Consider the following 72,089-nt stretch of genomic DNA (forward strand, 5'->3'; position numbering starts at 1 on the left):
TAGACATTTAAACTTTCCCATCAGAAAGGAACGAAAAACTAAGTTTTAAGAGGGAGAACTGTTATAAGGGGAGCCGAGGACAGGGTCCAAGGAGAAAGGGTTGAGAGAAAAGAAATGAGAACTTACAAATTTCAAGTTGTGCAAATTTCCACGGATTTCTGCAGACAAAAGGTGATTGCTGATATTTTGATGGGATTAGCCTCTGGAGAAATAAATGAAGGTGCAGGTTCCCGAAGCGTCACGACGTGCGGGAAGCGGCCTCGAAATTGTATTTGTCCCGCCCAAATTTTCATGGAGTAACGAGGATCGTTGGATGCTCATCTCACCGTTGAATGTGGGAGACAAGGTATAACTTATGGTAATAAATGCGCGCGTTTTTGAAAATAAAACCGCCAAGTGGCATCCTTTGGAACGCGAAACGGTCTTCACACGTGTAGTTATTTACAGAACGTGTGGGGAAAGTTTTCGTTGGATCAAAACCCTATTTTTCTCCTCGGATGATGAAAAATAGAGTTTTGAGGGGCTATTGTGGGGAGTAAAAGGACCCAAATGGGCATATGGGCCTTTGGACTGTAGCATGGAGGGCCGACCGGCTCCATAATTAAACTCTACGAATTGGCCCATACGCCGAGGATCCGAGGGTACAGCCGAGGGTGAGCTTCTCCTCGGACAGATCCAAGATAACTCAAGACTTCATTATGAAGGTCAAGGCATAACTCTGGAAAGACTAATGGTTAAAGGGGGACACCCTGAACCTTCTAGATGCACCAGTGTTAAAGAAAATATCAAGGGCAAAGGCTGCTACCTCCGCATTAAAGGCTCTGCACCTACCTCCCTGGCTGTATTGATGGGGAAGTGACCCCTGAACAGTAGGGCTGAAACTTCTAGTCACTGTCCAAAAAGTATCGGGGAATGAAGTATTTAAGGGGGGTGGAGGCCAAAGAGAAAAAAAGATCAGCAACAAAGAAAGAAACTAAGAATTGTAACTTTTAAGTAAGAAATAGAAATAATACAGAAGTAGTCCTTGGCTTACGTCCGAGGAGGCCTATTTACAATTATCTTTCGTTATTTACATGTGCTTGTTACTCTTAGCCCGTTATCAAGTTCTCAGCACTTCTAATCTAGGTTTCAAGCCCACGTTCTACAAATTTTATTGTCTAAGGCTCATTGGGTCTGAGCCCGTAGTTGTCTTTGGGTCCAGGTGCAATTATGCACTTACAAATACAATCTCACCACAAAAATAGTAGCAAAGATCTTCCCTTTGAACACTTAAACTCTCTATAATTGTAGTATTCAAAAATCTCCAAGAAAGCTTCACAAATTTATCTTCCTTGTGTATACAGGGACGGAACTACCTTAGGGCTGAGGGGGGCCATGACCCCCACTCCCCCCCCCCCCCCCAACCACAAACCTTTGAAAAAAAATCTCATAGTACATATATTTACACAAAAGATTTACCTTTAGCTCTAAAATTTATATACTTGGCCCCCTTCCCCCAAAAAATTGACAAGATGACCCATAAATCTCAAAAATAGATAACAAGAAAAATCTTTGAAAAAAAAACACATATCCAAATAATAAGAAAAATCTTTGGACAAATCATAAATCTAGTCTAAGTAAAAACAATAACAACAAGTCAATTACAAATCCTAGCAAAACAAATCACAAAAACCCAATAACTTCTACCTAATTTTTGCAACTCATTTGAGAGATCTATGCCTCTATCAAATGACTCCACCTCATAAACATAGAAACAACTCTTATATTGTTGGTTGCTCCATTCATACACCAGTTAATTACCAACAACTTGGATCAGTTGGTGTCTTTAACTCAACCAGTGGAAAAAATTTATCTATTTTTTGAATGGTAGAAATTTTCTTTTTTTAATGTTTTATTAACTTTGGGACACACTTGGCATGCATGCATAAATGGTAATACATGTGTGAAACAACAACAATCTATTGTTTTGTGCTGTACATAAACTACCACTAAAGCATGTGTGAGATTAGTCTATTGGTAATAAATTTTGTGACTTAACTAAATTAATGTAATGACGGGAAAAACTTTGTTATTTACTTAATTAAAGACTCAAAGTTACCGTTTGTAGGGTCTTGGGCTTCGGCCAAGAGCGTGGGACTTTGGCCGAGATCGTGAGTAGTCCGAGTCTGAGGAGGAATATCTCCTTGGATAAACTAAATGCAGATCGGGTATAGATCCTAATGATCAAAGTGACCTTCCAGGAAGTTCTAATGATAGGGACGAGCATCATGAATGTACAAGAGGGGTAAGGACTCAAAAATATCTAAGGGAAAGCTGCTACACCGCATTGAATGCCCTGCAGCTAACTTTCTGACCGCATTAATGTGGAAAAGACCCCTGAACAGTGCTACCTTGGCAACCATAACTCACAAAAGGCTAGAAATGGTATCTGATGGGACAAGTACTCAAGTGATGGCTCAAAAGATCAACAAGTGTAGGATTAAGATAATCCAAAATGAACTATATAATGGAAGAGGCCCTTCATGAAAAGGGAAGGAAAAAAGGAGAAGAGAAAGCACTGTAGCAATCTCAACAACTCTTGTAACCATTGTCATCTAATATATACTATAACAGAGCTCCTCAGACTGTGCCATGGACAAACTTTCTCGCATAAACCGGGTTCAATTCTCGTTGGCTTATCATCCAAAACCATATTAACTGTTATCTATGTACTAAAGCCTAGCTCTTTGACCCACTCTCTACAAATTTACTGTACAGGGTTCACTGGGCCAAGATCCCTTACATTTTTGGGCTTGGTCTGAAAATCGTGTCCCTACACGTCCATTATCACGAAATTTTTTAATAGATCTCTTTTAATTTTTTTTTTCTTTCTATTTTTTCAAACTTGCAATTTTTCAAAGGAAAAATTCTCAACCTTACGAAGACAACAATAATTGTCTTACCCCCTTTTACGTTGAATATGAATGCATGATATTATTAACCATTATTTTAGCTGTTTTATTAATATAATGCTTGACATAGATTTGAACTTTTAATTATAGTTTTTTGTATTTTTTTTAAAGAATCTTTTAACTATATATATATATATATATATATATATATATATATATATATATCATTATGAAGTTATTAGTTATAGAATTATGTAAAAAGAGTACATAATTTTTTTTAAAAAAAATTTATAATGTCGATAGAATAAAGAATCAGACTAATCTTGGTCAGACCTTGAAAATATTAGGACGTGTTAATTGACTTACAAAACTCTTGATTATAAATTGTCATTTGTGATTTTTTTTTTCCAAAATAAAAAATACAAATAATAAAAAATTAATGCTAATAATGCATTGCTGTCAACCTCTAATATTTATATTTCAATTTTTAAAATTTTTGAACAAAGAACTTTGACCCCCTAAGTTTGAATCCTGGTTCCGTTCCTAATAAACTGCTTTTAATATTTGGTAGAAAAATGGTTCTTTTATCAGACATGAGCCTCTCGCTTAGTCATAACTCCGTGTCATTTGATTGTGAATAGCAAATTGCGACCAAATATTTTGTGGCCAGCTAGCCTCCCAAGTACACGAAAACAAAAGACTTTTTCTTTGTTATTGACTTACTACTACATTGGATTAAGACTTATAAGCCTTATTGCTCATGGTAACTTTCCTCTAATTGCTATTTTCTTCTTTCTTGATCAAAGTAACAATATTTGAATATTGTACTACGTGATTTTGATATTGAACTATGTGATTTTGATTTTCATGAATGGTACACTACAATGTTTGAATATTTCACTCGCGACTTGGCATAAGCCGCGAATAACTCGTGAAATCTAGCCTGTCAAAAACTCTTCAAATTTTAGCATGTGCTTCTCGTGTGGCTTGTTTCGCAGGTTGGCATTCGCGAGCTAGTCGCGAAATCCTCATTTTCACAGAATCTTCACCAAACTCTTACACACAACCCTTACAATAAATTCCACAAAAATACAAGAAAATGATTGAACATAATTACAATCAAATTTGACACGAAATTAAAGCCAACAAAAAACATAGTTGTAAATCACAATTTATAAAACTCTTGATTATAAATTGTTTTATATATCTTTTTCAAAATAACAAATACAAATAATTAAAAAATTAATGCTAATAATGCATTGTTGTCAACCTCTAATATTGACATCTCAATTTTTTAAAATCTTTGAACAAAGAATTTCGACCCCTCCTAAGTTTGAATCCTGGTTCCGTTCCTGATTATTGTGTGTGAAAAAAAAGAAACAATTAAAAAAATCAAGAAAATTTGAAATTTTAATAACATTTAGTGTAAAATAAATAATCTAACGTGGAATGTTTTGAAAAGTGAGTATGTAAAATAGAAAAAATAAGTTTCTATATTAAAATAGAAAGAAATTTTTGCACGAAATTATATGAATACTCTTACAAGCTTTTGACTTATCTAAGCAAAAAGACTTTCATATATATATATATATATATATAAAAGAAAAAAGTCAATAGTTTATTTGGTGAAAATTTCTTTTGACCATGTATGATCAATGATGCTATTTAGTCATGTGACTTTGAAGTCTCAATGAACATCAAGTGATAAACAACGACCACTTATCGAATGAGTTCCACTTAATTTAATATTTAGAAAGAGAAATTTTCATCTTTCCACAATGAATTCTTGTCGAAAAAGAAGAACCAGATTTTTGAAAATTGAAAAAAAATTAAAAACAACTTCTTGTTATGTAGATTCTAGAAGCAAGAGCTTGCCTTGCTTGACGGTGCCAGAGGGCCAGGTCCCAGGACTTGATGGCCTTGCTTTGTGGATCGTAAGCCACTAGTTGGACCTTGGGTCGGCTCAATACTCCACACAATCATACTTGTTAGGCTTCTTTTGTGGCCCATCACTGCACACCAAAGGCCCGTCATCAATGACTCTTAAAGTGATTGGACTTTGGACATGGTTCCATACTCCCATGAGGAACTGCACGTGTTTTAATTTTTATTATAAGGTCAGGGCACTCGTACTGATTGCTCTCTGTGTACTTCACATGGTAGCCCACGCATTCTCTTCAATTTCACCTTGTAATTAGTCTGCTTGATAAGAAGTTTTTGGAACAGTTCTGTGTCATGTTACAGATTTCTAGTTCTACACAGGTCTCTTGTTTTGAACCTCGGTTCTTTTTGGCAGGAGATTTCATTCTTGAAGCGACTTTGGGGTGATTTGGAGATTCAATTTTCCTTATTAATGTTGTATTCCCCTGCATCTTTTTCAGGTCTACAGTTAGCACCAAAAAGTTTCTTTATCTAGTTCTTCAGTGAGGATAGCTATATATATGGGTGAAAATGGCCAAATACCACCATGTTGCAAAATTTGAAGCAAAAAAGCCTTGTTTTGGAACTTATTAGGGAAATACCACTTTTCTAGTACTCAAGTTTCAGAAACTCGAGTTCTAAATGGTACTCGAGTTTAAGAAACTCGAGTTCCTGGAAGTTCTGCCACCGTGGCACTAATAACTTGGAATTTGTGCAATTAAAAAAAATAATGTGGTACTCGAGCTTGGTAAACTCGAGTTCCATGCAACTCAATACTCGAGCATACCAAGCTTGAGTTCTTTATAAATAAAATGTTTATGTATATTTTTTTTGTATGGTACTCAAGCTTACCAAGCTCGAGTTCCTTGTAATATGGAACTCGAGTTCTTTGTTCAAAGATTTTAAAAAATTGAGATGTCAATACTAGAGGTTGACAACAATGCATTATTAGCATTAATTTTTTTAATTATTTGTATTTTTTATTTTGAAAAAATATATAAAAAATGACAATTTATAATCAAGAGTTTTATAAATTGTGATTTACAACTATGTTTTTTGTTGGCTTTAATTCTGTGTCAAATTTGATTGTAATTATGTTCAATCATTTTCTTGTATTTTTGTGGAATTTATTGTAAGGGTTGCGTGTGAGAGTTTGGTGAAGATTCTGTGAAAATGAGGATTTCGCGACTAATTCGCGAATGCCAACCCGCAAAATAGGCCACACGAGAAGCACATGCTAAAATTTGAAGAGTTTTTGACAGGCTAGATTTCACGAGTCATCCGCGGCTTATGCCAAGTCGCGAGTGAAATATTCAAACATTGTAGTGTACCATGAAAATCAAAATCACATAGTTCAATATCAAAATCACGTAGTACAATATTCAAATATTGTTACTTTGATCAAGAAAGAAGAAAATAGCAATTAGAGGAAAGCTACCATGAGCAATAAGGCTTATAAGTCTTAATCCAATGTAGTAGTAAGTCAATAACAAAGAAAAAGTCTTTTGTTTGCGTGTACTTGGGAGGCTAGCTGGCCACAAAATATTTGGTCGCAATTTGCTATTCACAATCAAATGACACGGAGTTATGACTGAGCGAGAGGTTCATGTGTGATAAAAGCACCATTTTTCTACCAAATATTAAAAGCAGTTTATTAGGAACGGAACCAGGATTCAGACTTAGGGGGTCGAAGTTCTTTGTTCAAAGATTTTAAAAATTGAAATATAAATATTAGAGGTTGACAACAATGCATTATTAGCATTAATTTTTTATTATTTGTATTTTTTATTTTGAAAAAAAAATCACAAATGACAATTTATAATCAAGAGTTTTGTAAGTCAATTGATACGTCCTAATATTTTCAAGGTCTGACCAAGATTAGTCTGATTCTTTATTCTATCGACATTATAAATTATATATATATATATATATATATATATATATATATATATATATATATATATATATATATATATATATATATGTAAGTGCACAATTGCACCTGGCCCCAAGAACAGTTATGGGTTCAGGCCCAATGAGCCTTAAACAATATGAATTTGTAGAGTGTGGGCTTGAAACCCAGGTTAGAAGTGTGTGAGGATTAAATGACAAGCCAAAGATTGCAAATACTCAAAAACAACGGGGAATATTGTAAATCAACCTCCTCGGATGAAGCCAAGAGTTGTTCTTCTATAATCTCTTTCTCTTTCTTCTTTTCCTTTTAGATTACAAAGTAGTTTTTCCCCCTTTTTCAGTTCTAGGTTGCTCTTTAAATACTCTTCTTTTTGATACTTTGTACACGTGTTGCCCCAACTCCCCCTTAGCCTAGATATTTCTTTTCTCAGTGCCTTTGAATAGTAACCAGAAGTTTCCCTTCCACTGTTCAGGTGTCACTTCCCCATTAATGCGGCCAGGGTGGTAGGTGCAGGGTCTTTAATGTGGAGGTGGCAGCCTTTATCTTTGGCATTTCTCTAACATCGGTGCTTCCAGGACATTCAAGGGTTCACCCCTTTTAACCATTGGTCTTGACCGTGTCCTTCCCTAACCTTTACCATGAAGTCCCGGGTTCTCCGGTGTCCGTCCGAGGGGAAGTTCACCCTCGGCTGGATCCTCGGATCCTCGGCATATGGGTCGACCCATAGTACTAACAAGTTCTAAACTCATGAGAAGGTCGGCCTTCCTTAGCATGGCCCAAAGGCCCATATACCCATCAGGGTCTTTTTACTCCCCACAATATATATAGTTAAAAGATTCTTTGAAAATAATACAAAAAACTATAATTAAAAGTTCAAATCTATGTCAAGCATTATATTAATAAAACAGCTACAATAATGGTTAATAATATCATGCATTAATATTCCACGTAAAAAGGGGTAAGACAATTATTGGTGTCTTCGTAAGGTTGAGAATTTTTCCTTTGAAAAATTGCAAGTTTGAAAAAATAGAAAAAAAAATAATTAAAAGAGATCTATTAAAAAATTTCGTGATAATGGACGGTGTAGGGACACAATTTTCAAACCAAGCTAAAAAATGTAAGGGATCTTGGCCCAGTGAACCCAGTACAATAAATTTGTAGAGAGTGGATCAAAGAGCTAGGCGTCAGTACATGGATAACAATTAATATGGTTTTGGATGATGAGCTAACGAGAATTGAACCTGGTTTGTGCGAGAAAGTTTGTCCACGGCACAGTCCGAGGAGCTCTGTTTTAATATATATTAGATGACAATGGTTATAGGAGTTGTTGAGATTGCTACAGTGCTTTCTCTTCTCATTTTTTCCTTCCCTTTTCATGAAGGGCCTCTTCCATTATATAGTTCCTTTTGGATTATCTTAATCCTACACTTGTTGATCTTTTAAGCCATCACTTGAGTACTCGTCCCATCAGATACCATTTCTAGCCTTCTGTGAGTTGTGGTTGCCAAGGTAGCACTGTTCAAGGGTCTTTTCCACATAAATGCGGTCAGAAAGTTAGCTGTAGGGCATTCAATGCGGTGTAGCAACTTTCCCTTAGATATTTTTGAGTCCTTACCCCTCTTGTGCGTTCATGATGCTTGTCCCTATCATTAGAACTTCCTGGAAGGTCACTTTGATCATTAGGATCTATACCCGATCTGCATTTAGTTTATCCAAGGAGATATTCCTCCTCAGACTCGGACTACTCACGATCTCGGCCAAAGCCCCACGCTCTCGGCCGAAGCCTAAGACCCTACAGACGGTAACTTTGAGTCTTTAATTAAGTAAATAACAAAGTTTTTCCCGTCATTACATTAATTTAGTTAAGTCACAAAATCTATTACCAATAGACTAATCTCACACATGCTTTAGTGGTAGTTTACATACAGCACAAAACAATAGATTGTTGTTGTTTCACACATGTATTACCATTTATGCATGCATGCCAAGTGTGTCCCAAAGTTAATAAAACATTAAAAAAAGAAAAATTCTACCATTCAAAAAATAGATAAATTTTTTCCATTGGTTGAGTTAAAGACACCAACTGATCCAAGTTGTTGGTGATTAACTATGTGTGAATGGAGCAATCAACAATATAAGAGTTGTTTCTATGTTTATGAGGTGGAGTCATTTGAGAGAAGCATAGAGCTCTCAAATGAGATGCAAAAATTAGGTAGAAGTTATTGGGTTTTTGTGATTTGTTTTGCTAGGATTTGTAATTGACTTCTTGTTATTGTTTTTACTTAGACCAGATTTATGATTTGTCCAAAGATTTTTCTTATTATTTGGATATGTGTTTTTTTTTCAAAGATTTTTCTTGTTATCTATTTTTGAGATTTATGGGTCATCTTGTCAATTTTTTGGGGGAAGGGGGCCAAGTATATAAATTTTAGAGCTAAAGGTAAATCTTTTGTGTGAATATATGTACTATGAGATTTTTTTTCAAAGGTTGGGGGTGGGGGGGGGGGGGGTCATGGCCCCCCACAGCCCTAAGGTAGTTCCGTCCCTGTATACACAAGGAAGATAAATTTGTGAAGCTTTCTTGGAGATTTTTGAATACTACAATTATAGAGAGTTTAAGTGTTCAAAGGGAAGATCTTTGCTACTATTTTTGTGGTGAGATTGTATTTATTTCTTTGGATTTATTTGTTGTATAACTAATTTATTGTGAATTCAAGTTTGGCATAAATTTGAGAGTTGTGATCTCAATTTTCATAGTAGATATTTTTCGGAGCTGCCTCGTGGTTTTTCCCTCAACACCAAAGGGTTTTCCACATAAGTTTGGTGTTTTGTGTGGTTGTGTTTCTATGTATATTCATGACATTTCTTGAAAAACTAGGATACGATACGTCAAGAGTATGACAGTTAATTAATATTTATTTTTGGGTATATATATTTTATATTTGGAATAAGTTAGGTTTATTTTGGATTTAAAAAGTATGTAACAATAATGAAATGTTTGGAAATATATCTAAAATGAATTTAAAGACAACAAAATATTATTTAAAGTACAAATAAAAGAGTTCAAATAAACTAGGCACCAAAAGAGTTCAAATAAACAACATTCAACATTAAAATAGAACAATTAAATTGAAAAATGATACACATTTGATCCTATGTCAAGTACGTATCTGACACCAATATGTAGACAATTTTGCCATGTCCATGCTTCCCAAGTTTCTATTGGTGCTTACTGAATTTTTTTTGTTCCCATTATATTGCTATTACTTGGTAGTCATTTATTTTAAGGCAAAAATGCACTTTCGATTTTTATATTTTGGTCCCTAACTTGATTCACCTACCTCAATTTCTGAAAACAAAAAATCACATCAATTTTAATCCTTGCCGTCAACCCACTAACAAAAAAATCCTACCGAGCAAACGAAGTACACTGTTTGCACAGTAAATTTTGAAGTGTCTAATAAAATACTTTGGCAATTGTATAAAACAAAAGGACATATATCCATGTTTAATAAAATTGTACATATATTATAAAATTGTACACAAAAGGACATAGACTTTGGCAAGTGCATAATAAAATTGTGTAACACAAAAGGACATATATCCATGTTTATTTCACATGTTGGCAATTTCTTGTTTTCACATGCAAGATAAAAGGAGTAAATCACTTTATTATATCTTCTACGAAAAATATCACTTTATTGTATTAATTATGTATTCATCTCTTCTCCTAAAACTTAAATGATAATGATAATGAATAGGTGTGTGTAATACTCACTTAATGAGAATGATAATTGTTGGGGAGAGAGGGGGGGGGGGAACTTGATTCTGGGCTGAAGCCCAAAGGTCTAGAAGATCATACTTGAACAGATAGGCCGGGCTCATCTCTATGAATAGTAAAGGGAAACTCCCCAAGACGATTCCCGTGGAGATTTAAGTATGCCACTAATACCGAAACTCTTATTCGAGGTCATGAGCATGGGTGATCTTTTGGTGGACAAAAGGAGGACCACGGGCAACCAATTCTCCCCTTTTTAGCTGACATGCCACTCCCCCCAAGTGCACCTCAGAAAACTTCCTGAAAGGATAAGGGTCACAGTGGCCGTCACCTTCGCATTCATGAAAGGTTCTTTACCTAGTCTCTTCCACATTAAATGCATATAAGACAACATGAACAGTGTAGACACCCCCAAAAGTCCTATTTCATGATGAAAGGGGGATAGAATTGAGGGAGGATGTGACAAGTGTCCCAAAAAATCCGGCTAGAAGCAGGCCAGCTGGAGAGATAAGTGAAGAAAAAATGCTTATAAAAGGGGAGGAGGCCAACAAAGTAAGGGCGAGAACATCTTAAGAGAAAAGACCCTAGATAAGAAGAAGAAGGAGAGAGAGCTGAAGAAGCTGAGGAAAGACACATTGTACCTTTGTTTTCTTGCTAACCCCATACATCTTGGGAAAGCAGTTTATGTATTTGAGATTAGTTCATCCTCACCCTTACTCTCTTAGTCAGTTGTTTAAGTCTCCCACTGTGGAATTTCTACCTTATTTTTATAACAAGTAAATTATGCAAGTTAGTTACCTTGACATCTTAGCTCGTTATTGTTTGAGCTTGAGTTTCTGTCCCCCATAATAATTATTTATTTATTTTTTCCTAAAACTCAAACAAGGGAGATGATAAATAGCTATGTTTAGACATAAAATTTAATTTAACATTTCATTTTTTGGCTGGCCCATCATTTTAGAAAGTAGTCTCTTTCTTATAATTTGTATATATAATTAGATGTTTCTCCAGTAAAAAAAAACGTATATAATTAGATAATTAGAACAACATGTAAAAGAAAAATCTCACTCTATTTTTAGCCATGGGTACACCGAAAGAAGTTTAAGTTACATAAATTGTTCACTGTTTTCTCATAAAGCACTTAGTGAAATCGTGTTTTCTAAATTTAAAAGCCAAATCTGAATGTTTTTTCATGTTTGAATTTCACAATAATTGAATCTATTTTTCTGCATTGATAAAATCTATTTTTACATTAATAAAATTTGTTTTCTGCATTAATTAAAACTGTTCATTGTTTTCTCATAAAATTTGTTCACTGTTTTCTGTATAAACTATTTCTAGCATTCTGCATAAAATTATTTTCTGTTTAGCATTATTTAAAAAATTGTTCACTCTCTTTTTTGCATAAATTATTCTCTGTTCACTACATAAATTGTACACTGTTTTCTCATAAAACACCTAGTGAAATTGTGTTTTCTAAATTTAAAAGCCAAATCTGAATTTTTTTTCATGTTTGAATTTCATAATAATCGAATCTATTTTTCTGCATTGATAAAATTTGTTTCTACATTAATAAAATCTATTTTCTGCATTAATTAAAACTGTTCATTGTTTTCTCATAAAAATTGTTCACTGTTTTCTGCATAAACTATTTCTAGCATTCTGCATAAAATTATTTTATGTTCAGAATTATTTTAAAAATTGTTCACTCTCTTTTCTGCATAAATTATTCTATGTTCACTGCATAAATTGTTCACTATTTTTTCATAAAATAGCTAGTGAAATAGTGATTTCTAAATTTAAAGGCCAAATCTGAATGCTTTTTCATGTTTGAACTTCACAATAATCGAATCTATTTTTCTGCATTGATAAAATCTGTTTCTACATTAATAAAATTTGTTTTCTACATTAATTAAAACTGTTCATTGTTTTCTCATAAAATTTGTTCACTATTTTCTGCATAAACTATTTCTAGTATTCTGTTTAAAATTATTTTATGTTTAGTATTATTTAAAAAATTGTTCACTCTCTTTTTTACATAAATTATTCTCTATTCACTACATAAATTGTTCACTGTTTTCTCATAAAACACCTAGTGAAATCGTGTTTTCTAAATTTAAAAGCTAAATCTGAATGCTTTTTCATGTTTGAACTTCACAATAATCGAATCTATTTTTCTGCATTAATAAAATCTATTTCTACATTAATAAAATATATTTTCTGCATTAATTAAAACTTTTCATTGTTTTCTCATAAAAATTGTTCACTGTTTTCTGTATAAACTATTTCTAGCATTTTGTATAAAATTATTTTCTGTTCAGCTTTATTTAAAAAATTGTTCACTCTCTTTTCTGCATAAATTATTCTCTGTTCATTGCATAAATTGTACATTGTTTTCTCATAAAACACCTAGTGAAATCGTGTTTTCAAAATTTAAAAGCCAAATCTGAATGCTTTTTCATGTTTGAATTTCACAATAATCGAATTTATTTTTCTGCATTGATAAAATTTGTTTCTACATTAATAAAATCTGCTCTCTGCATTAGTAAAACTGTGCCAATGCGAAAAACAGTTTATGCACAATTGTTTTTTAAACTATTCATTATTTTCTCACAAAAATTGTTCACTATTTTGTGAATAAACTGTTTTTAGCATTAATGCGGTTATTGCCCTTAAATGGTTTTTATGTTTCTTTAAATATGTAACCATATGAATAATGGACAAACTCCATGAAAGAAAAATGAATGATTCGTATAAATCACCTAATGGTAAATGCCTCGAATAAATCCAAAGAGCAACTAATAATCCTCATATACAGACAAAAGTAGTTATTATGCCTTTTTTGGACGAATCATATAGTCCTAAGGTTGTATGTAAACATGCAGTGAACAGTGAATAGTTTATGTTAAGGACATATTTTATGTAGTTGGCTAATCCTTTGACAAAACGCACTTTACTTGTATTTGGATTGATCTAGGATATGTTTAATGCTTCAAAGAACATGTTGTTCAAGTCTAGTATTAAAGCCATGAAGATTGAACCAAGAAACAAGTAAAGAAAATGTGTTTACTAAAGCTGGACACCTGCTGGACAACTGCTCGACAGATAGCTATCTATCGAGGTTTAATGAGGCTCGACAGATGCTATCTATTGAGACTATCTATCGAGGTTACGGAAATCAGAATTTTCAGATCTGATTTTTGGGCCCGGCTTTTGTATTTGTGTAGGGTTTCTTTTCTCACAATCCTAGACATATATAAGACATATTTTAGAGGCCGTCACATAAGAGAATACAAGGAGAACATATGAAAAGGGTGATCGAAGCGTTATTCTCTCAAAAAGAAGCTACTGCATCTTTGCGCCTTAGGGTTTTGTAACCAAGTGCTTTTTGATCTTCATTGTTGATGAAGTGAAGAACTTTGCAACCAACATCTTCTTCTCTAGTTAGTGATTGAAGTTGCGTACTGGGATCCATGCAATTAGTTAGTTACGTACTGGGATCCGTCCATCAAAGGGTGGCGTTTATATATTGAAGAATTCAGAGGTTCTGAAGCGGTAGAAGGTTTCTATTGTGAGTTCATCTACGGGGATTTTAGAGTCTAAGGACAAAGGTTTTGTACTAGATTTGAAACTTCTCTTTACTATAGTGAATTGCTTTTCGGGAAGGTTTCCCCCCAGGTTTTTTTCTATGAAACTAGTTGGTTTCATTGGTTTTCCTGGGTCATCATATCTTGTCTTATTTATTTTTTCGCTGCACTTAATTTTGACATGATATTGATGTTTATTTGTTTTAACAAGTTTTATGCATAATAAATCTAATTAACAACTTGGGTTTAAAACTTGTTGATAGTTTTAAACCTATCAACCGGTGTCTAAATTTCCCAACAATTTATGTAGAAAAAACAGTGAACAATTTTTTAAATAATGCTGAACAAAAAATAATTTTTTGCAGAATGCTAAATATAGTTTATGCAGAAAATAGTGAACAATTTTTATGAGAAAATAGTGAACAGTTTTCATTAATGCAGGGAACAGATTTCATGAATGCAATAAGCAGATTTGAATATAGATGTGGCAAAACGATCGGGTCGGGTCAGGTCAATTGGGTTTGCGGGTCAATCAGGTCATGGGTCATTTTTAAACTGGTTAATTGGGTTGCAGGTTAATCAGGTTGGGTTAGAAAATTCTAACCCGTTTTGCCATGTCTAAGTAAACATGATGTAGCACCAACTGTGGCATGAGTAGTTTTTTGAAGACACATCACCAACTCGCTGCTGTAGCACCAACTGTAGTCATACAAACCACATGCGCCAACAGATGCCACTATTTCACACGTGCTGCTCAACAGCTTGACACTGTTTCACACACTGTCCAGTCATGTCATCCACATTCACGTGAATACTTAAATATATGAATAATCGTACCCTGATGCTAGGGACATAGTAGAAAACAATTAAATATGATGCTCTGTTCAAGAACACTGCTACTACCGCCCACATCTTCAAATCTCACTAACATTGGGAACATTTAAAATCCTGTTCATATAGTGTTTTTCCAGCCTGTATTGACATGACAAGCTTAATAACTGAAATTATAATGCTTGGAACATGAAATGAGGTTATAAATGCATCACAATAATGATCTTATTTCTACCCCACTAACTTCGTAGATTGACTAAGCTATGAGTCGCAACGCCTCAACATCAAATCGTACAATGCGAAACAAGTTTGGATCTACTTCAACAAATGGAATATCACAAGTTCCAGCAAATCAACAATTACAAACATACACAGACCACTATGGAGGGAAATGGGTTGGAAAGAAGAGAGATTTCATTAATATGCCAATATACAAGTACGAGAGTCTCGGAAGCGTCGGACACATCATGGTCGGCAAACCTACAAAACTAAGTCAGATACCACTGCAATAGAGTTCACCGTAGCAGAACCACCATGGTCAACCCTATACGAGAAGAGGTGTGAGTTGGAGGTGTATTGTCGATGGCACAGGTTACGAGTTCCTAAGGCACGCTCAGCCGAGTTACCTAGAGATGAACCTGCTAATATACTTGCTCATCTTGAACAAGAGAACAATCAAATGCAAAGACAATTAGATTGTTTTCATGCAATCCAAAAAACTAGGAAGCATCTAAAGGGGAAGACACAAGAGCGAGCCATTAAGTCTATTAATGAAGTTACTGCATTAGATGATGAAAAAGATATTTAAGACTTCTCATATTTAAGCAATGATGATTTCCAAAAATTTCTACCTACGAATATTAGACGTTGTTGTTAATGTCTACATGTTCTGTAAGGGTGTGCATGGGTCGAGTTGGGTCGGGTTGAGGGAATTTTTTGACCCAACCCACCATGGTGGGTCAAAAAAAATTCGGCCCAACCCGACCCATCATATATGTCCAACCCAACCCAACCCATATGGGTCGGGTTGGGTAAGGTTGAACCCATGGGTTGGACATTTTATTTATTTATTTATTATTATTATTAAATTGAATCCATATTTTTTTATTATTAATTATATAATATATTTAAATATATATTAAAGAAAGTAATAGGATTTTATATTATATATATTTGTAGGAATTGATGAAATATATTTATTAAATATATATTTAAATATAATATATTTGACTTAAAAAAATATTTATTAAAAATATTTTTAAATATATAATATATTTTAAATATATATTAAAATATGGGTGGGTCGGGTCGGGTTTGTAATTTTATGACCCAAACCCAACCCGACCCACTACAAAAAAAACTTTTCATAACCCAACCCAACCCACCAAGCCCTAAAAACCGACCCAACCTGGCGGGTTGGGTCGGGTCGGGTCGGGTCGAGTTTGGCGGGTTTTCTGCACACCCCTAATATTCTGTGCAATATAGAATGTTGTTGTTAATGTCTGACAACTGATGATTATGTACATTCAAATTTTGCAAATTTAAAGATTAACTGATCATTAGTTTTGGCTAAGTTTATATGAAATCACTTGCTCATTTTTCCCTTGCTGTTCTTTGTTGCTACATATGATTCTTGTACTTTGGTTGGACAATGTCCTCTACTTTGTAATGTAGGAAACACCTCAGGAAGTAAAATGCCTCTAGTTAGATATGTTGATGTTTCCAATACTCTGTTTATGTAATTTGAAATGTTATACACATAGCACTTATCACCCAAATTAGATTTATTGTACATTACTTGTAGCAAAATTTAATAGATTCGATACATATAGACTCATCCAAACCACACAGACCAGCCACTCTTTCACAGAAAAACCATATGGCTCCTAAAGTAAGGACTCGCCACGTGAATACACTGATATGCAACCCTTTGCAATGCACCGTTTTCAAGGATGTAGAGCATCCCTATAAGTTTATGCATCAATTTTGGGGGCGGGCTACGTCCACCATTGCTACACTGATGTTTGCAGTTCTGCATGTGCTGCTCAACAGCTCGCCATTGTTCCACACATTGCCAAGTCATATCATCTTTATTCATATGAAAAGAGATCATAAAAGTGATGGTTTGCAATGGCTATACCAAAAAAAAAAAAAAAAGAGATCATAAAAGTAGATTAAACATATATAACAGGGAGCTCAAGCCACCAATAACAAAGTTATAACAGGGCTTCACTTCAGACTGGCGAGTCTTTGATTTAGTTCCCATAATCAAATGTATATGACCAGGATGTTTGATCGAACAGTCGAGTAAATATGTATTCAAAATCTGTAGCGTAACAATAATTGGCTAAGATTACAAGAGATATTTCAGTGTTTCAGGCTGTGGGGTTGCTTAATTTGTAAGAGTGCTGGTTCTGAGAGCAAAGTGATGCTTTTAATGTACATATTTATGAGATGTGATTGTTTAACAACTCAGTTTCAGGATTTAAGATGGCTTTACCATGTGCTGTTACTTCTAACCAGTAGTCACGGATTATGGGTAGAGTGTTTTGACTAGCATCCTCGAAAATGACCAAAGATAATAAACAGTTCGGCACTGTTGAGCCCTGACTAAGTACCCATGTGCTATTACTTCTAACCAGTAGTCACTGATTATGGGAAGAGCCTTTTGACTAGCATCCTTGAAAATGACCAAAGATAATAAACAGTTCTACATGTGCTGCTCAACAGCTCGGCACTGTTGAGCCTTGACCAGAAGTACCCATCCACACTCACGTGAATACATAGATATACAACCCTTTGAAATGCACCATTGTCAAGGATGCAGAGCATCCCTGAAAAAGTTTATGCATCAATTTTGGGGGTGAGCTGTCCACCATTGCAAGTCTTCATTAATGTAGAAATAGATTTTATCAATGTAGAAAAATAGATTCAATTATTGTGAAACTTAAACATGAAAAAATATTTAGATTTGGCTTTTAAATTTAGAAAACACGATTTCACTAGATGTTTTATGAGAAAACAGTGAACAATTTATGAAGCTTAAACTTCTTTCGGTGTGCCCATGACTAAAAATGGAGTGAGATTTTTTTTTTTACATGTTGTTCTAATTTCTCATTGGAACCCCAATATTTAAACCAATTTGACCATAACACTTTTGAGAAGTAAGAAATTGATGAGTGTGTTAAAAATGAATGAACAAGTGGTATGAGTGGCCTAAAAATTTGTATTTTGAAATTAAAATCTCTATATTTTACAATGCTTCTATTTAAATAAATAAAAACATTAAAAAAATACTTATTTTTATCTTTATGTTTATTGGTTGATTATCCAAAAAAAAAAAAAAGTTTATAAGGAACTTGAGTTTACCAAACTCGAGTTCCATATTACAAGGAACTCGAGATTAGTGAACTTGAGTACCATACAAAAAAAACATAAAGATTTTATTTATAAAGAACTCGAGCCTGGTATGCTTGAGTATTGTGTTGCATGGAACTCGAGTTTACCAAGCTCGAGTAACACATTAATTTTTTTAGTTGCACAAATATCAGGTCAGCAGTGCCATGGTGGCAAAACTTCTAGGAACTTGAGTACCATTTAGAACTCGAGTTTTTGAAACTCGAGTACTAGAGAAGTGGTATTTCCCTAATAAGCTCCGAACAGTGCTTTTTTGCTACAAATTTTGCAAAATGGTGGTATTTGGCCATTTTCACTTTTATATATATATATATATATATATATATATATATATATATGCCATATAGGTCTCACTACATTGAACTTGGGACAAAAACTGATTCCTTTCATTTGCCAAAAATGACAGAAATCTTCACTTACCCAGCTTTCAATAGTCATGTCAGATGTTTGTTGCAATAATCTTCTTTCACAGTTCTGAATGCATTTTAGCAATTTCCATTCATGGGACATAAAATGTGACTCTTAAATCTCTTCTGATCAGCAAAAACTATATCATGGCAATGCTCTTCTCACTACTGGAGTACTTCATTGAGATTTTTTTATTTCCTGGGTTGAAGGAACACTGATGGGTAAGCAACTTGGGCCTCGTAGTGGTTATAGTTGACAAAATCATTAGGAAAACATCAATTATTACAGCTGGTCAGGCCTTCCCACATCTTATCAAGATTAATCATGAGGAGCATCACAAACTGATTACTCATGGAATCTATAAATGTGTCCGACATCCTGGATACTGTGGTTTCTTCATCTGGTCAGTTGGTACTCAGAGAAATGCTCTGTAGTCCCCAAAATATGTATCCCCAGACGTAGTTTCTTGCGGTGCAATCCAAGTAAAAATTAGTTAATTTTGTCATTTCTTGTAAAATTAATATTCCGTCCGGGGGTCTAAACAACCGAATATGTTACTCCAACATTTTGATACAGAAGAAAATTTAGTTGTACAACTAGGATCATCTAAAAAAGAAAAAGACCATAATGACCAATATATTACAACTTAGGACATCACCATTTTATGAGACAATTCTCATTTGCAAATTTATTTAAGCTAATTTGAATTTGAAATGTAGCAAGAACTCAATTTGGATTCTCTAACCTCTTCAAATACTAGAACCTAGAAATTTTTATTTATTTATTGAATGTAGTTCCTTGCTAACTTCCTCCATTTTCATTCTTTCCTTTTTGGACTCCACGGAACATGCAAGACCAATTTCAAGGACTGAGACTAAGCACTTATACACATTAGCTTCCACTTGGCTGTGGTTAACAATACCTTGAGTTTCTTCATCTGCTTCAATTTCATTCTCGTTAAAATGTTCTCTAGCTGCCACTGCAGCTGTTGGCATTTCTTCAACTTCTCTTATGAGAAGTGCTGGGTCTACAATTTGAACAAGTCGTTCTGGCAATGCCATCCTAACAAAATTGTAGAGATTGAGATCATCTTTAAACATTTCATCAGTTGGTCTCTTTCCCAAAAATATCTCTAGTAGAAATACTCCAAAGCTATACATGTCCCCCTCAGTTGATACCTTGCTGCCCATGCCATACTCTACAATTTATGATATATAAGAAGATTTTGCAGTTCATGTTATAATCAGATTTGGGATTTAATGAGAGTGCAAATTCATTTGATTCGTCAAAAACCAAAAAGAATTTGAACTTCAGAAAGAAGGGTATGATAGATACTATCATTTCAAAATTTCATGTGAGAAAATGATAATTTCTACATTAGAATAGCACCATAGGGTCTCTGGTGGAACTTTTTTTTTTTTTTTTTTTTTTTGAGGATCTTGGGAGGTAATTATTTATTTATTTATTTATTTATATGAAGCACAAGAAACATGGTTAATGGTTAGGATTACGACAATGTAATCAAATTATTTTACAATTGATACGGATATGTTGCACACATTAGGTACTAGCCTTCCTAAATGCCTTTGCTAGACCCATGTTCAAATAAAATCAGGTGTCCCATAATTATTCATTACTTGATTAATGGTGGTTGACATCCAATGACAAAAAACATAAAACAAAACATTAGATCTGTTTTAAGACTAGATATACCATATCTGATATAGTTTATTGACAAGCTATCATCACAACATACAGAGTTGAGGAAATAAATGCCTAAAAAAAAAGGCATGGCCAATGGATAGTCAATAATTGATGTCTGTCAATTAATCAAATTTATGATTTATCAAAGGTATAAACCATGTCGTGAGTTTGTGTGATTTCTGTGTTGCATATTAATGCAAAGAAAAGTTTATAATCATAGTAAGATAATTTCAAAAAACAATTCAATATGTTTTGGGGAGAAGTATAATTCAATATGTTTTGAACAACTATTATTAACAAGATCTATAAGCATTTTTAAGATATTAGACACAGTTGGAAAGATAATTACCTGGAGCAACATAGCCAATAGATCCCTTTATCACAATTGTACCAGTTTGATTTTGAGAAGAATCACTAACAGTTGAGAGGAGTCTCGCTAAACTAAAATCACTTAGATGAGCAATCATGTCATTGTCAAGAAGAATATTGCTTGGCTTCAAAACACAATGAATGATTGGTTGCACAAAATGATTGTGAAGATAATCTAATGCACAAGCAACATCAATTGCAATATTTAGCCTTTGAAGAAGGCTCAAGACCCCTGATTGATCTTCCCTGTCTATCTTTGGATGAAGCCAGATATCTAGACTCCCATTTGTCATGAATTCAAAGACTAGAGCTTTAAATTGATTCCCACTGTAGTCCATGCTCAAGCAACATGTTAATATCTTGACAAGATTCCTATGTTGGATACTTCCTAGTACATTACATTCAGCCATAAAACTCTTGGAAGCACACTTTCGTTGAAGGTTAAGGACCTTTACAACAACTAATCTTTCCTCGGATTGAAGAAATCCTTTATATATAGAGCCAAAACTGCTAGTCCCAACTAAGTTACTAGGAGAAAATCCATTAGTTGCCTGATAAAGCATTTTATAAGAAACATTTGGAAGGAGGTCTATTGCTGAGCCCAAAGAAGATGAATTCCTTTTTGATATTTTCCTCCAATGAAGAAAAAGAATGAATGAAAACGGAAGGAAACATACAACGACAACAATGATTGCAATTTTAAGTTTGAATGAAATGGACTTTGTAGGTTTCATGACTTCAACTAGACATGGAGGCAATATCAGTTGTGGAACACCACCACAAAGTTTAGTATTTCCGATCACTGATATGGCACTTGCATTTTTGAAAACTCCCTCTGTTGGCACCTCATCCTCGATATCATTGTATGAGAGGTTCAATTTTTTCAAAGAAGGAAGTTTTTCTAAAACTTTTGGAATTGATCCTGACAGGTTATTTCTTGAAACATCAAGTAATTTGAGGCCTTTTAAGAAAGCCATAGATGAAGGTAAGGATCCTTCAAAGGAATTACCTTGCAAGCTAAGGTACTCCAAGCTCAAACAATTTCCTATGGAGCTAGGAATTTCCCCAGACAAATTATTCTCAGAGATATCAAGTTGGTTAATATTTTTCAGATTGCCTACTTCGAAAGGTAGTTTGCCGGTAAATGAGTTGTGAGACAAGTCAAGTAGTATTGAAAGGGAAGATAGACCAATAAGCTGCGGGGGGATGAATCCACTAAGATTATTTTGTGAAATGTCTAGGATTTGCAAATTTGGGCATTTAGCAAGACTTGGAGGTATGCTTTCTTCTAATCTGTTTTCATGTAAATTGAGTAGGAATAACTAAGTAAGATTGCCTATGAAGGTTGGTAATTCTCCTAAGAATCTATATCCATTTAAATGCAATGCTTGTATTTTCTGAAACTTCTCGAAAATAGTGGGAATTAGGCCTATGAAAAGATTATGGTCCATGCCTAAGCCAATTAAGTTGACAAGATTCCCTAATGTTACAGGAATGGTTCCAGAAATTTCATTGGCTCCAAAATATAATTCCGAAAGTTGGGTTTACAAGTTGCCTAAAGGTATAGGCAAAACACCTCCAAATTGGTCTGTACCTAAATCTAATTTACCTAGTTTACTACAATTGGTCAATGATTTTAAGAAATCCAGGCTCCTTCCTAGGTAATTGTTACTCAAGTCTAGCCACTGAAGATCTGGCAGATTTCCCAAATTAGTTGGAACTAATCCCAAAAAATTGTTTACACTTAGATCAAGCATTTGAAGCTGAGATGCATTGCATAATGAAATAGGAATTGGCCCAGAGAATTCATTAGAACCAAATAAAAGTACTTTTAGATTAGGGAGAGTGAGGCCAATTTTGGCTGGTAGTGCATCGTTGAGTTGGTTTAATGAGACTGAGATTCTTTGGAGAGATGATATATTGTAAAGGGAGGAAGGGATTGTACCTGAGATTTTATTGGCTGAAATGTGAAAAAGACTAAGCTTTTTAGATGACCAATGCGATAAGGTATATTTCCCACCAATTTGTTATATGCTAGAGAGAAAACTCTAATTGATGAAAGATTTCCAAATGATGGTGGAATTCTTCCTGTCAATTTGTTTGCACCAAGCCGAAGCAATTCAAGCATCTTCAAAGAACCTAACTCTGCTGGAATTTTCCCATTAAGTTCATTCCAATTAAAATTTATGATCCTAGCATGGGAGCAATTGGATAAGATGGATGGTACTTCACCTTCCAATGTGTTATTGTTAAGATAGAGCTCTTGCAGTTGGAACAAATGACCAACTTCATGTGGGATTCTGCCATAGAAGCTGTTGTTTTGGAGATTGATAATCCTAAGGAAGGTAAGGTTGCTCATGTAAGGTGATATGGATCCTCGTAACTTATACCCTTGTAGGTCCAAGGCCGTGACTCTTTGGTGTCATTGGCCACATGTGATTCCAAACCAGTGGCAGAAGTGCATAAAATCATTCCATGAGTTCAACATCATAAATGTGTCAGTTATTGATTCTTTGAATTTAAGCAAAGCTGAACGATCAGTCTCATTTGTTGCAGGGATGGCAGTCATGGTAGGTAAGCATAGTAGGCTTATAGAAAAGAGGAGTATAGGCCAAAATGAAAATAAATTGGTTTGGCGAAGCTTCATTTGGTTTGAGAAGCAGAAGGCTGGGAGATATTGTGGTCTCAGATGTGGAAATGGATAACCAACTTCACTTGGTTGCAATTATACATATAAGTAAAGATCAGTTGGCCTTACAATGAGAGGCAAGGGTGGGACAGAAACGGATGAGGATGTATTTACCAGCTTTCTGCTCCTCAAACTAATATTCGTGGATCAGTATCCTCTCGATTTCAGTTTAAATCAGGGCCAAGTCCATTTAAAATAAATCTATGGTGTAGAATCCGCCACCTCATTTTTAAACACAATAACTATGCTCATGACCCTTAACGGAAACAAAGTAAACAAAGCGTTAAGTTTATAGATTAAATAAATAAATAAACCAAAGGACTAGACTTAACCAAACCAAAGTAAACGATTATTTATTTATTTATTTTATTAGAAAAACGTTATATTTATAATATTAAAGGTAATGAGAGTGCAAATTCATTTCATTTGTCAAAAAAAAAAAAAAAAAAAAAAACAAAAACAGAAGAAAAAAGAAGTTGAATTTCAGGAAAACGATATGGTACATGCTATCCATAGTTATTAAATATTTAGATCTAGACAGAATGTTGATCTGGTCTTTGAGCCAGGTCATTAGGTTATTGGTTTAACCAATGGAGCAACGGTTAAATCACAGGTTAAATAAAAAGATTTTTAAAATTAAATATATACAAAAGTAGGTTTGAGAAACATAACATGAATATGTAAATTTTTTTTTAAAATGCCTAAATTAAACTCACCATTATAATTCAAAATTAAGATTTCACAAGCAATAGTGTGGGGGTCAAAATACAAACGGAGGAAAATAGTGAATATGTTCTTGACCAACACAACTAATTTTTATGAAAATTTTGGACTACAACACTCACAATATATATCTTCTCATATACTAATAAGAAAATTTCAAAAGGCTAGGGGGCCATGGCCCGTGCAGTCTAAGCATTGGTCCATCAGTGGTGATATGCATACACAAGAATGACCCAAAAGAAGAGTTCATAACAAAAGAAAAAAGCTAAAGTTATTATTAATTTTACTACAAAAATTTTACAAACTAAGTTGACAATAAATATCAACCACATAATAAATAAATTTATTAATTTTTTTAAGTTGATGAATCAATTTATAAATATATGTAATAAAATTTGTGGCATCACTAGTGCCATAACATGATAACAAACTCATCCACTAAAATTTTCAAACAAGATTTAATGCAGTTTCTTGTAGTGCAATCCAAGTAAGAATTAGTTAAGTTTGTCATTTCATATAAAATTAATATCCTGTCCAGTAACGTCAGGGGTCTAAACAACCAAATATTTTACTACAACAATTTGATACAGAAAATTTTAGTTAAACAATCAAGATCATCTGCCCAAAAGAAAAAGAAAAAGAAAAAATAGTAATGGCTAGTATATTGCAACTTAGGACATCACCATTTTATGAGACAATTGTCATGAGCAATTTTATTTAAGCTAATTCAAATTTGAAATGTTGCAGGACCTCAACTTGGATTCTCCAACCTCTTCAAATCCTAGAACCAAGAAAAGCATTTTTTATTTATTGAATTAGCTGGTCTCTAATGTATCTGCCCATGTTTTTTTTTTTTTTTTCGGAATTAGCTTAAACAATACATTAAAAAAGTTTTTTTATTTTTTTTATTGAGTTAGCTTAAATTAGCCAATCCAATGCCTTATCTGGACTCGTGTTCAAATAAAATCAGGGGTCCTATTATTATCCATTACTTGATTAATGGTGGTTGACATGCAGTAACAAAAAACAAAAAACAACACATTAGATCTGTTTTGAGACCAGCCATAGGTCGCTTCGCATTCCTCCCTGGACTAACGCCCAGAAAGACAAAGATTTCCGTCTTAACCTAAAGCCCTACTATGGGCTTGAAAGAGCTCACTAGATTGATCGCAAGCAAAAGAATCCTTCAAACTCGCATATCTGATATAGTTGATTGACAAGCTATCTTCAAAACCTACAGAGTTGAGAAAATAAAAGGCTAAAAAAAAAAGCGTGACCAATGGATAGTTAACAATTGATGTCTGTCAATTAATCAAATTTATGATTTATCAAGGCATAAATCATGTTTTGAGTTTGTGTGTTTCTGCGCCGCATGTTAATACAAGGAGAAAATTTTATATTAATAGTAAGATAATTGCAAAAAACCAATTCTCCTAATACCGTTATTAACAACTACTTAAAGGAACTCATTAACGTAACTCTTTTTTTTAGGTGTGAAATTGTTGCAAACCGATAAATTTATTTACAAGTATATTTTTATTCTTTAAAAAAAGTGTTTTACAGTTCAAAATTGAATATTTATTGGTATTCTTAAACTTATGCCCTTTTAAGTATATATGAGAATAAAGCATGCACAATATTCTATAGCAAAGAGGATTTCAATTTAATTAAGCTTAAAATGAATTTAAGTAAGGCTTCCTCAATTAAAATCTAGGAATTATTTTGATCTTATTCATGTAATTGTGATGAAATTATTAGCCATGCATGTGCTACATTTTGCGATAATTTTAACACTAATCATTAAAGGTGAAAATACACTTTTAGCCCCTACATTTTGGTCTGATTCTTATTTTAGTCTCTAAATTGATTTTGTTACTAATGTAGTCCCTAAAAAAAGAAAATCAATTCTATTTTGGTCCCTGCTGTCAACCCACTAACAGAAATGTCCTACATGGCAGACAAAGTGCATAGGTGGCATGTTGATGTGGCTAATAAAATAATAATAATAAATTTTATTTGATTTTTTAAAAATGCCACGTTAGGTCCACATAAGTTTCTAATTTAAAAAATAATAATTTATCAGTTTTAATCAAATAAAAAAGAGGAAAAAAAAATTAAAAATATGCCAATTAGATTTCAAATTGGAATTAAATTAGAGTCTAATTATATGCCATGTGTCCTATCTAATATGAATTTTTAAATTTTTGTTCAAAGTGAATTAATTCAATGTAAAAATTGGATTCCAATTAGAGTTTAATTTTGTGCCATGTGTCCCATCTAATCTAAGTTTTTTAATTTTTGTGTCAAATGAGTTAATTTAGTGTAAAAAACGAGGAGTCCAACATAAGTAAACCAAAAAAAAAAAAAAATTTTAAAAAATTTTATATTTATGAGCCTTTATTTTGTATAACTAAAAATAATTCAAGTTTATAAGTCATATATATATATGTGTGTGTGTGTGTGTGTGTGTATGTATGTATGTATGTATGTATGTATTAATAGCCAAAACTAAGAGAAAATCCAATCAAATTCTAAACTACAGTCTAATTTGCTCCATGTGTCTCATCTAATTTTTAAATTTGTATGTCAAGTGAATTATTGGAAACAAAAATTAAAAAGTCTAAATTCAATTAGATTCTAGATTAAATTTTAATTGGAGTTCAATTTTGTGCATGTGTTCCATCTAATTTTTTAATTTTTGTGGTAAGTAAATTATTGAATGCAAAAACAGAAGAGTCTAGATCTAATTAAATTCTAAATTTTATATATATATATATATATATATGTAATTGAAATTGTTTTTAAATGTATTCGTGCATATACACGGGGTTACACACTAGTGTTTAATAAATGAGAATTAGTCGTGGTCCATGACTAAGTGTAAAAGCAGTATTAATTGGTGGGGTTGTGGGGAAGGTAGATTAATAACCTAGATCTTGCATATGCTTCCTCAAATTCTTGTCTCGTTACACCTCCATGAGTCCATTTTTTTAGTCTCGCTTGCATAAGCAATTGGGACCCCATTATTGTCTTTTGGATTTATCTTATTAGGACAGTACAAACATAGTTTCCACTTAATATAATAAGTGGAAATTCTTGTTGAAAAAGAAGAACTAGATTGGTACTTCCCCATGCATAGAGTGCTTGGGGGTTTAGGGAAAAAAGGGTTCGAGTTGTGGGGTTATCAGCATGTTGTAATTATTTTTCAAAAAAAAAAACATTTTTTGAAATTTGAAAAAAATTAAAAACAACTCCTTGTTATGTAGATTCTAGAAGCAAGAGCTTGCCTTGCTTGATGGTGCCAGAGGCCCAGGTCCTAGGATTTGATGGCCTTGCTTTGTGGATTGTAAGCCACTAGTTAGACATTGGGTCGGCCCAATACTCAACATGGTTATACTTCTTGGGCTTATTTTCTGGCCCATCACTGCACACCAAAGGCCCACCTTTAAGGACTCTTATGGCCTGTTTGGAAGTTTAAAAAAGGAGGGGGAGTAGAGTAAAGGGAGGGAGAGTAATTCAATTACCTTGTTTGAAAGTTTTTTAAGGAAGGAGGGAGAGGAATTTGGAGGGGTTTCAACTACCTATAACCCCTCATTTTCAATTCTCTCAAATTGGAGAGATTTGGAAGGAGAGTAGAGTAGATAAATTATTAGCCAAATGAATTCCTCAATTTACCCTTTCTAAATTAACAAAATTACAAACTGATTATATAAATAATCTTTGTTTGTTTCCTAGGGAAATTTAACACTACAAATGACAAATCTTCAGAGTCTTAACTGACCTACCAGACTCATCTTCCCAGTGCTTTCTTACAAACCAAACACAATTTCTACTAAATTTGACACAGACACAGAGAGAGACTTACCTCTCTCTTCAAACTTTCTTCTTTGGCGCTATAAGCTTCACTGGTCTGAATGTTCCCAGTGAAGATCTTCTTGGTGTCTTCTTTAACAACGACTCCAGGCACTGAGCTTCGGGCTGGAGCTATGGGACCCGCCAGATCAGTCCCTTGGGCCTCACCATCTGTGCCATCCGAATTCTCGATCTTAACCATGGGGTAAGAGCTCAGATTCTCCGTCTTGATCTTCGTGTTGCCGGAGCCTCCACCCGCGTTGGCGGCATCGAGGCGAGCTGTGGTGAAGGTGCGAATAGAGGAGTCGTCTTCATCGGAGTCTTCGGTGTTTGCGGCTTCAGGGGCTTCCTCGTCTGAGTCTGAGTCAGCCTTGCCACTGCGGCCGGAGATGCTCTCGAGGTCGTCGTCAGAATCAATGTTTGCTTCCTCATCATCTTCTTCATCTGTCTCAAAGCCACAAGGAATTGAAGCCCAGTTTACTATGATCGAGAAATAGACTTTGAGGACTTTGGTTTGCCTCAGCCACCCTTCGTTGAACCTCCTGTGGAACTCATCGTCTCCACTTTTGTTTGACGGCCTGGAATCAGGGTCCATTAATTCCTTTAAGGAACTCACCCGGGCATTTGGATCTCACTTTATTACATGCAGTAGAGTCCTTTGGCCTTTGAATTCTTTGTTATCTATGACTATGCGAGATGGTGAAACCTTAAAAACATACACAGATAGGTACTGGGAGATGTTCAATGAGATTGACGGGGACTTTGATGATGTGGCCATCAGAATTTTCAAGGTCGGCTTACCAGCCGAGTATGGTTTAAGGAAGTCGTTAACTAAGAAACCAGTTAGTAGTGTGCGCCAACTCATGGAAAGGATTGATGAGTATAAACAAGTTGAGGAGGACCAGCAGTTAGGTAAAGGAAATGCGAAGGTGGTCTCTCAGGATAGGAGGGACTTCATGTCGGACAAATATAACAATAATCGTCCTCGGCGAGATTTCACTAGGCAGACTAGGGTTGCTATTGTGCCACATGGTGTTCCGAGAGCCAGTTCATCAGATTCTAGAGAAGATTAAGAATGAGCCATACTTTAAATGGCTTAACAAGATGAGTGGAGACCCCACTAGACGTAACCAAAATCTTCATTGTCAGTATCACCAGAAGCGAGGACACACCACCGAGAATTGTAGAAACTTGTGGTATCATTTGGAGCAATTGGTTAGAGATGAAAGGGTGAAACAATTTCTATATAGGCCCAATGGGCAAGTTGATCATACAGGCTTAGGCACTTAAGGGAACACCTTTTCAAGGCCTCCATTGGGCACCATTAATGTCATTTTTGCAGCTCCTAGAAGGACGGGTTTGTGTCTCTTCCACTTTGCATTTGAAGGTGAAGGGACTAGGTTAAAGAGTTGATTGGAAGCCAGTCCACGGCGAGGTAGTGTATAGTGGCTGCAGTTAGACATTAGGTTGAGGGTGAGTCCTCACATCAAATGAGCATGGTTTGTAGCAGTTGAAGGAATCGGTGTTATCAGGGGGTCTATCGGTGGAAGTAGAATGTGAAGCTTTAGAATGAGTTTCTATAGGTGAGGATAGAGAGAAGTATTTTTAGGTAGGCGCTCAGCTGCCTCCTTAGGAGAAGGAGGAATTGATGAAGTTCCTTAAGGGAAACCTTGATGTTTTTGCTTGGAATGCTTACGAGGCCCCTATGGTCGATCCAAGCTTCATTTATCACCATTTGAATGTCAACCCCACAATTGTACCAAGGAAGCAACCACCTTGGCGATCATCTAAGGAACCATCTGAAGCTGTCAAGGAAGAGGTAGTTAAGCTCAAGCAAACAGGAGCTATCAAAGAGGTATTTTATCCTGATTGGTTGGCCAACACGGTAGTGGTTAAGAAGAAGAATGGAAAGTGGCAAGTATGTGTAGACTTTACTGATTTGAATAAAGCGTATCCCAAAGATCGTTTCCCCATGTCTCACATTAATCAGTTGGTGGATGCCACAGTTGGGCATCCTCAGATGAGTTTCCTTGATACTTTTCAAGGTTATCACCAAATACTTTTGGCTTTAGACGATCAAGAGAAAACAGCCTTTGTCACTCCTACAAGAAACTATCATTACAAGGTAATGCCTTTCGGTTTGAAGAATGCAGGGGCTACCTACCAAAGGATGATGACCAGGATGTTCGAATCGCAGTCAGGGAAAAGTATTGAAGTTTATGTGGATGACATAATGGTAAAAATTAAGGTGGTGTTCGAGCATGTTGGGAATCTTGGAAACGTCTTTGAGACACTAGGGAAACATAAATTGCACCTAAATGCTTCCAAATGCTCTTTTGGCGTGGGATCCGGTAAATTTCTTGGCTTTATGGTTACACATAATGGAATCGAAGTTAATCCTGATCAAGTTAAGGCGATTAACAGCTTACAACCACCTCATAATCCTAAGGAAGTTTAGAGATTGACAAGAATGATGTTTGCCTTAAATTGGTTTATTTCTCGGTCCGCGGACAAATGTAAGCCTTTCTTCCAGTTGCTGAATAAATGGAAGGGATTTGAATGGATTGAGGAGTGTGCTTTGGCTTTTCAATAGCTTAAAGAATATCTTTCTTAGCCATCCATTATGTCCAGACTCGAGGTAGATAAGGTGTTGTTTGCTTACATTGCTGTGGTTTCCCATGCTGTCAGCTTGGTGCTGATAAGGGTTGACAACAGTGTTCAAAGGCCGGTCTATTATGTAAGTAAATCATTGCATGAAGCTGAGATTCATTACTTACCACTAGAAAAAGCCATTTTGGCAGTAGTGCATGATATGCGAAAGCTTCCTCATTACTTCTAGTCTCACACAATTGTGGTCTTAACCCAACTCCCACTCAAGTCTTTACTTCAGAGTGCTGATTATACGGGAAGGATTGCCAAGTAGGGAACAATTCTAGGGGTTTTTGATATCAAGAATATGCCACGCACTTCTGTAAACAGCCAGGTCCTCGCTGACTTGGTGGCCAAATTCGCGAGCCCTCGTTAGAAGAAAATACGAAGAAGTCAAACATGGATGAAAAATCAATTGACATGATTTCTAGAAAATAATCTCTGTCGTGAAAGGTGTATGTGGATGGTGTGGCAACTCAAAGAGGATCTAGAGTAGGATTGGTTATAATATCTCTAGAAAAGATCGTCATTGAGAAATCTTTGAGAATGAGTTTCTCAGCCATAAATAATGAAGCCAAGTATGAAGCACTATTGGTAGGAATGACCATGGTTTAGAAAATGGGAGGGAAAACTGTGGAGATGTTCTCAGATTCAAGATTGGTTATAAGCTAGGTGGAAGGGGAGTTAGAAGCCAGAGATCTAAGGATGCAGGAGTATTTAAGTCAAGTTAGACATTTGCGATCAAATTTTGAATCTTTTACTTTAGTGCAGATCTCCAGAAACAGAAATACTCATGTTGACTCTTAAGCCACACTGGCAATGTCCTCGGCACAGACTTTACCTCGGATCATTTTAGTGGAAGATTTGTGTATGCCTACTAAGATGAATGTGGATACAGTCTGCATTCATTAGATCAAAGTGGGACCTAGCTGGATGGACCCTGTTGTGCCATATCTTAAAGAGAATATCTTACCTGATGAAAAGTCTGAAGTTGACAAGGTATGTAAGAGGGGATTTGTGGAAGTCATACAGGGAGAAGATCCTTGTCTTATAGAGCCCTTACCCAAGGATACTGGTGGCCTAATATGCAGAAGGAAGCACTGAAATATGTAAAAAAGTATGACCAATGTCAGAAGTTTGCTCCTAACATTCATCAACCAAGGGGTGTCCTTAATCCTCTATCCAGTCCTTGGCCTTTCGCTCAATGGGGCTTGGATATTGTAGGACCCTTCCCCAAAGTAGCAGGGAATAGGAGATGGCCGCTAGTCGGCACTGATTATTTTACTAAATGGGTTGAAGCCGAGTCACTATCAAATATCAGGGATCTGGACGCAAGAAGATTTGTTTGGAAAAATATTGTTACCCGGTTCAGAATTCCTCATACCCTTATCTCAGATAATGGCGTACAGTTTGATAGTAAGGCCTTTAGAAGATATTGCTGCGATCTGGGTATTACAAACAGATATTCCACTCCAGCTTATCTACAAGAGAATGGATAGGCCGAGACTGTTAATAAGGTAATAGTTAATGAGTTTAAGAAGAGATTAGATGATGCTAAGGGGAGATGGGTGGAAGAGCTGTCACATGTCATTTGGACCTATAGGACTACACCTCGTAGGTTCATAGGAGAGACTCCTTTTTCAATGACTTATCGGGCCGAGGTAGTAATTCCTCTTGACACAGGTTTCCCAATGTTGAGAACAAGCTCTTTTAGTCCAAGGAACAATGATGGATTGTTAGAAAGGAGTCTGGATTTGGTTGAAGAATGAAGCGAAAGTGCTATGGTTCAACTAGCATACTATCAACACAAGCTTAAGCAAGGTTATGACTCGAACGTGAAGTTAAGACCACTGGTGCCAGAGGATTTTGTGTTAAGGAAGGTTGTGGGTACTACAAAAAATTTAGCTTGGGGAAAATTAGGGCCAAACTAGGAAATGTCATATCGCATCATCTCAGTAGTTGGAATAGGGGCTTATTATCTTTAAAATCTTGATGAAAATGCAGTACCACGTCCTTAGAATGTAAATAACCTGCGAATGTATTATTATTAATGAAAGTCTTTCCAGTTATATGTAGCCTATTACTTTAGGCGTTATATTTATTATTTCTCAAAGAATCAAACAGAACCTTGATTATGCCTAATTCCTCGGACCACATACCTTGGAAAATTTGATATCTTCAGTTATTTCTCTAAGAATCAAATAGAACCTTGGCTATGTCTAGTTCCTCATACCACATACCTTGAGAAAATTGATATCTTTAGTTATTTCTCTAAAAATCAAACAGAACCTTGACTATGCCTAGCTCCTCAGACCACATACCTTGAGAAAATTGATATCTTTAGTTATTTCTCTAAGAATCAAACAGAACCTTGGTTATGCCTGGCTCCTCAGACCACATACCTTAGGAAAATTGATATCTTCCATTATTTCTTTAAGTATCAAACAAAACCTTGGTTATGCCTAGCTCCTCGGACCACATACCTTGGAAAAATTGATATCTTCCATTATTTCTCTAAGTATCAAACAGAATGTTGGCTATGCCTCGCTTCTTGAACCACATACCTTGAAAAAATTGATATCTTCCGTTATTTCTCTAAGAATTAAATAGAACATTGGCTATGCCTGACTCCTTGGACCATACGCCTTGGAAAAATTGATATCTTCAGTTATTTCTCTAAGAATCAAACAGAACATTGGCTATGCTTGGCTCCTCGGACCACATTCCTTGGGAAAATTGATATCTTCCATTATTTCTCTAAATATCAAACAGAATCTTGGTTATGCTTGGCTCCTCAGACCACATACCTTGGGAAAATTGATATCTTCCACTATTTCTCTAAATATCGAACAGAATCTTGGCTATGCCTACCTCCTTGGACCACATACCTTAGGAAAATTGATATCTTAGTTATTTATCTAAGAATCAAACAAAACCTTGATTGCTTGGTTCCTCAGACCACATGCATTGGAAAAATTAATATCTTCTATTATTTCTCTAAGTATCAATTAGAACCTTGGTTATGTCTAGTTCCTCAAACCACATGCTTTGGAAAAAATTGATATATTGTATTATTTTTCTAGTGTGGAAGTTGATTTTGGTTATATTTTGCTCCTTGGACCACAGTGATCTGGACAAATTGAGGTTCATGAGCATCACTTAAAGCATTTGCAAGCATATCATATATATATATATATATATATATATATATATATATATATATATATATATATATATATATATATAGTTGTGGTTTGGTCAATATTTGAATGCTTCATCAATAGCTTTAGATCTGTGTGGAATGTGAACGATTACTCTGTTATAATATATAGATTTTAAAATTGCAAGGGTTTTTTATTAATATTGTTGACTTAGTAACCCTTGGTTCTGTTGAATAGACAAGAAAGTATTATTTATGGAGAATGTCTCATTGCCCCTCTAGTTAGGTACTAAAAAAGACAAAAATTATACAAGGAAAGGATATAAACATAACTATCATGAATAAAAAACTTGTCATTTACTTAACTCTCGGTAAGAGGCAATTTGCTTACAAGAACCTGATTATATAGTGGCAAAATGCCATCATCAATGAAAAGATATAAAGAAAAAATTACAAAGGAAGTAAAATCCTAGGGGCTAAGCTTTGGCTGCAGGAGCAGGGTCTTCTTTGGCTGGAGGAGGATGGTCTTCTTTGGATTTGGTCTCTACCTCCTTCACTCTGGTTGTATCATCTTTGTCTTTAGTAGCATCCTTGGCCTTGACAGCATCCTTGGCCTCGGAGGGGGGCTTGGCCTACTTGCCCTTTCCTTTATCCTTGCCAACCTCGCCCTTTTGGCCTTCATCACCAGTTTGGGTGGATCCTTTGGAAGCTTTAGGGGGTGGAGGAAGGCCCTGTGCAGCAAGGGGCTACCCGGAAGATTCTGGAGCAATGGCAGGAGAAGGTGTGGGCGCAACTGGGATCTCACGAATATTAGGATGGAAGTACACTTTCCCAAGTTGCCTCCACTCCGAGGAAGCAGAGACCTCTACAAGGTCAAGGGCTTTCTCCCAAGTTTCCTTACAGTAATCCCTATACACCTCAGCCAGTTCCTCAGCTAACCGGATCTCAGTTTCTTCTACTCCGTGGTCGTAGGATGCTCGTTTCGCGGCCTTCACAGCTTCCTTGGCTGCCTGAGCAGAGGCTTTGGTTTTCTCCAAGTCCGCCTTATGCTCCGGAACCAATTGCTTCTGCGTGGCCAGATCAATTTCTTTCAAATGAAGCTGCTTGCGCTGGTCCTCAGCCTGGGCCTCTGCGCTATTTAAGCCAGATTCTACGCTCTTATGCGCCCTCTCCTCAGCAATCAATTTGTCGGCCAGCTCCTGCTTCTCCTGTTTCACAGCCCCTAGGGTTTTAATGGTTTGGGCGTGGAGTTGGATCTCAGAGTGGGTTTTCTTCCAAGTATCCTTGACCCACTCTTCTGCCATAAAAACTTCCTAGATAGTCGGCATAAAAATGACAGAGGAATCAATAAAGGATTAAAAGGAAGCCTTCAAATTTATCTGACATAAGCGATAGCACAACTTACCATGCCAAGATCTCTCTTCAATGACATGAAGAGGTCTTGCTGCTTCATGTTCTTCAGAGCATCCATGTCTCTCACCAAGAGAATGGGTTGCTCCAAAGCCTCAGCAAGGTAGGTAGAATGCCCCTTCTAGAATTCTCTAATAGAGGAATCCCACAGGATGGCGGTGCCATCCAACTCCAATCGAGGAGCCCAAACGCGTTGCTAGAAAACCTCGATTGCAGTCGGATCCTCCTTGTGGTCTGCGGGGGCAACCCGTTTATCTTTTTCCATTTTTTGCTGCTTAGCCCCTTTGGAGGGACCACTTCTCCCTCCTCCAGTTCCTGCTCCTTCCTCTTCTTCTTTAAGTTATCCATGGGAAGCAGGCCAATTGTGGTTCTAGGAGGATGAAGGTTAGGTAGAAAGGTGGGTGGAAGTTGGGTTTTAGGGGCCTCTTTGGATGACGACCCTTTGTGCGTAGCAGTCATTGTATCCTTCAAACCCTTTATTGGATTCAAAGCCATTGATTCTTCCTCAGCCTTGCTATTTACCTCGGCGATTATCAAAGGAGGGAAATGGGTTGTCAATTTATTGGGCTCACTCTCGGAGTCTAAGAGGTCGATTGGGTTGATTTATTCCTCTTCTTCTTTCTCGAGTTGGAATTGGTCTATTTCTTGAGGAGGTAGATTCCTCCCTAGAAGCTGCTATTTCGGGATGTACAGAAGGGGAGATTGTTGCTATTTAGCGTGTGAGAAGGAGGGGAGGAGGCTCGTCGGGCAGGTCTTGTCGGGCAAGAAATCTTGCTTTAGAGACGTCTATTCTTCGGCGCCTATGGTCACCCATTGTGATTGCATTACCTACGTCTTGGAAGATGGTTGATATTGGCTTAAAGCCCAAGATGAGATGGACCACCTTCAGTTGCCCGTCTTCACTCACAAACACCTCGGACCTAAAACTCTATTGAGGTCTTTAACGTTGGTTAGGCTTAAGCAGGGCGCTACGTGTTGCTTGTCTTCAAAAACATCCAAGGAGAAAATCATGGTTAGACCAATAAAATTTGCCACCAAAAGGAAATGAATATAAAAAAAAAATAAAAAAAAAATGAGCGAAAAAGCTAAAAGAACTAAATCTCGTGCCAAGGGACCTAATCCTATGGAGTCATGCTTGGTGTTCCCTCCTGAACTAGGTGGTGAAGACCGTCGTGCCACTCCCCAGAGGAGATTAGGTAGTTGTCTTTCATGCCCTTGTTAGATTTGAGAAGACACGATATAAACCTAACAACGCTAGACCTAGACTTAAGGTAATACCCCAAGTCAGCAAGTGAGTGACACTCATACATATGGACAACGTTGTGTCATGTGAGTCTCAAACCCATCTACTCATTGAGAGCGTCGACGCTACCTAAAATTCTAAATACATTAGGTGCACATTGGTGCGAGCATAACCTATGGTTATACAAGTAGTCTCTAGTTAAGCATCATTCCTCCTTCTATGAATGCAATTATAGGAATGACGACCGCCCATTCTTTCCTATGGGTAAGTATTTGGTCTGGGGCATAATACCTCTAACCAACTCCTTGGGGGATGTGGTATTTGGCTCGAAAGCCCTCCATACTAGTGGGAGTGTCTACTAGGTCTTTGAATCTACCCATTTGAACAAAATAAAAACGAAGATTTTGAAAAAGGGAAAAAGATTAAGAGGCCGAGGAGAGTGGTCGAGGAGAAAAAGAACCTAGGAGTGTGAAAACTTATGAGTGAAAGAACAGATGACTATTCAGGAACTTCTTGAGAGTTAGGAAAGTAAGGGATTCTTAAGGGCTAACCGATTTATGAAGTAATGGGAAAATTGTGATCTCCCAAACGTATTATAAGAGAGGCGGTATTGAGTGAGAGTTATCCCGCTCAAAATTCAAGGAGACATTCCGATCGTAGGATTTGCATTGCACCGTTGAACGTAGAGGACAGGGCACTGCTTGGAGCATTTAATAAGGCATCACGGGCTTCGAAGCATTAGAAACAATTACAAGAGTGGGAAACAACATTCTCACGTGTAAAGGTTGAGGAAGCGTGTAGAAGCTATTGCATTGGGTCAGAACCCCAATTTTCTCCTCAGATGGGAGAGAAAAATGGAGTTTTGAGGAAATATTGTGGAGATAAAAGGCCCAAGATGCGTTTTTGGGCCATGGGCTCTGTCTGAGGATGTTTATCTATCTGAGGTCGGATTGATGGAAATAACGATGTCAAACTTAGAGACCCATAAGCAAACTGTGGTGGAAGAAGTTAATGGAAGTAATTCGATGAGGGGTATCTCCTCGGCTCAGTGAAGAAAGGGTCAGATGGTACGTCATGTTGACTAGAATGATCTTTTAGGAGGTATTGTGGATGAAGATATGTTTCACGGGGGCACAGAAAGCAAGAACAACTGGGAAATATCTTAGAGAAAGCTACTACCACCGCATTGAATGCTCTGCACCTAAATCTTTGGCCGCATTAATGAGGAAGTGATATTTGAACAGTGATTTTCAGCCTTACAGTTATTACCTAAAGACTTGAAGAATGTGCTAATGGGACAAGTATCAAGGGGAGTAGTCTAGATCTACACGTGGAGAGCAAAAATGTAGGGGGGAAGGAGTATAAGAAGGAAGAAGGTCCCTCAGAAGAAGGGGATCGAGAAATAGGAAGAGAAAACATTGTAGACTGGATATTTATAATTAATCTTTAAGAAAGAAGAAATATAAGAATCTGTTCCTTGGCTTGAATTCGAGGACAAGTTTCATCATATAAACCCAGCAATCTTTATCATTTTGTAATCTTGGGCCACTGTTGTTACCGTTTAAGCTCATTAGAAACAAGATTTTTGACCCACTCTCTATAAATTCATTATATTGGGCTCTTTGAGCATATACCCTCCCTCTTGTTGGGTTTAAGTACAAATTGCGACCTTACAGAATATACAATTCAAACAGTTAAATTTTCAAAATTCTCATCCAATAAAAATATATACGACTGAGTTTAAAGGATTTCTCTCCATCCTATCTCTTATATTGGCACGCATAGTGGGTGTTTTTCATGTTTCAGTTTCTTCTAATGTGCTAGGTTTTATTTATTTATTTATTTTTTTCTGAGAAGGTTCTAATGCGTTAGGTTTAGAGAGAAACCTTGTCATTTTAGAACCTAACGCATAAGAAGAAATTGAAACATAAAAAACACCACACCACCATTACTGTAAATTTCATCACACACATGTACATCTTCACCAAGAATGGTCATGTTCTCCACACGGGCCCATTGCCCAACAGTAGAGTGCCATCCAATGACGCTGCTGGAGATGCAAGCATGCTTCTTGATGCGGACTCCCCGCATTACGGTGCAGCGAGTGAGACTCTGAAGTCTCAATGAACATCAAGTGATAAAACGCCGTCCATTTATCCAATGAGTTCCACTTAATTTAATATTTTGAAAGAGAATACATCATTCCACAATGAATTCTTGTCGAAACAGTAGAACCATATTTTTTTGAAATTGAAAAAAAATTAAAAACAGCTGCTTTTTAGGTAGATTCTAGAAGCAAGAGCTTGCCTTGCTTGACGGTGCCAGAGGCCCAGGTCCCAGGTCTTGATGGCCTTGCTTTGTGGATTGCAAGCCACTAGTTGGACCTTGGGTCAGCTCAATACTCCATCCAGTTATACTTATTGGGCTTCTTTTCTGGCCCATCACTGCACACCAAAGGCTCACCATCAAGGACTCTTTTTACTCCATACAGTCTCTTTTGTCTCAATACCGCCTTGTAATTAGTCTGCTTCCTTGCGGATACATGTTTGTGGGGAACTGGGGATAAGAAGTTTTTTGGAACAGTTGTGTCATGTTACAGTTTTCTAGTTCTACACAGGTCTCTTGTTTTGATCCTTGGTCCTTTTTGGCAGGAGATTTCATTCTTGAAGCGACTTTGGGGTGATTTGGAGATTCAATTTTCCATATTAATGTTGTATTCCGCTTCATCTTTTTCAGGTCTACAGTTAACACCAAAAAGTTTCTTCATCTAGTTCTTCAGTGAGGATAGCTATATATATGCCATATAGGTCTAACTACAATGAATTTGAGACAAAAACTGATTCTTTTCATTTGCCAAAAATGACAGAAATCTTCACTTAGTAAGCTTACAGACAGTTATGTCAGATGTTCGTTGCAATAATCTTCTTTCATAGTTCTGAATGCATTTTAGCAATTGCCATTCATGGGACGTCAAATGTTACTCTTAAATCTCTTCTGATCAGCAAAAACTATATCATGGCAATGCTCTTCTCACTGCTGGAGTGCTTCAGTGAAAGTTTTTTATTTCCTGGGCTGAAGGAACACTGGTGGATAAGCAACTTGGGCCTTGCAGTGGTTATAGTTGACGAAATCATTAGGAAAACATCAATTATTACAGCTGGTCAAGCCTTCACACATCTTATCAGGATTAATCATGAGGAGCAACACAAACTGATTAATCATGGAATCTATAGATGTGTCCAACATCCTGGATACTCTGGTTTCTTCATCTGGTCAGTTGGTACTCATATAAATGCTCTGTAATCCCCAAAACATGTATCCCCAAATGTAGTTTCTTGCGGTGCAATCCAAGTATAAATTAGTTATTTTTGTCATTTTTTTGTAAATTAATATCCTGTCTGGGGGTCTAACAACCGAATATGTTACTCCAACATTTTGATATAGAAGAAAATTTAGTTGTACAATGTACAATCAGGATCATCTATCTATTAAGAAAATAGAGGTTCTGTAGAGAAACGAAAAGAAGAACTTTTTGAAAAACTGAATTTCTTATTCACTAATAATCTGACCACAAGAATACAAAACAATACACTATTTATATTACAAGATTAATCAATACTATACACCCACACTAGCACGGGAAGATCTACAGAGTATAACAAAAGACAATTACACAAAACAAACTTTCAACTACAACCAATAACCTTAAGACACGTGATCCACTCACAACTGACTCAACTCTTTAAAATAAACGACTTCGTTTTCATCCTTGATCATCCTTGACCTCTTCTAAACGATGTTGTTTACCTTTTGCATTTGACCCACTGAGACTTCTTGACTCTGTCTTAACACTCCCCCTCAAGTCCTGAATCATTGATTGTTCAGTGACTTGAAGTTGTGAACCAAACTTAACCCTTTTAGGAACAAAAATGTCTATAAGACCAAGTTTATTTGCCAGCCTAGTGAAAGCTGAAATACCCAATGCTTTAGTGAAGATGTCAGCAACTTGAGAATTACTAGCCACATGAAAAGTTTTGATTTTCCCTTCTTGAATTTTCTCTCTCACCAGATGGCAATCAACTTCAATATGTTTTGTCCTTTCGTGGAAGACAAGGTTGGCTGCTATATGTAATGCAGCCTGATTGTCGCAAAACACCATTGCTGGTTTGGGATGATAAACCTTCAAATCCTTAAGTAATTGTAGAACCCAAGTGATTTCACAAGCCATTGTTGCCATGGCTCTATATTCAGCCTCAGCTGATGATCTAGAAACCACACTGTGCTTCTTTGACCTCCATGAGATTAGAGAATCACCAATGAATACACTGTAGCCAGTTAAAGACCTCCTAGTATCTGGGCAGCCAGCCCAATCTGCATCACAATAGGATTTTATTTGCAAATTTGAACTGCTAGAGAAGTAAAGCCCTTTACCAGGTGATGCCTTAATGTATTGAAGCACCTTGTTCACTGCCAACATGTGAGGTTCCCTAGGTTGAGCAAGAAATTGGCTCAGTCTGTGTACTGCATAAGTAATATCTGGTCTGGTCAGTGTCAAATACATCAATCTCCCTATAAGTCTTCGATACTTACTTGGGTCCGCTAGAGGAGCACCTTCATACTTTGATAGTCTTAAGTTTTGTTCCATAGGCAACTTACTAGGCTTGCAGCTCAAATAACCAGTATCTTTAAGAATTTCCAATGCATATTTCCTTTGGTTTAGACTAATTCCTTTATCAGTCCTTGCCACTTCGAGACCAAGAAAGTACCTCAATGACCCAAGGTCCTTAATGCCAAATTTTTTGTCAAGAACCTGTTTCAATTCCTTCACACAATCTGGATTGTTTCCTGTCAACAAAATGTCATCCACATACACCAATAAGATAGTAAATGAAGATCCTTGAGAATGTGTGAAAAGGGAATAATCAGCCTTTGACTGCACAAAACCCAAACTCAAGATGGTTGTGGACAGCTTCTCAAACCATTGCCTGGAAGCCTGCTTCAATCCATACAAGCTTTTATTCAATTTACACACTAAGTTATCCCCTTTGCTGTGAAAACCAGGTGACAAAGACATGTAAACTTCCTCAGTCAAGTCACCATGTAGGAAGGCATTATTTACATCTAATTGATGTAAAAACCAACCTTTCACAGCAGCCAAAAACAATACCATTCTAACAGAATCAGACTTTGCTACAGGAGAAAAAGTCTCATAATAATCCAGCCCTTCCTTTTGGGTGTACCCCTTAGCAGCAAGACGAGCTTTGTGTCTTTCAATGGTCCCATCAGGGTTGTACTTGATCCTGTACACCCATTTACATCCAATGGGAACCTTACCAAAGGGTAAAGGAATGAGTGTCCAAGTGTTATTCTGCTCTAAAGCAGCAATTTCCTTATCCATTGCTGCTCTCCACTCTGCAGATTGCACTGCTTGATAAAAATGGACAGGTTCTACAGGTGTAGCAGTAACAGACATTACAAAGGAATGAAAAGTGCTACCAAGATTCTCATAACTGAGATGATCTGAAATATCATAAGGTGACCCTGGTGAAGGTTTAGAAACCACTGCTATACAAGAGTAATCTGTGAGATAGGCAAGTGGGTGGTGTGGTCTAGTTGACCTTCTAAGAACAACAGGAATAGAAGATGTGGAAATAGGATCAATATCAGGGGAAGAAGAAGGAGAAAGATGAATGGAAGGAGTAGCAAAAGTAGGAGAAGGAAGAACATTAGGTGAAGTAGGAACATCATTAGTGACATCTGGTTGGTGAGGTACAGATGGTGTGGTATGCAAAATAGAAGTGGGGGGTTCATAGGAAGATGTAGAAGGAGATAGAGTAGGATTATCAACAGAATTTGAATGAGGAAAAACAAGATCAACATCGTAAGAAGGTAAAGAACAAGAATTTTGAGCAAAAGGATATATAGTCTCATAGAAAACTATATCCCTAGAGATGTGTATGGTGTTAGAATCAAGATCCAAAACTTTGTAACCTTTCATGCCATGGGGATAGCCAAAGAAAATACATCTTCTAGCTCTAGATGCAAATTTGTGTCTATTATGAGGCAAGGTAGAGATAAAACAAAGACAACCAAAACACCTTAAATGAGTAAAAGAAGGAGGCTTATTGAAAAGCATTTCAAAAGGGGTTTTATTATGCAGAAGTTTAGAAGGTGTCCTATTGATCAATTACACAGCAGTCAAAATACAATCACCCCAATAGGACAAAGGAATATGAGACTGAAACATCAAAGCTCTAGCAACATTAAGAATATGTTGATGCTTTCGTTCAGCAATGGCATTTTGTTGTGGTGTGTTGACACAGGACAATTGATGCAAAATGCCTTTGCTCTTAAAAAAATTGTGTAAGTGAAACTCAGTTCCATTGTCACTTCTAATGCATTTAATTTTCTTATCAAACTGAGTTTCCACCATTGTAGCAAATTGAGGGATTAAGTATGCAGTGTCAGATTTGTTCTTAAGCAAAAATATCGAAGTACATCTAGAAAAATCATCAACAAGTGTTAAGAAATATTTGTAACCTTCATTAGTTGCAGTAAAGAAAGGTCCCTGCAAGTCACAATGTACAAGTTCAAAAGGAGAGACAGAAATATGCTCACTTACAGGAAAAGCAAGTTTCTTTTGCTTAGCAAAATGACAAGTATCACAACATTGTGACTTATTTTCAGAGGTAAAAGGTAAATATTTATTCAATAAAAGCATCTTTGAAAAAGAAGGATGACCCAAACGTGCATGCCACAAATCTGAGGAAATAGAAGATGAATGTGGAGCAGCTAGAGCTGAAAAGGATGCATGTTGTGGAAAATTTTGCAACAGATTTAGGCCTTTGCTTTCTCTACCCAGACCAATCATGCTCCAATGAGCCAGGTCCTGGATAAAACAGCATTTGCCAAGAAATATTAAACAGCAAAAATATGTTTTTGTAAGTTGACTAACAGAAATTAAATTGAAACTGAATGATGGCACACAAAGCACATTAGTAAGTGTTAATGAAGATGAAATTTTAACAGTTCCTATGTGTGTAACCATGGCTTGTTCCCCATTAGGCAAGGATACAGAATTTTGAATAATAGAAGTAATTGTGGTTAATTGAGTCACTGAATGAACCATATGGTCAGTGGCTCCTGTATCTATAATCCAATCACTGGATTTATAAGCCTTTCTATCTACTAGATGAGCAGAGAAAATAGAATGAGACATATTGGGAGGAATCCAAAAGGGATTACCTGAGAAGTTATTGACAAAGTTGTTGGACGAAGAAGTGTCAACGGCTGCTGTCATCACAGTTGCAGCTTGATGATCAGGTTGTATTCCAGAACTTACACTAGAATTTTCCTTAAGAATTGAGAGATATGATAGCAATTGTTCACATTGAGACTGTGAAATTGGACACTTAAGAGATTGTGATGAAGATCCTTGAAACTGCGAAGGAAACTTCTGTGGAGGAAAGGTGATAGCATCAGGTTGCATACCAGAAGTATTCACACCTGATTGTGTAGCACCATATGCATTGCTCCCATTGATGTAACAATGTTGTGCTTGACCAAAAGAACCATTTGAACCATCTGAATTTTCTGAATGAAAAACACCAGAAACTTGATTTGCCATAAAAACCTTCCCCTTTCGTTTATAACCTGGGGGATATCCATGAAGTTTATAGCACTTATCTACTATGTGTCCAATCAAACCACAATATGTGCAAACTGGTCTTTCTTTCTTAGAATTCCCCTTTTTTCCTCCATTATAACCTTGATTTTGAGTAGGCCTAAAATTGGGGCCAAAATTAGGGTTACTACCATTAGAAGCATACAAGGCAGTAGGTTCAACCATAACATTGATTCCATGACCTATGTTTCTGCCTTTCTCTTCTTGCAAAATCAAAGAACAAACCTTGTTGATTGATGGAAGGGGCTCAGCAAGTAAAATTTGGCCAATGATGTGATAATAGCTATCATTTAATCCCATTAGAAAATGAAAAACATGCTCTTTCTGTTGAATCTCAATTTGCGTCTTATCAAATCCACAGGTGCAAACACAGGTGCAAGAAGCATAGGATTGATAATTCACATATTCATCCCAGAGAGTTTTGAATCTAGTGAAGTAAGAACTCACCGATAATTGACCCTGAGTAAGGTGAGAAATCTCCTTTTGCAATTCATAGAGCCTTGGTGAACTTCCTTGAGAGAAACGATCTCGCAGATCGATCCACAAATCTTGAGCAGTGTTAATATACCTCACACTTGCTTGAATGTCTTTGCTAAGAGAATTGACTAACCATGAAAGAACCATGGTATTGCATCTGCACCAGGAATTATACAGAGGCGAAGTAACCTTTGGTTTGGAAATTGCTCCATTGACGAACACAAATTTGTTCCTCGCACTCAAGGCCAAGAACACAGATCTGGTCCAAGTAGCGTAATTCTCTAGACCAGTTAAAGGTTGCGATGAGAGAATGATCCCTGGACTCTTTGCAACAGGAAGAAAGTATGGATTGTTGGCTGTTTCATCTGCCATAGAAGAATTCAAAGTATTTTGAGTGGATGATTCGGCTTGTGGACGAGGGATAGTAGTTGGATCAGAAGCCATTGTAGGAGCTTCTAGACGCTCTGATACCATATTAAGAAAACAGAGGTTTTGCAAAGAAACGAAAAGAAGAACTTTTGGAAAAACTGAATTTCTTATTCACTAATAATCTGACCACAAGAATACAAAACAATACACTATTTATATTACAAGATTAATCAATGCTATACACCCACACTAGCACGGGAAGATCTACAGAGTATAACAAAAGACAGTTACACAAAACAAACTTTCAACTACAACCAATAACCTTAAGACACGTGGTCCACTCACAACTGACTCAACTCTTTTAAAATAAAAGACTTCGTTTTCATCCTTGATCATCCTTGACCTCTTCTAAACAATGTTGTTTCCCTTTTGCATTTGACCCACTGAGACTTCTTGACTCTGTCTTAACACTATCGGGAAAAAAAAAAAACCGTAATTGCTAGTATATTACAACTTAGGACATCACCATTTTATGAGACAATTCTCTTTTGCATTTTTATTTAAGCTAATTTAAATTTGAAATGTAGCAGGACCTCAACTTGGATTCTCTAACCTCTTCAATTACTAGAACCTAGAAAAGCTTTTATTTATTTATTATTGAATGTAATTCCTTGCTAACTTCCTCCATTTTCATTCTTTCCTTTGCTAACTCGAGGGAACATGCAAGGCCAATTTCAAGGACTGAGAATAATCACTTAATACACATAAGCCTCCACCTAGCAATGGTTCACAATACCTTGAGTTTCTTCATCTGCTTCAATTTCATTCTCATTACTATATTCTCTAGCTGCTGGAATTTCTTCAACTTCTCTTATGAGAAGTGTTGGGTCTACAATTTGAACAAGTTGTTCTGCCACCGACAGTATAAAAGGTTCTAGATGGTGGGCCTGAACAACTTGTTCAAACTGTAAGAGATGTTTGAACAAGTTGCCAGAACAAGTTACTTCTCTTATGAGATGTTTTTGGGAAAGAGACCAACTGATGAAATGTTTAAAGATGATCTCAACACTTGTTATCGAACAAGTGTTGAGATCATCTTTAAACATTTCATCAGTTGGTCTCTTTCCCAAAAACATCTCCAGTAGAAATACTCCAAAGCTATACACGTCCCCTCAGTTGATACCTTGCTACCCATGCCATACTCTACAATTTATGATATATAAGAAGAGTTTTTTGCAGTTCATGTTATAATGAGAAGGGTATGTTAGATGCTATCAAAACCAAAAAGAATTTGAACTTAAATAAGAAGGGTATGTTAGATGCTATCATTTCAAATTTTCATGTGAGAAAAATGGAAATTGCCGCATTAGAATAGCACCATAGGGTCTCTGGTGGAACTTGGGAGGTAATATTTTGATTTATATGAAGCACAAGAAACATGGTTAATGGTTATGATTATGACAATGTAATAAATTATTTTACAATTGATATGGATATGTTGCACATATTAGGTACTGGCCTTCCTAAATGCCTTTGCTGGACCCATGTTCAAATAAATTCAAGGGTCCAATTATTATCCATTACTTGATTAATGGTGGTTGACATGCAGTAACAAAAAACATAAAACAATACATTAGATCTGTTTTGAGGCCAGCTATACCATATCTGATATAGTTGATTGACAAGCTATCACAACAACATACAAAGTTGAGGAAATAGATGACTAAAAAAAAGGCATGGCCAACGCATAGTCAATAATTGATGTCGGTCAATTAATCAAGTTTATGATTTATCAAGGTATAAATCATGCTGTGAGTTTGTGTGTTTCGGCGATACATATTAATACAAAGAAAATTTTATATTACTAGTAAGATAATTGCAAAAAAAAAAAAAAAAATCAATATGTTTCAAACAACTATATTAACAAGATCTACAAGCAATTTTAAGAAATTAGACGTAGTTGGATAGATAGTTACCTGGAGTAGCATAGCCAATAGATCCCTTTATCCCAATTGTACTGGTTTGCTTTGAGAAGAATCAGTAAGAGTTGAGAGGAGTCTTGCTAAGCCAACATCTCTTACATGAGCCACCATGTCATTGTCAAGAAGAATATTGCTTGGTTTCAAATCACAATGAATGATTGGTTGCATAGAATGGTTGCAAAGATAATCTAATGCATAAGCAACATCAATTGCAATATTTAGTCTTTGAAGAAGGCTCAAGACCCCTGATTGATCTTCCTTGTCTATCTTTAGATGCAGCTAGATATCTAGAATCCCATTTGTCATGAATTCAAAGACTAGAGCTTTAAATTGATTCCCACTATAATCCATGCTTGAGCAACATGTTAATATATTGACAAGATTCCTATGCCGGATATTTCTTAGTGCATTACATTCATCCCTAAAACTCTTGGAAGCACCCTTTCGTTGAAGGTTAAGGGCCTTTACAACAATTAATCTTTCCTTGGGATGAAGAACTCCTTATGTACAGAGCCAAAATTGCCAGTTCCAACTAAGTTACTAGGAGAAAATCCATTGGTTGCCTGATAAAGCATTTTATAAGAAACATTTGAAAGGAGGTCTAAGCCCAAAGAAGATGAATTCCATTTTTATTTTTTCCTCCAATGAAGAAAAAAAAAATGAATGAACACAAAAGGAAACATACAACGACAACAATGATTGCAATTTTAAGTTTGAATGAAAAGGACTTTGTAGGTTTTATGACCTTAACAGGACATGGAGGCAACAACAGTTGTGGAACACCGCCACAAAGTTTAGTATTTTTGGTCACTGATATAGCACTTGCATTTTTGAAAACTCCTTCTGTTGGTACCTCACCCTTGATATCATTGAATGAGAGATTAAATTCTTTTAAAGAAGTAAGCTTTTCTAAACCTTTTGGAATTGATCCTAACAGGTTATTTCTTGAAACATCAAGGAATTTGAGGCCTTTTAAGAAAGCCAAAGATGAAGGTAGGGATCCTTCAACCTTGCAAGCTAAGGTATTCCAAATTCAAACAATTTCCTATGGAACTAGGAATTTCGCCAAAAAAATTATTCTCAGAAATATCAAGTTGGTTAATATTTTTCAGATTGCCTGCTTCAAAACGTAATTTGCTGATAAATGAGTTGTGAGACAAGTTGAGTAGTGTTGTGAGGGAAGATAGACCAATAAGTTGCGCGGGGATGAATCCACTAAGATTATTTTGTGAAATGTCTAAGTATTGCAAACTTTGGCAATTACCAACACTTGGTGGTATGCTTCCTTCTAATCTGTTTTCATCTAAATCGAGTAGGAATAACCGAGTAAGGTTGCCAATGAAGGTTGGTAATTCTTCTAACAATCTATTTCCATTTAAAGCCAATAGTTGAATTTTCTGAAACTCGTCAAAAATAGTAGGAATTAGGCCTGTGAAAAGATTATACTCCATGCCTAAGGCAATTAAGTTGACAAGATTCCCTAATGTTATTGGGATAGTCTAGAAATTTCATTGTTTCCAAAATATAATTCAGTAAGTTGGGTTGACAAGTTATCTACAGATTTAAGCAAAACACCTCCAAATTGGTTTGCACTCAAATCCATTATTCCTAGTCTACTACAATTTGTCAAAGATGTTAAGAAATCCAGGCTTCCTCCTAATAATTGTCACTCAAGGCTAGCCAATAAAAATCTAGCAGATTTCCCAAAATAGTTGGAACTGATCCCAAAAAATTGTTTTCACCTAGATCAAGTATTTGAAGTTGAGATGCATTTCATAATGAAACAAGAATCGGCCCAAAGAATTGATTAATACCAAAGAGAAGACTTCTGAGATTAGGAAGAGTGAGGCCTATGTTGTCTGGAAGTGTACCTTCAAGTTGGTTTTGTGAAAATGAAATGGTATGGAGAGATGATATATTGTAAAGGGAGGAAGGTACTGCACCTGACAGTTTATTTACTGAAATTGAGAAGAAAGATAAGGGTATGTTTAGTAACTATTTTTTCTCTTATTTTCTGTTTTCAAAAACAATTTTTTATTTTTGAAACTAAAAAACTTGTTTGGCAACCCAAAATGGACATAAAACAAAAACTGTTCTCAAAACTAAATTTGTGAAGGAAACTAAAAACATGTAAAATGCTGTTTTCTGTTTTTAATTTTCAAAAGTTAACGAAAACACGCATTTAATTTAATGAATTTAACTCATTTAATGAGTTAGTATTAGAGTTCAAATTTTAATAACAACATATTTTAGTATTTTCTATTTCTTTTTTAAAAAAACTATCTTTTTTTAATTTCAACTAACTAAACATATTTTTTATTTCAAAAATACAAGAAAATTGTTTTTTCTTTAGATTCCCAAAAACACGTTTTTGAAAATAGAAAACAAGAGCTGTTACTAAACATAACCTAAACTTTTTAGATGACCTATGCCTTCTGGAATATTTCCCTCCAATATGTAATATGACGGAGACAAAATTCTGAGTGAGGAAAGATTTCCTAAAGATGTTGGGATTTCTCCTGTCAGATTGTTTCCACTAAGCTGAAGTGTTTGAAGCTTCAACAAAGAGCCTAACTCTGTTGGAATTTTCCCATTAAGTTCATTCCAAAGAAGATTGATGAATCTGGCATTGGAGTAGTTGGACAAGCTGGATGGTATTTCACCTTCCAATGTATTGTTGTCAAAGTTGAGTGTTTGTAGTCAGAACAAATGACCAACTTCATGTGGGATTTCACCATAAAAGCTGTTGTTTTGAAGATTGATGAACCTAAGAAAGGTGAGGTTGCTGATGTAAGGAGATATGGATCCTCGCAATTTATAGCCTAGTAAGTACAAAGCCGTGACTCTCTGGTGTCATCGGCCACATGTGATTCCAAACCAGGTGCAGAAGTGCATAGAATCATTCCATGAGCTCAACATCATATACGGATCATGATATAGTGATTCTTTGAATTTAAGCAAAGCCAAACGATCAGTCTCATTTGTTGGAGCGTTGGCAGTCATGGTGGGTTGCAATAAACATAGGTTCATAACAAAGATAAGGTACATAGGCCAAAATGCATATAAATGTTTTTGGTGAGGCTTCATTTGGTTTGAGGAGCAAGAAGCTGGTAAATTGTATTGGTGTCACTCTCAGATATGCAACTGAACAACCTAGTTTGCTTGGTTGCAATTATGTAAGTGAGATGAGTGAAGGACTTTAAATAGAATTTATTTTATGTAAAAGGTGGCCTTATAATGAGAGCTAAAGTTGAAAAATAATTTAAAAAACAGCTTCATTGACCATAAAAGAATGACCTCTCAAATCAGCATCTCCTACTACATTGTCTTGTCGGCTCCTACTGCTCAGCCCATGCCTCTTTCAATCTTTTATGCTAAGAATATCAATTCTTGTGCCAGTGGGATTCCATCGAGGTCTCCATCACCTCATAGATCGTCTACTCAATTGAACATTGTATGACGGAAATCATTTCACTCATTGTATAATATGGGGTTGACCCTAATTATTTTTTTGAGAATTGATAGCCTCACTCCCAAAATTTTAGGATTAAGACTTGATTGTTGAAGAGTTTTCAAAATCCAAATAAAATGGAGTTAAAACTTAGGAGTTTTTATTCGAGCAAAGAGTCAATAGTTTCATTTGGTGAAAATTTCTTTTGTCAAAGTATGATGTTCTTCAGTCATGCAACTCTCTATGAACATCAAGTGTTAAACAACAACCATTTATCTAATGAGTTCCACTTAATTTAATATTTTGAAAGGGAAATTTTCACTGTTCCATACCAATTTCTTGTTGAAAAGAAGAAAAAGAATTTTAAAATTGAAAAAAAATAAGGCCAGGGGACCAAGGCCCCTGTGGATTAAGCATAGGTCCATCCCCGATGATATGCATATCCAAGTATGACCCAAAAGAAGAGTGCACAACAAAAGGGAAATGCTGAAGTTAATATTAATTCTACCACAAAAATTTTACAAACTGAGTTGACAATGAATATCAATCACATAATAAATTATTTTTATTAATTTTGTTAAGTTAATAAATTAATTTATAAATCTATGTAATAAAATTTGTAGCATCATTAGTGCCATAACATGATAACAAAATCATCCACTAAAATTTTCAAAAAAAAATATTTACAAGACATGAGAACATATTTTACGTATAAATGCCAAATCCAACTGCAGAGTAAGGAGAATCCACAAATCTAATTTTAATGTAGTTTCTTGCAATGCAATCCAAGTAAAAATTAGTTTTTTTTTTTTTTTTTGTTGAGAAACAAGTAAAAATTAGTTAAGTTTGTCATTTCATGTAAAATTAATATCCTGTCCAGTAAGGTCAAATCTAAACAACTGAATATGTTACTCAAATAATAAAATACAGAAAATTTAGTTATACAATCAAGCTTCTCTGCCCAAAAGAAAAAAAAACAGTAACGGCCAATATATTACAACTTAGGATATCACCTTTATGAGAAAATCGTCATGTGCAATTTTATTTAAGCAAATTCAAATTTGAAATGTAGCAGGACCTCTGCTTGGATTTTCTAATCTCTTCAAATCCTAGAACCAAGAAAAGCATTTTTTATTGAATGTAGTTCCTTGCTAACTTCCTCAATATTCATTCTTTCTTTTAGTGACCCCACGGAACATGCAAGACCAATTTCAAGGACTGAGACTAAGCACTTATACACATAAGCTTCCACTTGGCAGTGATTAACATGACCTTGATTTACTTCATCTACTACAATTTCATTCTCATTATTATATTCTCTAGCTGCAACTGCAGCTACTGGAATTTCTTCAACTTCTCTTATGAGAAGTGTTGGGTCCACAATTTGAACAAGTCCTTCTAGCAATGCCATCTTAACAAAATTGTGGATATTGAGATCATCTTTAAACATTTCATCAGTTGGACTCTTTCCCAAGAACATCTCCATAAGAAATACTCCAAAGCTATACATGTCCCCCTCTGTTGATATCGCTGCCCATGCCATACTCTACAATTTATGATATGTAAGAAGATTTTGCAGTTCTTATTATAATGCGATTTGGGATTTAATGAGAGTGCAAATTCATTTGATTCATAAAAAACCAAAAAGAATTTGAACTTAAGAAAGAAGGATAAGATAGATGCTATCATTTCAAAATTTCATGTGAAAAAATGAGAATTTCTACATTAGAATAGAAATTTAGGGTCTCTGGTGGAACTTGGGAGGTATTTTTTTTATTTATATGAAGCACGAGAAACATGGTTAATGATTAGGACTATGAAAATGTAATCAAATTATTTTACAATTGATATGGATATGTTGCACACATTAGGTACAAGTGTTCCTAAATGTCTTCGCTGGACCCGTATTCAAATAAAATCAGAGGTCCAATTATTATCCATTACTTGAATAATGTTGGTTGACATGCAATAAAAAAAATAAAAAATAAACATAAACATAAAACAATACATTAGATCTGTTTTGAGACCAGCTATACCATATCTGATATAGTTGATTGACAAGCTATCATCACAACAAATAGAATTGAGGAAATAAATGCCTAAAAAATGGCATGGCCAATGCATAGTCAATAATTTAGCTCTGTCAATTAATCAGAGGGCTTCTGCGCCCCCAATCATTCTATTTTCGTTTGTGGCGGGAACCTTATGATTTATCAAGGTATAAATCGTGTTGTGAGTTTGTGTGTTTCTGTGCTGCATATTAATACAAAGAAAATTCTATATTAATAGTAAGATAATTGCAAAAAACAATTCAATATGTTTCAAAAACTATTATTAACAAGATCCATAAGCATTTTTAAGAAATTAGACAGTTGGAAAGATAGTTACTTGGACCAACATAGTCAATAGACCCCTTTATCTCAATTGTACTAGTTTGCTTTTGAGAAGAACTAGGAAGTTGCTCGCGCGATGCGCGAATAATGCTATATAAGCTTTTATGTAAGATGATTTTGAAAAATGTAGTACATATATTATAACACAAATGGTGAATATTTTCATTGCTAAAATCACCTACAATTGCTTCTCAAAAAAAAAAAAAAATCACCTACAATTATAGCTGAAACTTCAGACCAAGTAGGCATATTTTGTTCCCTACCATCAGTTGATCATGAACCCAATTAGCTGCAAGGATATGTTGTACATATCAGACTCGTTGAATCTATTGTTTTTCATATGAAATTTCTAACCAAGGCATTGATCTCATCAAGCATCCTCAATAATATTTTAACTATATATAGTAGTGTCAAGGTCATATAGTGAGTCATGTCTAGGCAAAGCAGTTAGCCCATTATCAATCTCTTTGGCGCCTTCTCAAAAAAAAAAAAAAAAAAATCTCTTTAGGTGTGCAAAACGGGGTTTTTCTCCAATTATCAAAAGTAACGACCCAATTTTGTGGTAGTTTTGGACATTCGATTGAAAGATGTAAGGACTTCGTCCTTCATTAGGGCATTGACACTCTCTCATAGAATTCATTGAAACATGGAGTTGAGCCTCCTTATATTAACCTTATAATGTTAATTTAGGATGTTTTAGGTATCAGCAATTCTGATTTGAATAAATATAATTAGATATAATTATCCTAAAACCTAGTCCAAAAACTTGTTCTTAACCCACAATCCATCTTCAATACACGTATGACAATAAACTAATTACCGAGTATTTATAGGAAAGCAAAAGTACAAATACAATATTTAGAAAGTTCATGTTTGATTTATGATAAAAAGAAGTGGCAAAGTGCCGGTCAAAGACCAAAAGAGTTTGTATTTCAAACAATTGGCAGATTTTGTTATATACCTTTCTATAAAATTCATGCTTATAGTACTGTTGGAATAAATAACAGTCACACTAATAAAAATAAAAATAAAAATTGAAAGAATTGACTTGTAATTAATATATATATATATATATATATATATATATATATATATATATTCTTAAATGTTTTGAATTATTCTAATATCACTCACACATACACAATCAAAATGTTGCAAAATGAGCATCACTTAAGATAAATTTCATAGCTATAGTCATTGTCCTTTCAAGATTGTTTAATCTTAGCATATGGCTTGAGTAGACTGGTCTTTTCAAAATAAACAAAAAGCTAAACCTACTTTAAAATATAAATTGGATTATGGGATCAAGTAGTTATCATCTAGGGTGGAGGGTTTTTAATTTTTTTTTTTGTTCTGGTTTAGTGACAAAATTTTCAAATTAAGCAAACCATAAAAACTATAGAAAAGAAAGTAAAACCAAAATAGTGTTTATATGAAGCAATTTACAACGTTACTTCTAGCACAGACCATATTTATTGTGTATTGCTACAATTTACAATATGAACACATAAAAAATAGTTTGTTGCTCCTGCATTAATAGTTGCCTATAGCAAAACATTCAACTATTTTATCAAACAATTTGCATGCATATAAATTAAAGGCAATTGCGTTCAAACCAAAATTACAAAGTAAAATTAAAGATATCAAAGTAATAAAGTAAAAAATTAAGAGACTGACAGAGAAAGGGTTGTTTTTAGAGATTATATACCCACCTTTTAGAGAAAGAATTACCTTATTATTAAATTTGGGATCTAAAACATAGCTCCGAGAAGAAGATATAATGGTTGAAGCAAATTGGCATCAATGGAGCTAGAAAGGGTAGAGTTATCTAATGGGATTTGGGTTATTGTCCAAAGAACTATTACATTGATTTATTTTCCTCAGTGTCCAGCAAGCTCTAAGGGCTACAGATAATATATATATATATATATATATATATATAGATTTAAAAAGAATTATATTAGTGTGCATCAAATTTAAAGGGGAACTGAAGAGTTAAGAAAGAGAAAGAGGTGAATTTGATTTTGCTAAACAATAAGTAATGTGCATCTTTTCAATTTCTAAAAGGATGTTGGAATTTATTTTTCAAGTGAAGGTGATTTGGGAAGGTTAAATGCAATAATTAGTCTAATAGAACTCAAATAGAGCGCCACATGGCAGGACCTCATGCTCTCCCGCATGAGGTCTCTGCTTTTATATATATATTGATTAGTAACAGTTGAGACGAGTCTTGGTAAACCAAAATCGCTTACATGAGCCACCAAGTCATTGTCAAGAAGAATGTTGCTTGGCTTCAAATCACAATGAATGATTGGTAGCACAGAATGGTTGTGAAGATAATCTAATGCATAAGCAACATCAATTGCAATATTTAGTCTTTGACGAAGGCTCAAGACCCTCGATTGTATCTTTAGATGCAGCCAGGTATCTAGACTCTCATTTGTCAAGAATTCAAAGATTAGAGCTTTAAATTCATTCTCACTGTAATCCATGCTTGAGCAACATGTTAATATCTTGACAAGATTCCTATGCCGAATATTTCTTAGTACATTACATTCAGCCATAAAACTCTTGGAAGCACCCTTTCGTTGAAGGTTAAGGACCTTTACAGCAACTAATCTTTCCTCGGGATGAAGAACTCCTTTATATTCAGAGCCAAAACTACCAGTCCCAACGAAGTTACTAGAAGAAAATCCATTGGTTGCTTGATAAAGCATTTCATGAGAAACATTTGGAAGGAGGTCTATTGTTGAACCCAAAGAAGATGAATTCCTTTTTGATTTTTTCCTCCAATGAAGAAAAAGAATGAATGAAAACAGAAGGAAACATACAACAACAACAACAATGATTGCAGTTTTAAGTTTTAATGCCAGGGACTTTTTAGGTTTCATGACTTCAATAGGACATGGAGTCAACAGCAATTGTGGAACACCACGACAAAGTTTAGTATTTCCGATCACTGATATAGCACTTGAATTTATGAAAACTCCCTCTGTTGGTACTTCCCCCTCGATATCATTGAATGAGATGTTCAATTCTTTTTTAAAAAGCAAGCTTTTCTAAACCTTTTGGAATTGATCTTGATAGGTTATTTCTTGAAACATCAAGGAATTGGAGGCCTTTTAAGAAAGCCATAGATGAAGGTAAGGATCCTTCAAAGGAATTCCCTTCCAAGCTAAGGTACACCAAGCTCAAACAAATTCCTATGGAGCTAGGTATATCCCCAGAAAAATTATTCTCAAAGAAATCAAGTTTGTTAATATTTTTCAGATTGCCTATTTCAGAAGGTAGTTTGCCGGTAAATGAGTTGCGAGACAAGTTGAGTAGTATTGTAAGGGAAGATAGACCAATAAGCTGTGGGGGGATGAATCCACTAAGATTATTTTGTGAAATGTCTAAGTATTGCAAATTTGGGCAATTCCCAAGACTTGGAGTTATGCTTCCTTCTAATTTGTTTTTATGTAAATCGAGTCAGAATAACTGAGTAAGGTTACCTATGGAGGTTGGTATCTCTCCTAACAATCTATTTCCATTTAAAGACAATGCTTGAATTTTCTGAAACTTCTTAAAACTAGTGGGAATGAGGCTTGTAAAAAGATTATACTCCATGCCAACATCAATCAAGTTGACAAGATTCCCTAATGTTACAGGAATAGTTCCAGAAATTTCATTGCCTCCAAAATATAATTTAGTAAGTTGGGTTGACAAGCTACCTACAGGTATGGGCAAAACACCTCCAAATTGGTTTCTACTTAAATCCAATATATCTAGTTTACTACAATTGGACAAAGATTTTAAGAAATCCAGGCTCCTTCCTAGGTAATTGTTGGCCAAGACTAGAATTCGAAGATCTGGCAGATTTCCCAAATTAGTTGGAACTAATCCCAAAAAATTGTTTACACCAAGATCAAGGATTTGAAGCTGAGATGCGTTGCATAATGAAATAGGAATTGGCCTAGAGAATTCATTAATACCAAATAAAAGTAATTTGAGATTAGGGAGAGTGAGGCCAATGTTGGCTGGCAACGTATCGTTGAGTTGGTTTCCTGAGAATGAGATTATCTGGAGAGATGATATATTGTAAAGTGAGGAAGGGATTGTACCTGAGATTTTATTGGCTAAATTTAGCCAATAAAATCTCAGGTACAATCCCTTCACCATTTTAAAATCTCAGGTACAATCGCAGGTAAAATCTAAAAAACGTAGTCCTTTTCACCATTTTAAAATGGTGAAAAGGACTACGTTTTTTAGATGACCAATGCCATATGGTATATGTCCCACCAATTTGTTAAATGCTAGAGAGAAAATTCTAATTGATGAAAGATTTCCAAAAGATTGTGGGATTCTTCCTGTCAGATTGTTTGCACCAAGCCGAAGCAATTCAAGCTTCTTCAAAGAGCCTAACTCTGCTGGAATTTTCCCATTGAGTTTATTCACTTGAAGATTTATCAATATGGCATTGGAGCAGTTGGATAAGATGGATCGTACGTCACCTTCCAATGTGTTATTGTTAAGATAAAGCTCTTGCAGTCGGAACAAATGACCAACTTCATGTGGGATTTTGCCATAGAAGCTGTTGTTTTGGAGATTGATGATCCTCAGGAAGGTGAGATTACTGATGTAAGGTGATATGGATCCTCGTAACTTATAGCCTTGTAGGTCAAAGGCTGCGACTCTTTGGTGTTGTCGGCCACATTTGATTCCAAACCAGTTGCAGAAGTGCATAGAATCATTCCATGAGCTGAACATCATATCTGGGTCATGAGTTATAGATTCTTTGAAACGATCAGTCTCGTTTGTTGGAGCACTGGCAGTAATGGTGGGTTGCAATAAGTACAATAAGTTTATAGAAAAAAGAAGAATGACATGAAAGTGCATAGGCCAGAGTGCATATAAGTTGGTTTGGTGAAGCTTCATTTGGTTTGGGGGTAGGAAGCTGGTAAATTTTTTGTTGGTGTCAGATATGCAACTGAACAATCAATTTTACTTGGTTGCAATTATGTAAGGGGGATGAGGGAAGATCTATATATAGAATATATTTTTGGTAAAGGTGGACTCGCAATGAGAGCTAAGGTTGGAACAGAAACACAATGTGCCAGGAAAGTCTGGGAAAGCCTTATAGACTTAGAAATCACACCAAGATAACACCATTTAGGAGAAAAAAAAAAATTTCTCGTTGACCATAAAAGAATGACCTCTCATATCAGCAACTCCCACTAAGTCTTGCCGATTGGATTCCATGGACATCTCCATCAACTCATTAGTCTTCTAGTTAATTGAACAGAAATCATTTCACTCATTCATTTTATTGGAGTAGTGCCAGAGTTACAGCAATTACGTTGTCTACCATGATTTATTTGCAGAGAATTCACAATTGATTCCCAAAATTTTAAGAGTACAAGTGTACAGCATAATTGTAAAGTGTTTTCAAAATTCTAATAAGATGGATTTATTACTTAGAGCACCTGTATCATGCATATATCACATTTTAGCCAATCAAATTTAAAATTTAGATGTACTAGTCGCAAACCCGCATGTTGCGTGTGATAATTTTTTAGATAAAATACTATTTTAATCCCTAAACTTTATAAAGATTTTTAAAAAATAGTTTTATCATATTTTTCATAATCTTGTCCTGCCCTGAGCTCATATAATCTTGTCTACGACGTTTTTTTTTACAATTATCATATATTTATTGGTTGATGATTTATATATATAATTAGAGTTTGATTAGTTTTAAGTTTAAATTTTGCATTGTCATATTTAATTGTTGATTATTTATTTGATTAAGTGAATGTAATGGTTGATTTTGTTGCACTATAAAGTTTTCAATGTCCTCTGTATAGCCATCTCTATTTTATTTCTTACTCCTCTTGACTGTCTTTTTATTTTCCAACTAACGGTTATTAATTGACTTTTGATTTCATTTCTTTTATTTTTTCCTTAATTTATTCTTTATTACTTTGTATGTTCCCATGCTAGTTGTAAATTTTATGATTATCAATAAGAAATAGATATCATGGATGACTTAAATAGTTATAGATGTAGTTACGTTAGTGGTATATCAAAGGGTTTTTTTTTTTTTTTTTCCCCTTATGAATTCTTTAAGGAAATATGAATTGCATTTCTCTAGTTTTGTCTCAAGCAATTAAGATATCCATAATATATTAACGAAAGTAATAATGAGCAATAAGCATTTTTAATGTATGAAGTGGTTAGGTTAGTGGTAGAGGTTTTATAAAAAAAAATTAAAAAATAATTTCAAGGAAATGTAAAAGGCCCTTTTTAAATAAAAAAAAGAAAAAGAAATTGTGACTTTTTGAATCGTAGACATATAATTGTTTTAATTACCTTATTTATAGATTTCATAATTAAATTATAAACATCTAAATTAAAGTAGATGAATAAATAAATACAAAATTATATGTAAAGTTACAACCGCACAAGATAAATATGTATAGATATTTTTATTATTATTATTTATGAATCATTATTTCATTGTTTACTTATAAATATCTAAATTAAATTTTTGAAAAAAAAAATATAAATTAAGATAGATGAATATGTAAAGGTAAAATTATATGAAAAGTTAAAACTACTCAAGATGAACGTTTAACCACTTGTAGTTGTATGTTTTTTGAAGACTAAAAGTATAAATAATTGCTTTAGTTGGAATTATATAACTATGCAAATATTGTTGTGAGTGATTCCATCATTTGCAAATTATCAAGTTTGGTGGCCTTACAAAACAGATATTTCATTTTGCAAAAAACTTTACATGAACTCCTCTATTGTGATAACATTTTTTTTTTCTTTTTGCCGAAAAAAGTTAAGAATGTTAAGACTTAAGTTAACACATGTGGTAGTTGTAAAAGACGTCAATGATATGAAAAATAGAAAGGTTTAAATATTAAAAAAAAAATATTTTTAGTAGATCGTAACATAAAACACTTTTTTCTCAATATTTTATCTAACTTTTCCCATAAGATCGATATTGTTGGTGTGGGGAGTAAAAGGACCCGAGCAGGTATTTGGGCCTTTAGGCTCTGATAAGAAGGGTCAATTCGTTCTTAATTAAAAGGCCGTTAGGATTGCAAATTGGTCTATATGCCGAGGGTTCGAGAATGCATCCAAGGATAAATCTCTCCTCAGATAGACCCGAGAGGACTTGAAAGTTTGCTAGAAAGCTCAAGACAGAGTTCCGGAAAGACTATTGGTTAAGAGGGAGATCCCTGTACCCTCTAGATGCACCGGTGTTAGAGAAATATCTTAGGAAAAGGCTGCCACCTCTACATTAAAGATCCTGCATCTACCTCTCTAGCCGCATTAATGGGAAAGTAACCCCTAAACAGTAGAATTAAACCTTCTGGTTACTATTTAAATACTTGAAGAAGGTGGTGTCAGGGGGAGAGGATAAGATTTGTGCAACTCGTGGATAAAGCACCAAGAGAAGAAGTATTTAAGAAGAGTAGAGGCCAAAAAAGATGAGGATCAGTCAGTTAGCAAAATAGGGGCTCAAAATTGTAACTGTCAAAGAAAAAAGAGAAACAATACAGAAATTGTCCTTAACTTACGTCTGAGGAAGTTCCTTTTTCATAATCATTCATTATTTGTAAATACTTTAACAACTTAGCTTGTTTATCAAGTTTCTAGCATCCTTAAACTAGATTTCAAATCCACACTCTACAAATTTCATTGTTTAAGGCTCATTGGGCCTGAGCCCACAGTTGTCTTTGGGTCTGGGTGCAATTGTGCACTTACAATTGGCGCCGTCTGTGGAAAGTCTAGTCTTGAAAGAGCTAGAATACTATGGCAGGCTTAGGTTCATAGCACGCAGAGTCTCAAGGATCACAACCTGAGGATTTTTTCGAGTGTCTTGAGCATCGAAGGGATCGAGAGGGAAGCGTTCACACTGAATACCCTAGAGCGAGCCATACTCATGGCGGAGGCAGCACCACCCACGAAGATGGTGCTAAGGCCATGCAAAAGGAGATTAATAATCTTTAAAGGAAACTACGCCACGTTAGACGGAAGCGTTCATCATCCTCATCTGATCCTTCTGCAAGGGAGGCCTGGGGAAGTGGCTACAGCTTGAGGTCATGGTCGCCCCCCAGCGCAACGTCCTCTTGTGAGAAGGACAACCCACCAGCTCATAGGCGTAAAAAGCTCCCTTCCAGGGACTTGGGGAACAATGCCATGAGCCGAGCGTTGCACTAGCTCTTTAAATTGCCATTCTAATAGAGGATTGAGAAGGGAAGGCTCCCCAGGAGGTTTACCCAGCCTACCTTCACCATTTACAATGGCCGGACTGATCCGATGGAGCATGTGAGTCACTTTAACCAGAGGATGGCGGTGCATTCTCATAATGAGACCCTGATGTGTAAAGTCTTCCTCATTAGCTTGGGACTCGTCACTATGAGATGGTTCAACGGCCTTAAATCGGGGTCTGTAGGTTCGTTTGGGGAGCTTACTAGAACATTTGCGTTGCGGTTTATCACATGTAGCAGAGTTCCTCGACCATTGGACTCACTATTATCTATGGCCATGAGGGAGGGTGAAACGTTGAAAGCATACTCCGACCGGTATTGGGAGATGTTTAACGAGATAGATGGTGATTTTGATGAGGTGGCAATTAATACCTTTAAGGTAGGCCTTCCTACTAATCATGACTTAAGGAAGTCCTTGACCAAAAAGCCCGTCCGCAGCGTACGTCGCCTCATGGATCATATTGATGAATACAAAAGGGTAGAGGAAGACCAACAGCAAGGAAAGGGTAAGGCAAAGGTTATCCCGCAGGAGAGAAGGGATTTCAGGTCAGACAGATATCACAACAACAAGCCGAGAAGAGATTACACCGGGCAGTCTGGCTCGGCAGCACCTCAGACCGTTAATATTGTGTTCCGAGAACCAGCACATCAGCTACTAGAGAAAGTCCGTAAGGAGCCCTACTTCAAGTGGCCTAGTAAGATGGCGGGGGACTCTGCGAAGAGGAATCAGAATCTCTTTTGTCAGTACCATCAGGACGTGGGTCATACTACCGAGAAGTGTCGGACCCTTTGGAACCACTTGGAGCAGCTTGTCAGTAAAGGAAAACTGAAGTAGCACCTTTATCAACCTAACGGGCAGGGCAGTCAGTCCGACTCAAATAATCAAAAGAATAATTCATCTCGGCCGGCATTGGGAACAATTAACGTTATCTTCGCTGCACCTGGCAGGACCGGCTTATGTCCCACCAGGGTGATGGCAGTTTTGCATTCTCAGGCCGAAGAGGCAGGCTGCAAGCCGAAGAGGTTGAAGGTGAATTTGCCCGTCTTGGGATTTTCAGAGGAGGATAAGGTTGGGACCATCCAACCCTATGACGATTCTCTTATGGTCACTCTGAGGATAGGGAATTACAACGTAAAGAGGGTGATGATTGATCAGGGCAGCGGCGTAGATATCATGTACCCTGATTTATTCAAGGGGCTAAGGTTGAAGCTAGAGGATCTCACTCCTTATGACTCGCCACTTATAAGCTTTGAAGGTAAAGCCGTTGTACCAAAGGGACAGATTCGTTTGCCCGTTCAATCTGGCTCGGAAACGGTTGAGGTGGATTTTATTGTAGTTGACGCGTATTCCCCATATACAGCCATCCTTGCCAGGCCGTGGCTGCACGCTTTGGGTGCTGTCTCCTCTACCTTGCATGTTAAGGTCAAATTCCCATCGGGGGAATACGTTGAAGAAATTCTCGGCAGCCAAACAGTGGCCAGGCAATGCATATCGGCTGCAGTGCTGCATCAGGCTGAAACATCAAAGACTTATAGCAATTAACAGCTCCGGATGCGCCCGATGCGGTGACAGGAGAGGAAGCCCTATGTGAGGATTTGGAGAAGTTTTTGATAGCGGATGACCCAGAAAGATTCTTTCAAGTTGGCATATGTTTGTCACACCAGGAGAAGATGGATTTGTTGGAGTTTCTGAAAGACAACATTGATGTTTTTGCATGGGATCCTTATGAGGCTTCGGGCGTAGACCCAAGCTTCATTTGTCATCATTTGAATGCCAACCCCACCTTTGTTCCAAGAAGGCAGCCACCTCGGCATTCCTCCAAGGAACACTCCGAGGCTGTCAAAGAGGAAGTGCTTAAGCTCAAGAGGGCTGGGGCTATTAACGAAGTTTTCTACCCCGAATGGTTGGCGCATATGGTTGTGGTCAAAAAGAATAATGGGACGTGGAGATTATGAGTGGACTTCACGGATTTAAACAAGGCCTGCCCAAAGGATTCGTTCCCGATGCCACGTATTGATCAGTTTGTGGACGCCACGGTCGGACATCAACGGATGAGTTTTTTGGATGCCTTCCAGGGTTACCACCAGATTCCATTGGTGTTGGAGGATCAAGATAAAACTGCATTTATCACTCCAACTGGGAACTACCACTATAAGGTCATGCCGTTTGGTTTGAAAAATGCTAGGGCTACCTATCAAAGAATGATGACCAGAATGTTTGAACTGCAACTTGGGAAGACCATTGAGGTATACGTGGATGATATGGTGGTGAAGAGTAAAACAATACCTTCGCACGTTAAAGATCTGGACGACACCTTTCAAGTGCTTAGGAAGTACAAGCTGCGCCTTAACGCCTCAAAGTGTTCTTTTGGTGTGGGTTTTGGAAAGTTCCTGGGTTATATGATTACTCATAGAGGGATAGTAGTAAACCCGGCATAAGTCAGAGTTATTCAGGACTTACAGCCGCCCCGAAATCCAAAAGAAGTCCAGAGGTTGACCGGAATGATCGCTGCTCTCAGTAGATTTATCTCTCGGTCAGCTGACCGGTGCCGTCCCTTCTTCCAATTTTTGAATAAATAGAAAGGGTTCTAATGGACCGAGGACTGCGTTGTAGCCTTCCAACAGCTTAAGCAATATCTTTCTCGGCCACCCATTTTGTCTCGGCCCGAAGTGGACGAGGTCCTGTTTGAGTATCTGGCAGTGGTCGTCCACGCAGTCAGCCTGGTCCTCATAAGGGACGAAGGTGGGGTGTAGAGACCGGTCTACTATGTCAGTAAGTCCTTGAATGAGGCCGAGGCGCGTTATCTACTTTTGGAGAAAGCACTACTGGCCGTAGTTCATGCCACGCGGAAGCTTCCTCACTATTTTCAGTCCCACACCGTGGTGGTTCTGACCCAACTGCCCCTCAAGTCAGTGTTACGCAGTGTCAATTACTCCGGGAGGGTGGCTAAATGAGGAACCATGCCGCGCACCTCGGTGAAAGGCCAGGTTCTTGCGGATTTGGTGGCAAAGTTTGCCGAACCATTGTTAGAAGAAACTCTGAAGGAATCACACATGGATGAAAAATCAGTTGGTGTGATTACAGGCGCAGCACCTCTGACTTGGAAAGTGTCTGTTGATGGGGCAGCTAATCAGAGAGGGTTTGGTGTCAGACTTGTCCTGATGTCCCCTGAGGGAATTGTCTTCGAAAAATCTCTGAGATTGGCGTTCTCGTCTACTAATAATGAGGCCAAATACGAAGCAGTCTTGGTGGGCATGAGCATGGTACATAGGATGGGCGGAAAGGAAGTTCATATGTTCTCGGATTCTCAGTTAGTGGTCGGCCAGTTCACGGGGACCATGGAGGCTAGGGATCCAAGGATGCAAGAGTACTTGGCCCAGGTCAAACGTCTGCAAGCTAAATTTGATTCTTTTGTCTTATCTCATGTTTCTAGAAGTAGAAACACCCATGCAGATTCTTTGGCCACATTAGCGACATCCTCGGCTCAGTGTTTGCCCAGGATTATCCTTGTAGAGGATTTGCTAGAGCCGACTCTTACCACTGTCAGTGCAGCCCATATCCATCTGATAAGGCCTGGACCTAGTTGTATTGACCCGGTGATATCTTTTCTGAAAAACAACATCCTTCCTAAGGACAAGTCTGAAGTAGATAAGATTCGTCGAAAGGCGCCGCGTTTCTGGTTGTCCGAGGATCAGAAACTGTATAAACAATCCTTCTCAGGACCATACTTGTTATGTGTACACCCTGAATCAACGGAGACGCTTTTAGAAGAACTGCATGAAGGGATTTGTAAGAGCCACACTGGGGGAAGATCCTTAGCCCATAGAGCCCTAACTTAGGGATATTAGTGGCCCAATATGCAAAGGGAAGCTCAAGACTATGCAAGAAAATGTGATCAGTGCTAGAGGTTCGCCCCTAACATTCATCAACCTGGAGGGGTTCTCAATCCTCTCTCCAGTCCTTGGCCTTTCACTCAATGGGGATTGGACATAGTGGGGCCATTTCCAAGGGCTGCAGGAAACAAAAGGTGACTGCTCGTGGGGACCGACTACTTCACTAAATGGGTCAAGGCTGAGCCCTTAGCAAATATTAGGGACGTCGATTCCAAGAAGTTTATCTGGAAAAACATCGTTACCAGATTTGGTGTACCACACACACTTATTTCAGATAATGGCGTTCAATTTGACAGTAGGGCTTTTAGGAAATATTGTGGTGACATAGGCATCATAAATAGATACTCCACTCCAGCTTATTCTCAGGGAAATGGGCAAGCCGAGACCGTTAATAAGGTCATAGTCAGTAGGCTCAAGAAAAGGTTGGACGATGCGAAAGGCAGGTGGGTAGAAGAACTACCTCATGTTTTGTGGACGTATCGAACTACGCCGCACAAGTCCACTAGAGAAACTCCATTCTCTATGACTTATGGAGTCGAGGCGGTGATACCTTTTTAATCTGGTTTCCCCACGCTAAGGACGAGTTCTTTTAGCCCAGAAAACAACAACGGCCTCCTGGAGAAAGGCCTGGATTTAGTTGAGGAACAGCGAGAAGCAGCTATGGTCCAAATGGCTTATTATCAACAAAAACTTAATCGGGGATATGACGCCCATGTGAAGCTAAGGCCACTCACGCCTGGGGATCTCATACTAAGAAAGGTCGTGGGCACTGCTAAGAACCCAGCTTGGGGTAAGCTAGGACCAAACTGGGAAGAGCCATATCGTATTGTTTCTGTAGCAGGCATAGGGTCGTATCAGCTAGCTGACCTAGATGAAAAAATTGTACAACGCCCATGGAATGTAAACAACCTTCAAAGGTATTATTATTAATAAAAGATGCTTTTGTTGATTCACAGTTCAAAGTTATGAATGCATAGGGGCTTACAAATACTGTTCTTATATATCAAACAAAAACTTGGTTTAGTATGGTCCTCGGACCACATGCCTTGTGGAAATTGATATCTTATCATTTGTTAAACAGAACCTTAGTTATGCCGGGTCCTCGGACCTTCTACTTTGGAAAAATTAGCATCTTAAGTTACTGCTACTAAGTACCAAACAGAAACTTGGTTAAGTACGGTCCTCGGACCACATGCCTTGTGAAAATTAATATCTTATCATTTGTTAAACAGAACCTTAGTTATGCCGGGTCCTCGGACCTTCTACTTTGGGGAAATTAACATCTTAAGTTACTATTCTTATATATCAAACAAAAACTTGGTTAAGTACGGTCCTCGGACCAGACACCTTGTGGAAATTGATATCTTATAATTTGTTAAACAAAACCTTAGTTATGCCGGGTCCTCGGGCCTTCTACTTTGGAGAAATTAACATCTTAAGTTACTGTTCTTATATATCAAACAGAAACTTGGTTAAGTACGGTCCTCGGACCACACACCTTGTGAAAATTGATATCTTATAATTTGTTAAACAGAACATTAGTTGTACCGGGTCCTCAGGCCTTCTACTTTGGGGAAATTAACATCTTAAGTTACTGTTCTTATATATCAAACAGAGACTTGGTTAAGTACGGTCCTCGGACCACACACCTTGTGGAAATTAATATCATATAATTTGTTAAACAGAACCTTAGTTATGCCGGGTCCTCGGGCCTTCTACTTTGGGGAAATTAACATCTTAAGTTACTGTTCTTATATATCAAACAGAAACTTGGTTAAGTACGGTCCTCAGACCACACACCTTGTGGAAATTGATATCTTATCATTTTTTAAACAGAACCTTAGTTATGCCGGCTCCTCGGACCTTCTACTTTGGAGAAATTAACATCTTAAGTTACTGCTACTAAGTATCAAACAGAAACTTGGTTTAGTATGGTCCTCGGACCACATGTCTTGTGGAAATTGATATCTTATCATTTGTTAAACAGAACCTTAGTTATGCCGGGTCCTCGGACCTTCTACTTTAGGGAAATTAACATCTTAAATGTCAAACAGACACTTACCATTATTAAATGTCAAAACATGAATTTGTTTAAGTGTGGCCCTTTGGATCAAATGCCTTGTGGGAATTGAAGTTCGATTATCTGTTAAGTAGAACCACGGTTCCATTGAATTTTTAGTTGTACACCTTTAAATGTTAACCATGGTCCTCGGACCTCACACTTTACTAAAATTAGTGTCTCAAGTTACAAAGTTCGACTATTACATGGGTTTCCAAAGTGAGGCACTGTTTACTAGCTAATCTAAGTTAGTTCTTGTCAGGTTCTTGAACATTTTACTTTGCAAGGCATGTGCATAGCTGTTCAAAGCAGTAATTGTTTAACTGTTGAAATTGGATTTATTTATCTTATTCTTATTTTCGCTGTGTGCTAATGAGAACTTTCATGGCAAGCATAAAAATGACAAGGTAAAATAAACACAACTCAGATGAAAATCAAATAAAGCTGTTTTTCATTAATTATCTTGGTATACATCATTACATGGAAAATTTGAAGTACAGATGGAGAGAAGCCCTAAGTTTGGCCCTAAGCTTTCGGAGGGGGGTCTTGACGGGAAGTACTGCCAGCCACGGTGTTTTTCAACTCCAACTCAAAGGCAGACAAGACTTGTTTCCCTTTGTTTGTTGTAGTTGTTGAAGGAATGATAAGCTCCACACTCTGGCTTTGTTCCTTCTCGGCACCTTCACACCTATCCTTCTCTTTATTGGAACCTTCAGGTTCTGTAGGATCAGGAATGAGTTCTGGCATCACGGGAGGAAGAGCAGGAGGAGAAGCAATAGCAGGAGTCTCCTCTATCTCCTATATGTCAAGGGGAAGCCAAACGTTCTCGGGCTTCCTCAGCTCGGAAGCTAAAGGAACCCCTGCTACGTTTAAAGCCTCCCCCAGACCTACTGACAGTATTCTCGGCATACGGCCGCGAAAGCTTCTGTCAGCTGGTCCTGTGTTGCGGCTACTCCTTCTTTATAGCTCGCCTGCTTCTCAGCCTCCAGTGAGTGCTTGAAGGTGCGTGCTTCCTCCTTCATCTGCGCAAACTCCTTCTCCAAGTCAAAGCGTTCCCTCTGGGCTTGGGAAAGCTCATCATCCTTTTGGTGAAGAAGCTTACGTTGCCCCTCCACTTGATTCCTCATCGTTCTCAGGTTGGCTTCGGCACCGTCTTTTTCTCTTTTTAGGTCGGCCAGCTGAGAGGTGAGTTTCCCGTTTTCTACTAGGGCCTGGCCTAGGGACTTCTCTGTCTCTTGCTGGATCTCATGTTCCATTCCAGCTCGCTTCCGAGAATCCTCCACGAACTTCTTGGCAGCGAAAACCTCTTGAATGGCCTGTGATGAAGTATCAGGGGGTTAAACACAGTACAATATTTACAAATAACCAGATATTATAAGCACGAAGTGAAACTTACCAGAGTTAAGTCCCTTTTCAAAGAAAGGAACACCTGAGGCTGGCTCATCTTTTCTAAGGCTTCCATATCCTTGGGCAGTAGAAGAGGATGTTCCAACGCATCGGCCAGGTGGAGGGCATGGCCTTGTTGGAACGCCCTGATGTTGGACTGGAGGGGGATTGGTGCTCTGTCCAGATTCAGTTCAGGAGACCACATAGCCGGTGCTCGGCGCACCTCGGCCATGTCTCTGATTTCCCCACTTTCAACTGAACGGGCGCGCCCTTTGCCTTTGTCCAGCTTCTGCTTCTGAGCCTGCTGTGGCTGCTGTTTCAGTTTCTTCTGTTTATCACCACCAGCCGCCTCGGCCTCCACCTTCCTTTTCTTCTTGGGTTCTTCAGCGAGAGGCTTGGGGTCGGTTGGAGGAGGGGGTGGTGGCAAGGACAGGGGAACTTGTGATCCCCTCGCTCCTTTCTTAGCGACTCTCTCGCCTCTCACAGTTAAAAGGCCCTTCAGCACGTCCATGTCTTCTTCTACGGAGCTGTCGTCCGGACGTGCAATTATTAAACCTGCGATCCCAGAGGTCTCGACGGGCTCTTCTTCCTCGTCGGAAAGGACAACAAACGGGTTTCCTCGAGGTCTTTGGACGTCCTCGAGGTGAAACTAGTCTATCTCCTCATCCAATGTGTGCGACGAGGACACCTGCTCCTCTGGGACAACGGTTGCCTAAGAGTGCATTGCGAGAGGGATCGCCGCGATGCGTTGCGTGTAAAGAATGGTGTGGAGGTCGTCGGGAATGTCGTGGTCGGCAAGAAAATGTGGTCTTGCTACGTTTATTCTCCTACGCCTCTTGTCCCCCGCGACAATCGCGTTCTCTATCTCCTGGAAGTCCGAGGATATAGGGTCGTACCCTAGTATTAAGTGAGCCGCCCTAAGTTGCAAGTCCTCACTCACGAAAACCTCTGGGTGTAGTACGCGATTTAAGTCAGCGGCGTTGCAGTGGCTCAGGCGTGGGCGCACGTGTTGTTTATCTACAAGGAAAGACACCAAAACAGACAAACACGGTCAAATTTATAATGCATGTGACAAATCAGAGTTAAACAGTTGGTACAAGTAAATAAGCATTTCAAGATTTTTTAGATGAAGTTGCGGGGTTGGGAAGTTAGATCCTAAGAAGTCACACCTGGATCTCCCCATTCGACCGGGCAGTGGGGGCCGTCGTGCTAGTTGCCTGAGGCGATGAGGTAGTCGTCCTTCATGCTTTTATTGGACTTGGGCAGACAGGAAATTAATCTAACTACACTAGATCGGGATTTAATATAATAGCCTACGCTTGTAAGCTTGTGGCATTCGTACATGAAGACGACGTCATGCCAGGTAAGATTTAAGTCCATCTGCTCATTTAGAGCATCAACGCTTCCTAAGACCCTAAATACATTGGGTGCGCACTAGTCAGGACACAACTGGTGGTTGCGAAGGTATTCCCTGGTTACGCTTCTCATAGGGAGGGTCATCCTACCTTCTATGAAGGCAATCATAGGGATGATGACCTCTCCCGTTTTCCTAGACCCACCCGCGGCTTCCACTGGACAGTATTTCAAGCCTACATCGCTGAGAATTTGGTAATTGGCCCTAAAACCTTCCATCCCAACTGCGGTGTCAACTAAACACTTAAATCTACCCATCTATAAGAAACGAAAGGGCAAGTTTTAAGAAGGAAAGTGGTTAAGAAGGGAACCGAGGATGGAATCCGAGGAGAAAGGAGTAAAAGAAAAAATAGGAACTTACGAGTTTGAAGTTGTGCGAGTTTCCACTCGTTTCTGCAGAGAAAAGGCAACGACTGATATTTTGATGTGATTAGGCTCTGAAGAAATAAATGAAGGCGCATGTTTCCAAAGCGTTAAAACGTGTGGAAAGCGGCCTCGAAATTGCATCCGTCCGGCCCAAATTTTCGGGGGGTAACAAGGACCGTTGGATGTTCATCTCACCGTTGAACATGAGGAACAAGGTGTAACTTACGGTCATAAATGCGCACGTTTTGAAATTCAAAGCGCCAAATGCCATCTTCTGGGACACGAAACGATCTTCACACGCGTGGTGACTTACAAAACGTGTGGGGGAAGTTCTCGTCATATCAAAACCCTATTTTTCTCCTCGGATGCTGAAAAATAAAGTTTTGAGGAGCTATTGTGGGGAGTAAAAGGACCCGAGCAGGTATTTGGGCCTTTGGGCTCTGACAAGAAGGACAAATTCGTTCTTGATTAAAAGGTCGTTAGGACTGCAAATCGGTCCATACACCGAGGGTCCGAGGATGTATCTGAGGATAAATCTCTCCTCAGATAGACCCGGGAGGACTTGGAGATTCGCTAGAAAGATCAAGGCAGAGTTCCGGAAAGACTGTTGGTTAAGAAGGGGATCCTTGTACCCTCTAGATGCACCGGTGTTAGAGAAATATCTTAGGAAAAGGCTGCCACCTCCACATTAAAGATCCTGCACCTACCTCTCCGGCCGCATTAATCGGAAAGTGACCCCTGAACAATAGAACTGAACCTTCTGGTTACTATTTAAACACTTAAAGAAGGTGGTGTCAGGGAGAGAGGATAAGATTTGTGCAACACGTGGATAATGCACCAAGAGAAAAAGTATTTAAGAAAAGTAGAGGCCAAAGAAAAGGGGGATCGGTCAGTTAGCAAAATAGGGACTCAGAATTGTAACCTTCAAAGGAAAAAGAGAAATAATATAGAATTTGTCCTCGGCTTACGTCCGAGGAAGTTCCTTTGTCATAATCATTTATTATTTGTAAATACTTTAATAACTTAGCCTGTTTATCAAGTTTCTAGCATCCTTAAACTAGATTTCAAATCCACACTCTACAAATTTCATTGTTTAAGGCTCATTGGGCTTGAGCCCACAGTTGTCTTTGGGTCCGGGTGCAATTGTGCACTTACAGTTGGCATCCTTTAAAGAATGCATAATATTTTTTAGAAGAAGAAGAAGAAGCAAAGATGATGCTTACACATAATATGAAATTGTTAAGTTTGTGTGATTTAAATTTGTGGCAAAAAAAAAATTAATGTATCTATGATAAAAGTTTTTATTAAAATGATATATAGTAGTTCATATTTTTTTAGACTTGATTCAAAAATTTCATTCTCAATAGCTTTTTAAGTCTACAAATTGCTCAATCTATGGGCCTAAACACATTCAAATGTGCTATCTAAATTATGAATTACTAGCTTAGAACCTCATGCATATGCATGGATATACTTAAAAAATACACATTAAGATGCATAGTATAATAATCTTACATATATAATTTAAATATTATTAATAGTCATTCTTATATTTTTTTTTTTCCTCTTTAAAAAGTCCTCTGAGAATGTTATTAGGTAGAAAATATAAATTGTCCATTTTTTAAATATGTTTATGTTCATTAATTATAGACTCTTTGGTTTTTGTACACAATAACTCACTTGAATGGATATTTATGATATGATCCCACATTTGATTCTAAAATTAAGAAATAAAACTCTCTCTAAAAATAAATAATTTAGGACACGTGGCGCAAAATTAGATTTTAATTGTAAAATCTAAT

At 36.8% G+C, this 72,089-nt stretch overlaps 5 pseudogenes; 2 read left to right on the forward strand and 3 right to left on the reverse strand.

Moving 5' to 3' along the window:
* Nucleotides 1-2,421: 2,421 nt before the first annotated feature.
* Nucleotides 2,422-19,209, forward strand: LOC142640055 (protein-S-isoprenylcysteine O-methyltransferase A-like; annotated as a pseudogene).
* A 244-nt stretch (nt 19,210-19,453) lies between these two features.
* Nucleotides 19,454-23,467, reverse strand: LOC142641710 (uncharacterized; annotated as a pseudogene).
* Nucleotides 23,468-38,587: 15,120 nt separating this feature from the next.
* LOC142640056 (protein-S-isoprenylcysteine O-methyltransferase B-like) lies at nt 38,588-39,877 on the forward strand (annotated as a pseudogene).
* Nucleotides 39,878-45,719: 5,842 nt separating this feature from the next.
* On the reverse strand, nt 45,720-50,106 carry LOC142640058 (LRR receptor-like serine/threonine-protein kinase EFR; annotated as a pseudogene).
* A 1,505-nt stretch (nt 50,107-51,611) lies between these two features.
* Nucleotides 51,612-57,819, reverse strand: LOC142638295 (uncharacterized; annotated as a pseudogene).
* Between the last annotated feature and the right edge of the window lie 14,270 nt (nt 57,820-72,089).

Source organism: Castanea sativa, chromosome 6 (genome assembly GCF_040712315.1).
Source record: "Castanea sativa cultivar Marrone di Chiusa Pesio chromosome 6, ASM4071231v1".
NCBI lineage: Eukaryota > Viridiplantae > Streptophyta > Magnoliopsida > Fagales > Fagaceae > Castanea > Castanea sativa.